Source organism: Globicephala melas, chromosome 1, assembly GCF_963455315.2.
Source record: "Globicephala melas chromosome 1, mGloMel1.2, whole genome shotgun sequence".
Taxonomy (NCBI): Eukaryota; Metazoa; Chordata; class Mammalia; order Artiodactyla; family Delphinidae; genus Globicephala; species Globicephala melas.
The window spans coordinates 65,155,717-65,227,805 of record NC_083314.1 but is presented as its reverse complement, the minus strand read 5'-3'; positions in this window follow the sequence as shown (position 1 = coordinate 65,227,805).

The window sequence follows — 72,089 nt, the reverse complement described above, 5'->3', positions numbered from 1 at the left end:
CCAACTCACCTTTCCCCTTAAGCAAGCATAAGTTGGTTTTCTACATTTGAGACCCTGTTCTGTTTTCTAATTCAATTCCTGTGTAGCCAAGTTTACGTTCCATATAGTAGTGATATCTTATGATGTTTCTTTTTCTGTGTGACTTATTTCACTTGGAATCATCGTACCTGAATCCACTCATTATGCTGCTACGGGCGTGATGACATAGATTTCATTGCTGAGCGATATTGCATTGTACTTAAGTACCACAACTTCTTTATCCATTTTTTGCTTTCTGCGATATTGAACTTGTACCGTAAATGAGGTTGTTGTAAACAGAGCCGTCCCAAACTTTGGGGTGGCTGTGTCTTTTTGATTTTAATTTCCCTAAGCTATAGGACCATAAGTGGAAGTGCCCTAGGCTCTGTTGCTTTGTTTCTTAGATGTTTCAGGAAACACTTTTCCAGAGTGGCTGTTGTCAAATTACATCCCGATCATCAACATAACAAGGCTCCCAGTTCTCCATGGCCTGTCCTGCCTTTCTGGATTTTACACTTTTTTCAGATGGCCCTTTTGACCGGGGGGCAGTGAGACTTCATTGTAGTGCAGATTTCCTTTGCAAGCTTGCTTGGTTCGCCAAAACGACCTATGAGTTTTTTCCTGAATATATTCAGGAAAAAACGGATACGCCCTTTTTGGCCAAGTGCATCATTGTGGACGTTCTGCCTCTTTTCCTATGCTTTACATGCAATTCCAGTCTACCTCCTGAAATCGGTTTCCTGCAATTCTGCCCCACTTTCAAGTCCTCTTGGCAGCCTTACTTCAATATATTTTTGGACGATAGCTGTCATTTATAACTCTGAAGGTTTGTGAATGACAGTGCCCCTGAGCTCCTTTCTTCAACTCGCTTTCTTGTGAGCTGGCCGCAACACTGCAGGATTGCTTCAGGCCCTAGTGTGGTTCCGGCACGGCACGCTGAGCCTTTGGTTAATTCCTCTTCCTGGTGGGAAATGAGAGTTAAATTTGCCTGTCCAGACACCTCCAGCTAGTCTCTCATTGGATCTCCCTATTCCTGTTCATTTTCCGCAGAAATTGCAAACTGGGCCAAACAGGAGGTTAAAGGCACTGACTCTCCAAGTGGGGAGAGTGTTAGTAAAGCGTCTGGAATGTTGCGCCCATGTACCAGGGGACGAAAACTGAGACACATTTGAACACGTTTCCCGAACACACGGTGGACCATACTCTGGTTTCCACATGCATGTTTTAGCTGAAGGAAGAATCCCTTAAACCTGGAGAGTTGAGACCCATGGAATGGGTACCATGCAATATGACTTCAAAGGGTCTGCATTTGCTCACCGAACCTCACCAATCCTATCACTGCTGCGTTTATGCCGCTGTACACACGCTTGATTCTCTTTCGGAGACATATAAATCCATAGGTTTTAAGATTCTTACTAGTCAGGTATATTCTTAGGCGTTTAATATGGGGTGTTGAGTCCACTTCGTTGAGCAAGGAGTAGCTCTTGTCTATTACATATTTGGCTTATGGAACGGTATCTGTGCTAATTTCAATCTCTGGTTTTATGCAGCACCCCAACTCACCTTTCCCCTTAAGCAAGCATAAGTTGGTTTTCTACATTTGCGATCCTGTTCTGTTTTGTAATTCAGTTCCTTTGTAGCCAAGTTTACATTCAGTGTAGTAGTGATATCTTATGATGTTTCTTTTTCTGTGTGACTTATTTCACTTAGAATCATCGTACCTGAATCCACTCATTATGCTGCTCCGGGCCTGATGACATAGATTTCATTGCTGAGTGATATTGTATTGTACGTAAGTACCACAAATTCTTTATCCATTTTTCGCTTTCTGTGATATTGAACTTGTACCGTAAATGACGTTCTTGTAAACAGAGCCGTCCCAAAATTTGGGGTGGCTATGTCTTTTTGATTTTAATTTCCCTAAGCTCTAGGACCATAAGTGGAAGTGCCCTATGCTCTGTTGCTTTGTTTTTTAGATGTTTCAGGAAACACCATACACTTCTCCAGAGTGGCTGTTGGCAATTTACATCCCGCTCATCAGCAGAACAAGGCTCCCAGTTCTCCATGGCCTGTCCTGCCTTTCTGGATTTTACACTTTTTTCAGATGGCCCTTTTGACCGGGGGGCAGTGAGACTTCATTGTAGTGCAGATTTCCTTTGCAAGCTTGCTTGGTTCGCCAAAACGGCCTATGAGTTTTTTCCTGAATATATTCAGGAAAAAACGGATACGCCCTTTTTGGCCAAGTGCATCATTGTGGACGTTCTGCCTCTTTTCCTATGCTTTACATGCAATTCCAGTCTACCTCCTGAAATCGGTTTCCTGCAATTCTGTCCTGCTTTCAAGTCCTCTTGGCAGCCTTACTTCAATATATTTTTGGACGATAGCTGTCATTTATAACTCTGCAGGTTTGTGAATGACAGTGCCCCTGAGCTCCTTTCTTCAACTCGCTTTCTTGTGAGCTGGCGGCAACACTGCAGGATTGCTTCAGGCCCTAGTGTGCTTCCTGCACGGCACGCTGAGACTTTGTTTAATTCCTCTTCCTGGTGGGAAATGAGAGTTAAATTTGCCCGTCCAGACACCTCCAGCTAGTCTCTCATTGGTTCTCCCTATTCCTGTTCATTTTCCGGAGAAATTGCAAACTGAGCCAAACAGGAGGTTAAAGGCACTGACTCTCCAAGTGGGGAGAGTGTTATTAAAGCGTCTGGAATGTTGCGCCCGTGTACCAGGGGACGAAAACTGAGACACATTTGAACACGTTTCCCGAACACACGGTGGATCATACTGTGGGTTCCACATGCATGTTTTAGCTGAAGGAAGAATCCCTTAAACCTGAAGAGTTGAGACCCATGGAATGGGTACCATGCAATATGACTTCAAAGGGTCTGCATTTGCTCACCAAACCTCACCAATCCTATCACTGCTGCATTTATGTCGCTGTACACACGCTTGATTCTCTTTCGGAGACATATAAATCCATAGGTTTTAAGATTCTTACTAGTCAGGTATATTCTTAGGCGTTTAATATGGGGTGTTGAGTCCACTTCGTTGAGCAAGGAGTAGCTCTTGTCTATTACATATTTGGCTTATGGAACGGTATCTGTGCTAATTTCAATCTCTGGTTTTATGCAGCACCCCAACTCACCTTTCCCCTTAAGCAAGCATAAGTTGGTTTTCTACATTTGAGACCCTGTTCTGTTTTGTAATTCAGTTCCTGTGTAGTCAAGTTTACATTCCGTGTAGTAGTGATATCTTATGTTTCTATTTCTCTGTGACTTATTTCACTTAGAATCATCGTACCTGAATCCACTCATTATGCTGCTACGGGCGTGATGACATAGATTTCATTGCTGAGTGATATTGCATTGTGCATAAGTACCACAACTTCTTTATCCATTTTTTGCTTTCTGTGATATTGAACTTGTACCGTAAACAAGGTTCTTGTAAACTGAGCCGTCCCAAACTTTGGGGTTGCTGTGTCTTTTTGATTTTAATTTCCCTAAGCTATAGGACCATAAGTGGAAGTGCCCTAGGTTCTGTTGCTTTGTTTTTTAGATGTTTCAGGAAACACCATACACTTCTCCAGAGTGGCTGTTGGCAATTTACATCCCGCCCATCAGCATAACAAGGCTCCCAGTTCTCCATGGCCTGTCCTGCCTTTCTGGATTTTACACTTTTTTCAGATGGCCCTTTTGACCGGGGGGCAGTGAGACTTCATTGTAGTGCAGATATCTTTTGCAAGCTTGCTTGGTTGGCCAAAAGGGCGTATGCGTTTTTTCCTGAATATATTCAGGAAAAAACGCATACGCACTTTTTGGCCAAGTGCATCATTGTGGACGTTCTGCCTCTTTTCCTATGCTTTACATGCAATTCCAGTCTACCTCCTGAAATCGGTTTCCTGTAATTCTGCCCCGCTCTCAAGTCTTCTTGGCAGCCTTACTTCAATATATTTTTGGACGATAGCTGTCATTTATAACTCTGCAGGTTTGTGAATGACAGTGCCCCTGAGCTCCTTTCTTCAACTCGCTTTCTTGTGAGCTGGCCGCAACACCACAGGATTGCTTCAGGCCCTAGTGTGGTTCCGGCACGGCACGCTGAACCTTTGGTTAATTCCTCTTCCTGGTGGGAAATGAGAGTTAAATTTGCCTGTCCAGACACCTCCAGCTAGTCTCTCATTGGATCTCCCTATTCCTGTTCATTTTCCGCAGAAATTGCAAACTGGGCCAAACAGGAGGTTAAAGGCACTGACTCTCCAAGTGGGGAGAGTGTTAGTAAAGCGTCTGGAATGTTGCGCCCATGTACCAGGGGACGAAAACTGAGACACATTTGAACACGTTTCCCGAACACACGGTGGACCATACTCTGGTTTCCACATGCATGTTTTAGCTGAAGGAAGAATCCCTTAAACCTGGAGAGTTGAGACCCATGGAATGGGTACCATGCAATATGACTTCAAAGGGTCTGCATTTGCTCACCGAACCTCACCAATCCTATCACTGCTGCGTTTATGCCGCTGTACACACGCTTGATTCTCTTTCGGAGACATATAAATCCATAGGTTTTAAGATTCTTACTAGTCAGGTATATTCTTAGGCGTTTAATATGGGGTGTTGAGTCCACTTCGTTGAGCAAGGAGTAGCTCTTGTCTATTACATATTTGGCTTATGGAACGGTATCTGTGCTAATTTCAATCTCTGGTTTTATGCAGCACCCCAACTCACCTTTCCCCTTAAGCAAGCATAAGTTGGTTTTCTACATTTGCGATCCTGTTCTGTTTTGTAATTCAGTTCCTGTGTAGCCAAGTTTACATTCAGTGTAGTAGTGATATATTATGATGTTTCTTTTTCTGTGTGACTTATTTCACTTAGAATCATCATACCTGAATCCACTCATTATGCTGCTCCGGGCCTGATGACATAGATTTCATTGCTGAGTGATATTGTATTGTACGTAAGTACCACAAATTCTTTATCCATTTTTCGCTTTCTGTGATATTGAACTTGTACCGTAAACGACGTTCTTGTAAACAGAGCCGTCCCAAAATTTGGGGTGGCTGTGTCTTTTTGATTTTAATTTCCCTAAGCTATAGGACCATAAGTGGAAGTGCCCTAGGCTCTGTTGCTTTGTTTTTTAGATGTTTCAGGAAACACCATATACTTCTCCAGAGTGGTTGTTGGCAATTTACATCCCGCTCATCAGCAGAACAAGGCTCCCAGTTCTCCATGGCCTGTCCTGCCTTTCTGGATTTTATACTTTTTTCAGATGGCCCTTTTGACCGGGGGGCAGTGAGACTTCATTGTAGTGCAGATTTCCTTTGCAAGCTTGCTTGGTTTGCCAAAAAGGGCGTATGCGTTTTTTCCTGAATATATTCAGGAAAAAACGCATACGCCCTTTTTGGCCAAGTGCATCGTTGTGGACGTTCTGCCTCTTTTCCTATGCTTTACATGCAATTCCAGTCTACCTCCTGAAATCAGTTTCCTGCAATTCTGCCCCGCTTTCAAGTCCTCTTGGCAGCCTTACTTCAATATATTTTTGGATGATAGCTGTCATTTATAACTCTGCACGTTTGTGAATTACAGTGCTCCTGAGCTCCTTTCTTCAACTCGCTTTCTTGTGAGCTGGCCGCAACACTGCAGGATTGCTTCAGGCCCTAGTGTGGTTCCGGCATGGCACGCTGAGCCTTTGGTTAATTCCTCCCCCTGGTAGGAAATGATAGTTAAACTTGCCCGTCTAGACACCTCCAGCTAGTCTCACATTTGTTCTCCCTATTCCTGTTCATCTTCCGCAAAAATTGCAAACTGGGACAAACATGAGGTTAAAGGCACTGACTCTCCAAGTGAGGAGAGTGTTAGTAAAGTGTCTGGAATGTTGCACCCAAGTACCTCGGGCAAAAACTGAGACACATCTGAACACGTTTCCCGATTACACGGTGGATCATACTCTCGATCCACATGCATGTTTTAGCTGAAGGAAGAATCCCTTAAACCTGGAGAGTTGAGACCCATGGAATGGGTACCACGCAATATGACTTCAAAGGGTCTGCATTGGCTCACCGAACCTCACCAATCCTATCACTGCTGCGTTTATGCCGCTGTACACACGCTTGATTCTCTTTCGGAGACATATAAATCCATAGGTTGTAAGATTCTTACTAGTCAGGTATATTCTTAGGCGTTTAATATGGAGTGGTGAGTCCACTTTGTTGAGCAAGGAGTAGCTCTTGTCTATTACGCTTTTGGCTTATGGATCGGTATCTGTGCTAATTTCAATCTCTGGTTTTATGCAGCACCCCAACTCACCTTTCCCCTTAAGCAAGCATAAGTTGGTTTTCTACATTTGAGACCCTGTTCTGTTTTCTAATTCAATTCCTGTGTAGCCAAGTTTACGTTCCATATAGTAGTGATATCTTATGATGTTTCTTTTTCTGTGTGACTTATTTCACTTGGAATCATCGTACCTGAATCCACTCATTATGCTGCTACGGGCGTGATGACATAGATTTCATTGCTGAGCGATATTGCATTGTACTTAAGTACCACAACTTCTTTATCCATTTTTTGCTTTCTGCGATATTGAACTTGTACCGTAAATGAGGTTGTTGTAAACAGAGCCGTCCCAAACTTTGGGGTGGCTGTGTCTTTTTGATTTTAATTTCCCTAAGCTATAGGACCATAAGTGGAAGTGCCCTAGGCTCTGTTGCTTTGTTTCTTAGATGTTTCAGGAAACACTTTTCCAGAGTGGCTGTTGTCAAATTACATCCCGATCATCAACATAACAAGGCTCCCAGTTCTCCATGGCCTGTCCTGCCTTTCTGGATTTTACACTTTTTTCAGATGGCCCTTTTGACCGGGGGGCAGTGAGACTTCATTGTAGTGCAGATTTCCTTTGCAAGCTTGCTTGGTTCGCCAAAACGACCTATGAGTTTTTTCCTGAATATATTCAGGAAAAAACGGATACGCCCTTTTTGGCCAAGTGCATCATTGTGGACGTTCTGCCTCTTTTCCTATGCTTTACATGCAATTCCAGTCTACCTCCTGAAATCGGTTTCCTGCAATTCTGCCCCACTTTCAAGTCCTCTTGGCAGCCTTACTTCAATATATTTTTGGACGATAGCTGTCATTTATAACTCTGAAGGTTTGTGAATGACAGTGCCCCTGAGCTCCTTTCTTCAACTCGCTTTCTTGTGAGCTGGCCGCAACACTGCAGGATTGCTTCAGGCCCTAGTGTGGTTCCGGCACGGCACGCTGAGCCTTTGGTTAATTCCTCTTCCTGGTGGGAAATGAGAGTTAAATTTGCCTGTCCAGACACCTCCAGCTAGTCTCTCATTGGATCTCCCTATTCCTGTTCATTTTCCGCAGAAATTGCAAACTGGGCCAAACAGGAGGTTAAAGGCACTGACTCTCCAAGTGGGGAGAGTGTTAGTAAAGCGTCTGGAATGTTGCGCCCATGTACCAGGGGACGAAAACTGAGACACATTTGAACACGTTTCCCGAACACACGGTGGACCATACTCTGGTTTCCACATGCATGTTTTAGCTGAAGGAAGAATCCCTTAAACCTGAAGAGTTGAGACCCATGGAATGGGTACCATGCAATATGACTTCAAAGGGTCTGCATTTGCTCACCAAACCTCACCAATCCTATCACTGCTGCATTTATGTCGCTGTACACACGCTTGATTCTCTTTCGGAGACATATAAATCCATAGGTTTTAAGATTCTTACTAGTCAGGTATATTCTTAGGCGTTTAATATGGGGTGTTGAGTCCACTTCGTTGAGCAAGGAGTAGCTCTTGTCTATTACATATTTGGCTTATGGAACGGTATCTGTGCTAATTTCAATCTCTGGTTTTATGCAGCACCCCAACTCACCTTTCCCCTTAAGCAAGCATAAGTTGGTTTTCTACATTTGAGACCCTGTTCTGTTTTGTAATTCAGTTCCTGTGTAGTCAAGTTTACATTCCGTGTAGTAGTGATATCTTATGTTTCTATTTCTCTGTGACTTATTTCACTTAGAATCATCGTACCTGAATCCACTCATTATGCTGCTACGGGCGTGATGACATAGATTTCATTGCTGAGTGATATTGCATTGTGCATAAGTACCACAACTTCTTTATCCATTTTTTGCTTTCTGTGATATTGAACTTGTACCGTAAACAAGGTTCTTGTAAACTGAGCCGTCCCAAACTTTGGGGTTGCTGTGTCTTTTTGATTTTAATTTCCCTAAGCTATAGGACCATAAGTGGAAGTGCCCTAGGTTCTGTTGCTTTGTTTTTTAGATGTTTCAGGAAACACCATACACTTCTCCAGAGTGGCTGTTGGCAATTTACATCCCGCCCATCAGCATAACAAGGCTCCCAGTTCTCCATGGCCTGTCCTGCCTTTCTGGATTTTACACTTTTTTCAGATGGCCCTTTTGACCGGGGGGCAGTGAGACTTCATTGTAGTGCAGATATCTTTTGCAAGCTTGCTTGGTTGGCCAAAAGGGCGTATGCGTTTTTTCCTGAATATATTCAGGAAAAAACGCATACGCACTTTTTGGCCAAGTGCATCATTGTGGACGTTCTGCCTCTTTTCCTATGCTTTACATGCAATTCCAGTCTACCTCCTGAAATCGGTTTCCTGTAATTCTGCCCCGCTCTCAAGTCTTCTTGGCAGCCTTACTTCAATATATTTTTGGACGATAGCTGTCATTTATAACTCTGCAGGTTTGTGAATGACAGTGCCCCTGAGCTCCTTTCTTCAACTCGCTTTCTTGTGAGCTGGCCGCAACACCACAGGATTGCTTCAGGCCCTAGTGTGGTTCCGGCACGGCACGCTGAACCTTTGGTTAATTCCTCTTCCTGGTGGGAAATGAGAGTTAAATTTGCCTGTCCAGACACCTCCAGCTAGTCTCTCATTGGATCTCCCTATTCCTGTTCATTTTCCGCAGAAATTGCAAACTGGGCCAAACAGGAGGTTAAAGGCACTGACTCTCCAAGTGGGGAGAGTGTTAGTAAAGCGTCTGGAATGTTGCGCCCATGTACCAGGGGACGAAAACTGAGACACATTTGAACACGTTTCCCGAACACACGGTGGACCATACTCTGGTTTCCACATGCATGTTTTAGCTGAAGGAAGAATCCCTTAAACCTGGAGAGTTGAGACCCATGGAATGGGTACCATGCAATATGACTTCAAAGGGTCTGCATTTGCTCACCGAACCTCACCAATCCTATCACTGCTGCGTTTATGCCGCTGTACACACGCTTGATTCTCTTTCGGAGACATATAAATCCATAGGTTTTAAGATTCTTACTAGTCAGGTATATTCTTAGGCGTTTAATATGGGGTGTTGAGTCCACTTCGTTGAGCAAGGAGTAGCTCTTGTCTATTACATATTTGGCTTATGGAACGGTATCTGTGCTAATTTCAATCTCTGGTTTTATGCAGCACCCCAACTCACCTTTCCCCTTAAGCAAGCATAAGTTGGTTTTCTACATTTGCGATCCTGTTCTGTTTTGTAATTCAGTTCCTGTGTAGCCAAGTTTACATTCAGTGTAGTAGTGATATATTATGATGTTTCTTTTTCTGTGTGACTTATTTCACTTAGAATCATCATACCTGAATCCACTCATTATGCTGCTCCGGGCCTGATGACATAGATTTCATTGCTGAGTGATATTGTATTGTACGTAAGTACCACAAATTCTTTATCCATTTTTCGCTTTCTGTGATATTGAACTTGTACCGTAAACGACGTTCTTGTAAACAGAGCCGTCCCAAAATTTGGGGTGGCTGTGTCTTTTTGATTTTAATTTCCCTAAGCTATAGGACCATAAGTGGAAGTGCCCTAGGCTCTGTTGCTTTGTTTTTTAGATGTTTCAGGAAACACCATATACTTCTCCAGAGTGGTTGTTGGCAATTTACATCCCGCTCATCAGCAGAACAAGGCTCCCAGTTCTCCATGGCCTGTCCTGCCTTTCTGGATTTTATACTTTTTTCAGATGGCCCTTTTGACCGGGGGGCAGTGAGACTTCATTGTAGTGCAGATTTCCTTTGCAAGCTTGCTTGGTTTGCCAAAAAGGGCGTATGCGTTTTTTCCTGAATATATTCAGGAAAAAACGCATACGCCCTTTTTGGCCAAGTGCATCGTTGTGGACGTTCTGCCTCTTTTCCTATGCTTTACATGCAATTCCAGTCTACCTCCTGAAATCAGTTTCCTGCAATTCTGCCCCGCTTTCAAGTCCTCTTGGCAGCCTTACTTCAATATATTTTTGGATGATAGCTGTCATTTATAACTCTGCACGTTTGTGAATTACAGTGCTCCTGAGCTCCTTTCTTCAACTCGCTTTCTTGTGAGCTGGCCGCAACACTGCAGGATTGCTTCAGGCCCTAGTGTGGTTCCGGCATGGCACGCTGAGCCTTTGGTTAATTCCTCCCCCTGGTAGGAAATGATAGTTAAACTTGCCCGTCTAGACACCTCCAGCTAGTCTCACATTTGTTCTCCCTATTCCTGTTCATCTTCCGCAAAAATTGCAAACTGGGACAAACATGAGGTTAAAGGCACTGACTCTCCAAGTGAGGAGAGTGTTAGTAAAGTGTCTGGAATGTTGCACCCAAGTACCTCGGGCAAAAACTGAGACACATCTGAACACGTTTCCCGATTACACGGTGGATCATACTCTCGATCCACATGCATGTTTTAGCTGAAGGAAGAATCCCTTAAACCTGGAGAGTTGAGACCCATGGAATGGGTACCACGCAATATGACTTCAAAGGGTCTGCATTGGCTCACCGAACCTCACCAATCCTATCACTGCTGCGTTTATGCCGCTGTACACACGCTTGATTCTCTTTCGGAGACATATAAATCCATAGGTTGTAAGATTCTTACTAGTCAGGTATATTCTTAGGCGTTTAATATGGAGTGGTGAGTCCACTTTGTTGAGCAAGGAGTAGCTCTTGTCTATTACGCTTTTGGCTTATGGATCGGTATCTGTGCTAATTTCAATCTCTGGTTTTATGCAGCACCCCAACTCACCTTTCCCCTTAAGCAAGCATAAGTTGGTTTTCTACATTTGAGACCCTGTTCTGTTTTCTAATTCAATTCCTGTGTAGCCAAGTTTACGTTCCATATAGTAGTGATATCTTATGATGTTTCTTTTTCTGTGTGACTTATTTCACTTGGAATCATCGTACCTGAATCCACTCATTATGCTGCTACGGGCGTGATGACATAGATTTCATTGCTGAGCGATATTGCATTGTACTTAAGTACCACAACTTCTTTATCCATTTTTTGCTTTCTGCGATATTGAACTTGTACCGTAAATGAGGTTGTTGTAAACAGAGCCGTCCCAAACTTTGGGGTGGCTGTGTCTTTTTGATTTTAATTTCCCTAAGCTATAGGACCATAAGTGGAAGTGCCCTAGGCTCTGTTGCTTTGTTTCTTAGATGTTTCAGGAAACACTTTTCCAGAGTGGCTGTTGTCAAATTACATCCCGATCATCAACATAACAAGGCTCCCAGTTCTCCATGGCCTGTCCTGCCTTTCTGGATTTTACACTTTTTTCAGATGGCCCTTTTGACCGGGGGGCAGTGAGACTTCATTGTAGTGCAGATTTCCTTTGCAAGCTTGCTTGGTTCGCCAAAACGACCTATGAGTTTTTTCCTGAATATATTCAGGAAAAAACGGATACGCCCTTTTTGGCCAAGTGCATCATTGTGGACGTTCTGCCTCTTTTCCTATGCTTTACATGCAATTCCAGTCTACCTCCTGAAATCGGTTTCCTGCAATTCTGCCCCACTTTCAAGTCCTCTTGGCAGCCTTACTTCAATATATTTTTGGACGATAGCTGTCATTTATAACTCTGAAGGTTTGTGAATGACAGTGCCCCTGAGCTCCTTTCTTCAACTCGCTTTCTTGTGAGCTGGCCGCAACACTGCAGGATTGCTTCAGGCCCTAGTGTGGTTCCGGCACGGCACGCTGAGCCTTTGGTTAATTCCTCTTCCTGGTGGGAAATGAGAGTTAAATTTGCCTGTCCAGACACCTCCAGCTAGTCTCTCATTGGATCTCCCTATTCCTGTTCATTTTCCGCAGAAATTGCAAACTGGGCCAAACAGGAGGTTAAAGGCACTGACTCTCCAAGTGGGGAGAGTGTTAGTAAAGCGTCTGGAATGTTGCGCCCATGTACCAGGGGACGAAAACTGAGACACATTTGAACACGTTTCCCGAACACACGGTGGACCATACTCTGGTTTCCACATGCATGTTTTAGCTGAAGGAAGAATCCCTTAAACCTGGAGAGTTGAGACCCATGGAATGGGTACCATGCAATATGACTTCAAAGGGTCTGCATTTGCTCACCGAACCTCACCAATCCTATCACTGCTGCGTTTATGCCGCTGTACACACGCTTGATTCTCTTTCGGAGACATATAAATCCATAGGTTTTAAGATTCTTACTAGTCAGGTATATTCTTAGGCGTTTAATATGGGGTGTTGAGTCCACTTCGTTGAGCAAGGAGTAGCTCTTGTCTATTACATATTTGGCTTATGGAACGGTATCTGTGCTAATTTCAATCTCTGGTTTTATGCAGCACCCCAACTCACCTTTCCCCTTAAGCAAGCATAAGTTGGTTTTCTACATTTGCGATCCTGTTCTGTTTTGTAATTCAGTTCCTTTGTAGCCAAGTTTACATTCAGTGTAGTAGTGATATCTTATGATGTTTCTTTTTCTGTGTGACTTATTTCACTTAGAATCATCGTACCTGAATCCACTCATTATGCTGCTCCGGGCCTGATGACATAGATTTCATTGCTGAGTGATATTGTATTGTACGTAAGTACCACAAATTCTTTATCCATTTTTCGCTTTCTGTGATATTGAACTTGTACCGTAAATGACGTTCTTGTAAACAGAGCCGTCCCAAAATTTGGGGTGGCTATGTCTTTTTGATTTTAATTTCCCTAAGCTCTAGGACCATAAGTGGAAGTGCCCTATGCTCTGTTGCTTTGTTTTTTAGATGTTTCAGGAAACACCATACACTTCTCCAGAGTGGCTGTTGGCAATTTACATCCCGCTCATCAGCAGAACAAGGCTCCCAGTTCTCCATGGCCTGTCCTGCCTTTCTGGATTTTACACTTTTTTCAGATGGCCCTTTTGACCGGGGGGCAGTGAGACTTCATTGTAGTGCAGATTTCCTTTGCAAGCTTGCTTGGTTCGCCAAAACGGCCTATGAGTTTTTTCCTGAATATATTCAGGAAAAAACGGATACGCCCTTTTTGGCCAAGTGCATCATTGTGGACGTTCTGCCTCTTTTCCTATGCTTTACATGCAATTCCAGTCTACCTCCTGAAATCGGTTTCCTGCAATTCTGTCCTGCTTTCAAGTCCTCTTGGCAGCCTTACTTCAATATATTTTTGGACGATAGCTGTCATTTATAACTCTGCAGGTTTGTGAATGACAGTGCCCCTGAGCTCCTTTCTTCAACTCGCTTTCTTGTGAGCTGGCGGCAACACTGCAGGATTGCTTCAGGCCCTAGTGTGCTTCCTGCACGGCACGCTGAGACTTTGTTTAATTCCTCTTCCTGGTGGGAAATGAGAGTTAAATTTGCCCGTCCAGACACCTCCAGCTAGTCTCTCATTGGTTCTCCCTATTCCTGTTCATTTTCCGGAGAAATTGCAAACTGAGCCAAACAGGAGGTTAAAGGCACTGACTCTCCAAGTGGGGAGAGTGTTATTAAAGCGTCTGGAATGTTGCGCCCGTGTACCAGGGGACGAAAACTGAGACACATTTGAACACGTTTCCCGAACACACGGTGGATCATACTGTGGGTTCCACATGCATGTTTTAGCTGAAGGAAGAATCCCTTAAACCTGAAGAGTTGAGACCCATGGAATGGGTACCATGCAATATGACTTCAAAGGGTCTGCATTTGCTCACCAAACCTCACCAATCCTATCACTGCTGCATTTATGTCGCTGTACACACGCTTGATTCTCTTTCGGAGACATATAAATCCATAGGTTTTAAGATTCTTACTAGTCAGGTATATTCTTAGGCGTTTAATATGGGGTGTTGAGTCCACTTCGTTGAGCAAGGAGTAGCTCTTGTCTATTACATATTTGGCTTATGGAACGTTATCTGTGCTAATTTCAATCTGTGGTTTTATGCAGCACCCCAACTCACCTTTCCCCTTAAGCAAGCATAAGTTGGTTTTCTACATTTGAGACCCTGTTCTGTTTTGTAATTCAGTTCCTGTGTAGTCAAGTTTACATTCCGTGTAGTAGTGATATCTTATGATGTTTCTATTTCTCTGTGACTTATTTCACTTAGAATCATCGTACCTGAATCCACTCATTATGCTGCTACGGGCGTGATGACATAGATTTCATTGCTGAGTGATATTGCATTGTGCATAAGTACCACAACTTCTTTATCCATTTTTGCTTTCTGTGATATTGAACTTGTACCGTAAACAAGGTTCTTGTAAACTGAGCCGTCCCAAACTTTGGGGTTGCTGTGTCTTTTTGATTTTAATTTCCCTAAGCTATAGGACCATAAGTGGAAGTGCCCTAGGTTCTGTTGCTTTGTTTTTTAGATGTTTCAGGAAACACCATACACTTCTCCAGAGTGGCTGTTGGCAATTTACATCCCGCCCATCAGCATAACAAGGCTCCCAGTTCTCCATGGCCTGTCCTGCCTTTCTGGATTTTACACTTTTTTCAGATGGCCCTTTTGACCGGGGGGCAGTGAGACTTCATTGTAGTGCAGATATCTTTTGCAAGCTTGCTTGGTTGGCCAAAAGGGCGTATGCGTTTTTTCCTGAATATATTCAGGAAAAAACGCATACGCACTTTTTGGCCAAGTGCATCATTGTGGACGTTCTGCCTCTTTTCCTATGCTTTACATGCAATTCCAGTCTACCTCCTGAAATCGGTTTCCTGTAATTCTGCCCCGCTCTCAAGTCTTCTTGGCAGCCTTACTTCAATATATTTTTGGACGATAGCTGTCATTTATAACTCTGCAGGTTTGTGAATGACAGTGCCCCTGAGCTCCTTTCTTCAACTCGCTTTCTTGTGAGCTGGCCGCAACACCACAGGATTGCTTCAGGCCCTAGTGTGGTTCCGGCACGGCACGCTGAGCCCTTGGTTAATTCCTCTTCCTGGTGGGAAATGAGAGTTAAATTTGCCTGTCCAGACACCTCCAGCTAGTCTCTCATTGGATCTCCCTATTCCTGTTCATTTTCCGCAGAAATTGCAAACTGGGCCAAACAGGAGGTTAAAGGCACTGACTCTCCAAGTGGGGAGAGTGTTAGTAAAGCGTCTGGAATGTTGCGCCCATGTACCAGGGGACGAAAACTGAGACACATTTGAACACGTTTCCCGAACACACGGTGGACCATACTCTGGTTTCCACATGCATGTTTTAGCTGAAGGAAGAATCCCTTAAACCTGGAGAGTTGAGACCCATGGAATGGGTACCATGCAATATGACTTCAAAGGGTCTGCATTTGCTCACCGAACCTCACCAATCCTATCACTGCTGCGTTTATGCCGCTGTACACACGCTTGATTCTCTTTCGGAGACATATAAATCCATAGCTTTTAAGATTCTTACTAGTCAGGTATATTCTTAGGCGTTTAATATGGGGTGTTGAGTCCACTTCGTTGAGCAAGGAGTAGCTCTTGTCTATTACATATTTGGCTTATGGAACGGTATCTGTGCTAATTTCAATCTCTGGTTTTATGCAGCACCCCAACTCACCTTTCCCCTTAAGCAAGCATAAGTTGGTTTTCTACATTTGCGATCCTGTTCTGTTTTGTAATTCAGTTCCTGTGTAGCCAAGTTTACATTCAGTGTAGTAGTGATATATTATGATGTTTCTTTTTCTGTGTGACTTATTTCACTTAGAATCATCATACCTGAATCCACTCATTATGCTGCTCCGGGCCTGATGACATAGATTTCATTGCTGAGTGATATTGTATTGTACGTAAGTACCACAAATTCTTTATCCATTTTTCGCTTTCTGTGATATTGAACTTGTACCGTAAACGACGTTCTTGTAAACAGAGCCGTCCCAAAATTTGGGGTGGCTGTGTCTTTTTGATTTTAATTTCCCTAAGCTATAGGACCATAAGTGGAAGTGCCCTAGGCTCTGTTGCTTTGTTTTTTAGATGTTTCAGGAAACACCATATACTTCTCCAGAGTGGTTGTTGGCAATTTACATCCCGCTCATCAGCAGAACAAGGCTCCCAGTTCTCCATGGCCTGTCCTGCCTTTCTGGATTTTACACTTTTTTCAGATGGCCCTTTTGACCGGGGGGCAGTGAGACTTCATTGTAGTGCAGATTTCCTTTGCAAGCTTGCTTGGTTTGCCAAAAAGGGCGTATGCGTTTTTTCCTGAATATATTCAGGAAAAAACGCATACGCCCTTTTTGGCCAAGTGCATCGTTGTGGACGTTCTGCCTCTTTTCCTATGCTTTACATGCAATTCCAGTCTACCTCCTGAAATCAGTTTCCTGCAATTCTGCCCCGCTTTCAAGTCCTCTTGGCAGCCTTACTTCAATATATTTTTGGATGATAGCTGTCATTTATAACTCTGCACGTTTGTGAATTACAGTGCTCCTGAGCTCCTTTCTTCAACTCGCTTTCTTGTGAGCTGGCCGCAACACTGCAGGATTGCTTCAGGCCCTAGTGTGGTTCCGGCATGGCACGCTGAGCCTTTGGTTAATTCCTCCCCCTGGTAGGAAATGATAGTTAAACTTGCCCGTCTAGACACCTCCAGCTAGTCTCACATTTGTTCTCCCTATTCCTGTTCATCTTCCGCAAAAATTGCAAACTGGGACAAACATGAGGTTAAAGGCACTGACTCTCCAAGTGAGGAGAGTGTTAGTAAAGTGTCTGGAATGTTGCACCCAAGTACCTCGGGCAAAAACTGAGACACATCTGAACACGTTTCCCGATTACACGGTGGATCATACTCTCGATCCACATGCATGTTTTAGCTGAAGGAAGAATCCCTTAAACCTGGAGAGTTGAGACCCATGGAATGGGTACCACGCAATATGACTTCAAAGGGTCTGCATTGGCTCACCGAACCTCACCAATCCTATCACTGCTGCGTTTATGCCGCTGTACACACGCTTGATTCTCTTTCGGAGACATATAAATCCATAGGTTGTAAGATTCTTACTAGTCAGGTATATTCTTAGGCGTTTAATATGGAGTGGTGAGTCCACTTTGTTGAGCAAGGAGTAGCTCTTGTCTATTACGCTTTTGGCTTATGGATCGGTATCTGTGCTAATTTCAATCTCTGGTTTTATGCAGCACCCCAACTCACCTTTCCCCTTAAGCAAGCATAAGTTGGTTTTCTACATTTGAGACCCTGTTCTGTTTTCTAATTCAATTCCTGTGTAGCCAAGTTTACGTTCCATATAGTAGTGATATCTTATGATGTTTCTTTTTCTGTGTGACTTATTTCACTTGGAATCATCGTACCTGAATCCACTCATTATGCTGCTACGGGCGTGATGACATAGATTTCATTGCTGAGCGATATTGTATTGTACTTAAGTACCACAACTTCTTTATCCATTTTTTGCTTTCTGCGATATTGAACTTGTACCGTAAATGAGGTTGTTGTAAACAGAGCCGTCCCAAACTTTGGGGTGGCTGTGTCTTTTTGATTTTAATTTCCCTAAGCTATAGGACCATAAGTGGAAGTGCCCTAGGCTCTGTTGCTTTGTTTCTTAGATGTTTCAGGAAACACTTTTCCAGAGTGGCTGTTGTCAAATTACATCCCGATCATCAACATAACAAGGCTCCCAGTTCTCCATGGCCTGTCCTGCCTTTCTGGATTTTACACTTTTTTCAGATGGCCCTTTTGACCGGGGGGCAGTGAGACTTCATTGTAGTGCAGATTTCCTTTGCAAGCTTGCTTGGTTCGCCAAAACGACCTATGAGTTTTTTCCTGAATATATTCAGGAAAAAACGGATACGCCCTTTTTGGCCAAGTGCATCATTGTGGACGTTCTGCCTCTTTTCCTATGCTTTACATGCAATTCCAGTCTACCTCCTGAAATCGGTTTCCTGCAATTCTGCCCCACTTTCAAGTCCTCTTGGCAGCCTTACTTCAATATATTTTTGGACGATAGCTGTCATTTATAACTCTGAAGGTTTGTGAATGACAGTGCCCCTGAGCTCCTTTCTTCAACTCGCTTTCTTGTGAGCTGGCCGCAACACTGCAGGATTGCTTCAGGCCCTAGTGTGGTTCCGGCACGGCACGCTGAGCCTTTGGTTAATTCCTCTTCCTGGTGGGAAATGAGAGTTAAATTTGCCTGTCCAGACACCTCCAGCTAGTCTCTCATTGGATCTCCCTATTCCTGTTCATTTTCCGCAGAAATTGCAAACTGGGCCAAACAGGAGGTTAAAGGCACTGACTCTCCAAGTGGGGAGAGTGTTAGTAAAGCGTCTGGAATGTTGCGCCCATGTACCAGGGGACGAAAACTGAGACACATTTGAACACGTTTCCCGAACACACGGTGGACCATACTCTGGGTTCCACATGCATGTTTTAGCTGAAGGAAGAATCCCTTAAACCTGGAGAGTTGAGACCCATGGAATGGGTACCATGCAATATGACTTCAAAGGGTCTGCATTTGCTCACCGAACCTCACCAATCCTATCACTGCTGCGTTTATGCCGCTGTACACACGCTTGATTCTCTTTCGGAGACATATAAATCCATAGGTTTTAAGATTGTTACTAGTCAGGTATATTCTTAGGCGTATAATATGGGGTGTTGAGTCCACTTCGTTGAGCAAGGAGTAGCTCTTGTCTATTACATATTTGGCTTATGGAACGGTATCTGTGCCAATTTCAATCTCTGGCTTCATGCAGCACCACAACTAACCATTCCCCTTAAGCTAGCATAAGTTGGTTTTCTACATTTGAGACCCTGTTCTGTTTTGTAATTCAGTTCCTGTGGAGCCACGTTTACATTCCGTGTAGTAGTCATACCTTATGATGTTTCTTTTTCTGTGTGACTTATTTCACTTAGAATCATTGTACCTGAATCCACTCATTATGCTGCTACGGGCCTGATGACATAGATTTCATTGCTGAATGATATTGCATTCTACGTAAGTACCACAACTTCTGTCTTTATCCATTTTTCGCTTTCTGCGATATTGAACTAGTACCGTAAACGAGGTTCTTGTAAACAGAGCCGTCCCAAACTTTGGGGTGGCTGCGTCTTTTTGATTTTAATATCCCTAATCTATAGGACCATAAGAGGAAGTGCCCTAGGCTCTGTTGCTTTGTTTTTTAGATGTTTCAGGAAACACCATACATTTCTCCAGAGTGGCTTTTGGCAATTTACATCTCACCCATCAGCATAACAAGGCTCCCAGTTCTCCATGGCCTGTCCTGCCTTTCTGGATTTTACACATTTTTCAGATGGCCCTTTTGACCAGGGGTCAGTGAGACTTCATTGTAGTGCAGATTTCTTTGCAAGCTTGCTTGGTTGGCCAAAAAGTGCGTATGCGTTTTTTCCTGAATATATTCAGGAAAAAATGCATACGCTGTTTTTGGCCAAGTGCATCATGGCGGACGTTCTGCCCCTTTTCCTATGCTTTACATGCAATTCCAGTCTACCTCCTGAAATCGGTTTCCTGCAATTCTGCCCAGCTTACAAGTCCTCTTGGCAGCCTTTCTTCAATATATTTTTGGACGATAGCTGTCATTTATAACTCTGCAGGTTTGTGAATTACAGTGCCCCTGAGCTCCTTTCTTCAACTCGCTTTCTTGTGAGCTGGCCGCAACACCGCAGGATTGCTTCAGGCCCTAGTGTGGTTCCGGCATGGCATGTTGAACCTTTGGTTAATTCCTCTTCCTGGTGGGAAATGAGAGTTAAATTTGCCCGTCCACACACCTCCAGCTAGTCTCTCATTGGTTCTCCCTATTCCTGTTCATTTTCCGCAGAAATTGTAAACTGGGCCAAACAGGAGGTTAAAGGCACTGACTCTCCAAGTGGTGAGAGTGTTAGTAAAGCATGTGGAATGTTGCACCCGAGTACCAGGGGATGAAAACTGAGACACACTTGAACACGTTTCCTGATCACACGGTGGATCATACTCTGGGTTCCACATGCATGTTTTAGCTGAAGGAAGAATCCCTTAAACCTGGAGAGTTGAGACCCATGGAGGGTACCATGCAATATGACTCCAAAGGGTCTGCATTTGCTCACCGAACCTCACCAATCCTATCACTGCTGCGTTTATGCTGCTGCAAACATGCTTGATTCTCTTTAGGAGACATATAAATCCATAGGTTTTAAGATTGTTACTAGTCAGGTATATTCTTAGGCGTTTAATATGGGGTGTTGAGTCCACTTCGTTGAGCAAGGAGTAGCTCTTGTCTATTACATATTTGGCTTATGGAATGGTATCTGTGCCAATTTCAATCTCTGGTTTCATGCAGCACCCCAACTCACCTTTCCCCTTAAGCAAGCATAAGTTGGTTTTCTACATTTGAGACCCTGTTCTGTTTTGTAATTCAGTTCCTGTGTAGCCAAGTTTACATTCCGTGTATTAGTGATATCTTATGATGTTTCTTTTTCTGTGTGACTTATTTCTCTTAGAATCATCGTACCTCAATCCACTCATTCTGCTGCTACTGACCTGATGACATAGATTTCCTTGCTGAGTGATATTGCATTGTACGTAAGTACCAAAATTTCTTTATCCATTTTTCGCTTTCTGCGATATTGAACTTGTACCGTAAACAAGGTTCTTGTAAACAGAGCCGTCCCAAACTTTGGGGTGGCTGTGTCTTTTTGATTTTAATTTCCCTAAGCTATAGGACCATAAGTGGAAGTGCCCTAGGCTCTGTTGCTTTGTTTTTTAGATGTTTCAGAAAACACCATACACTTCTCCAGAGTGGCTGTTGGCAATTTACAACCCGCCCATCAGCATAACAAGGCTCCCAGTTCTCCATGGCCTGTCCTGACTTTCTGGATTTTACACTTTTTTCAGATGGCCCTTTTGACTGGGGGGAAGTGAGACTTCATTGTAGTGCAGATATCCTTTGCAAGCTTGCTTGGTTGGACAAAAAGGGCGTATGCGTTTTTACCTGAATATATTCAGGAAAAAACGCATATGCCCTTTTTGGCCAAGTGCATCATTGTGGACGTTCTGCCTCTTTTCCTATGATTTACATGCAATTCCAGTCTACCTCCTGAAATCGGTTTCCTGCAATTCTGCCCCACTTTCAAGTCCTCTTGGCAGCCTTCCTTCAATATATTTTTGGACCATAGCTGTCAATTATAGCTCTGCAGGTTTGTTAATGACAGTGCCCCTGAGCTGCTTTCTTCAACTCGCTTTCTTGTGAGCTGGCCGAAACACCGCATAATTGCTTAAGGTCTTAGTGTGGTTCCGGCATGGCACGCTGAGCCTTTGGTTAATTCCTCTTCCTGGTGGGATCTGAGAGTTAAATTTGCCCGTCCAGACACCTCCAGCTAGTCTCTCATTGGTTCTCCCTATTCCTGTTCATTTTCCGCAGAAATTGTAAACTGGGCCAAACAGGAGGTTAAAGGCACTGACTCTCCAAGTAGGTAGAGTGTTAGTAAAGCATCTGGAATGTTGCACCCGAGTACCAGGGGACGAAAACTGAGACACTTTGAACATATTTCCCGATCACACGGTGGATCATACTCTGTGTACCACATGCATGTTTTAGCTGAAGGAAAAATCCCTTAAACCTGGAGAGTTGAGATCCATGGAATGGGTACCATGCAATATGACTTCAAAGGGTCTGCATTTGCTCACCGAACCTCACAAATCCTATCACTGCTGCACTTATGCCGCTGTACACACGCTTGATTCTCTTGCGGAGACATATAAATCCATAGGTTTTAAGATTGTTACTAGTCAGGTATATTCTTAGGCGTTTAATATGGGGTGTTGAGTCCACTTCGTTGAGCAAGGAGTAGCTCTTGTCTATTACATATTTGGCTTATGGAATGGTATCTGTGCCAATTTCAATCTCTGGTTTCATGCAGCACCCCAACTCACCTTTCCCCTTAAGCAAGCATAAGTTGGTTTTCTACATTTGAGACCCTGTTCTGTTTTGTAATTCAGTTCCTGTGTAGCCAAGTTTGCATTCCGTGTATTAGTGATATCTTATGATGTTTCTTTTTCTGTGTGACTTATTTCACTTAGAATCATAGTACCTGAATCCACTCATTATGCTGCTACGGGCCAGATAAGATAGATTTCATTGCTGAGTGATACTGCTTTGGACGTAAGTTCCACAACTTCTTTATCCATTTTTCACTTTCTGCGATATTGAACTTGTACCATAAATGAGGTTCTTGTAAACAGAGCCATCGCAAATTTTGGGGTGGCTGTGTCTTTTTGATTTTAATTTCCCTAAGCTATAAGACCATAAGTGGAAGTGCCCTAGGCTCTGTTGGTTTGGTTTTTAGATGTTTCAGGAAACACCATACACTTCTTCAGAGTGGCTGTTGGCAATTTTCATCCCGCCCTTCAGCATAACAAGGCTCCCAGTTCTCCATGGCCTGTCCTGCCTTCTGGATTTTACACTTTTTTCAGATGGCCCTTTTGACCGAGGGGCAGTGAGACTTCATTGTAGTGCAGATTTCCTTTGCAAGCTAGCTTGGTTGGAGAAAAAGGACGTATGCGTTTATTCCTGAATATATTTAGGAAAAAACGCATACGCCCTTTTTGGCCAAGTGCATCATTGTGGACGTTCTGCCTCTTTTCCTATGCTTTACATGCAATTCCAGTCTACCTCCTGAAATCGGTTTCCTGCAATTCTGCCCCGCTTTCAAGTCCTCTTGGCAGCCTTACTTCAATATATTTTTGGACGATAGCTGTCATTTATAACTCTGCAGGTTTCTGAATTACAGTGCCCCTGGGCTCCTTTCTTCAACTCGCTTTCTTGTGAGCTGGCCACAACACCGCAGGACTGCTTCAGGCCCTAGTGTGGTTCCGGCATGGCACGCTGAGCCTTTGGTGAATTCCTCTTCCTGGTGGGATCTGAGAGTTAAATTTGCCCGTACAGACACCTCCAACTAGTTTCTCATTGGTTCTCCCTATTCCTGTTTATCTTATGCACAAATTGCACACTGAACCAAACAGGAGGTTAAAGGCACTGACTCTTCAAGTGGGTAGAGTGTTAGTAAAGCATGTGGAATGTTGCACCCGAGTACCAGGGGATGAAAACTGAGACACACTTGAACACGTTTCCTGATCACACGGTGGATCATACTCTGGGTTCCACATGCATGTTTTAGCTGAAGGAAGAATCCCTTAAACCTGGAGAGTTGAGACCCATGGAGGGTACCATGCAATATGACTCCAAAGGGTCTGCATTTGCTCACCGAACCTCACCAATCCTATCACTGCTGCGTTTATGCTGCTGCAAACATGCTTGATTCTCTTTAGGAGACATATAAATCCATAGGTTTTAAGATTGTTACTAGTCAGGTATATTCTTAGGCGTTTAATATGGGGTGTTGAGTCCACTTCGTTGAGCAAGGAGTAGCTCTTGTCTATTACATATTTGGCTTATGGAATGGTATCTGTGCCAATTTCAATCTCTGGTTTCATGCAGCACCCCAACTCACCTTTCCCCTTAAGCAAGCATAAGTTGGTTTTCTACATTTGAGACCCTGTTCTGTTTTGTAATTCAGTTCCTGTGTAGCCAAGTTTACATTCCGTGTATTAGTGATATCTTATGATGTTTCTTTTTCTGTGTGACTTATTTCTCTTAGAATCATCGTACCTCAATCCACTCATTCTGCTGCTACTGACCTGATAACATAGATTTCCTTGCTGAGTGTTATTGCATTGTACGTAAGTACCACAACTTCTTTATCCATTTTTCGCTTTCTGCGATATTGAACTTGTACCGTAAACGAGGTTCTTGTAAACAGAGCCATCCCAAACTTTGGGGTGGCTGTGTCTTTTTGATTTTAATTTCCCTAAGCTATATGACCATAAGTGGAAGTGCCCTAGGCTGTGTTGCTTTGCTTTTTAGATGTTTCAGGAAACACCATACACTTCTCCAGAGTGGCTGTTGGCAATTTACAACCCGCCCATCAGCATAACAAGGCTCCCAGTTCTCCATGGCCTGTCCTGACTTTCTGGATTTTACACTTTTTTCAGATGGCCCTTTTGACTGGGGGGAAGTGAGACTTCATTGTAGTGCAGATATCCTTTGCAAGCTTGCTTGGTTGGCCAAAAAGGGCGTATGCATTTTTTCCTGAATATATTCAGGAAAAAACGCATACGCCCTTTTTGGCCAAGTGCATCATTGTGGACGTTCTGCCTCTTTTCCTATGCTTTACAGGCAATTCCAGTCTACCTCCTGAAATCGGTTTCCTGCAATTCTGCCTCACTTTCAAGTCCTCTTGGCAGCCTTCCTTCAATATATTTTTGGACCATAGCTGTCAATTATAACTCTGCAGGTTTGTGAGTGACAGTGCCCCTGAGCTGCTTTCTTCAACTCGCTTTCTTGTGAGCTGGCCGAAACACCACAGAATTGCTTAAGGTCTTAGTGTGGTTCCGGCATGGCACGCTGAGCCTTTGGTTAATTCCTCTTCCTGGTGGGATCTGAGAGTTAAATTTGCCCGTCCAGACACCTCCAGCTAGTCTCTCATTGGTTCTCCCTATTCCTGTTCATTTTCCGCAGAAATTGCAAACTGGGCCAAACAGGAGGTTAAAGGCACTGACTCTCCAAGTAGGTAGAGTGTTAGTAAAGCATCTGGAATGTTGCACCCGAGTACCAGGGGACGAAAACTGAGACACATTTGAACACGTTTCCCGATCACATGGTGGATCATACTCTGGGTTCCACATGCATGTTTTAGCTGAAGGAAGAATCCCTTAAACCTGGAGAGTTGAGATCCATGGAATGGTTACCGTGCAATATGACTTCAAAGGGTCTGCATTTGCTCACCGAACCTCACAAATCCTATCACTGCTGAACTTATGCCGCTGTACACACACTTGATTCTCTTGCGGAGACATATAAATCCATAGGTTTTAAGATTCTTACTAGTCAGGTATATTCTTAGGCGTTTAATATGGGGTGTTGAGTCCACTTCGTTGAGCAAGGAGTAGCTCTTGTCTATTACATATTTGGCTTATGGAATGGTATCTGTGCCAATTTCAATCTCTGGTTTCATGCAGCACCCCAACTCACCTTTCCCCTTAAACAAGCATAAGTTGGTTTTCTACATTTGAGACCCTGTTCTGTTTTGTAATTCAGTTCCTGTGTAGCCAAGTTTACATTCCGTGTATTAGTGATATCTTATGATGTTTCTTTTTCTGTGTGACTTATTTCACTTAGAATCATCGTACCTGAATCCACTCATTATGCTGCTACGGGCCAGATAACATAGATTTCATTGCTGAGTGATACTGCTTTGGACGTAAATACCACAACTTCTTTATCCATTTTTCGCTTTCTGCGATATTGAACTTGTACCATAAATGAGGTTCTTGTAAACAGAGCCATCGCAAATTTTGGGGTGGCTGTGTCTTTTTGATTTTAATTTCCCTAAGCTATAAGACCATAAGTGGAAGTGCCCTAGGCTCTGTTGGTTTGGTTTTTAGATGTTTCAGGAAACACCATACACTTCTTCAGAGTGGCTGTTGGCAATTTTCATCCCGCCCTTCAGCATAACAAGGCTCCCAGTTCTCCATGGCCTGTCCTGCCTTCTGCATTTTACACTTTTTTCAGATGGCCCTTTTGACCGGGGGGCAGTGAGACTTCATTGTAGTGCAGATTTCCTTTGCAAGCTTGCTTGGTTGGCCAAAAAGGACGTATGCGTTTATTCCTGAATATATTTAGGAAAAAACGCATACGCCCTTTTTGGCCAAGTGCATCATTGTGGACGTTCTGCCTCTTTTCCTATGCTTTACATGCAATTCCAGTCTACCTCCTGAAATCGGTTTCCTGCAATTCTGCCCTGCTTTCAAGTCCTCTTGGCAGCCTTACTTCAATATATTTTTGGACGATAGCTGTCATTTATAACTCTGCAGGTTTCTGAATGACAGTGCCCCTGAGCTCCTTTCTTCAACTCGCTTTCTTGTGAGCTGGCCGCAACACCGCAGGATTGCTTCAGCCCTTAGTGTGGTTCTGGCATAACACGCTGAGCCTTTGGTTAATTCCTCTTCCTGGTGGGAAATGAGAGTTAAATTTGCCCGTCCAGGCACCTCCAACTAGTCTCTCATTGGTTCTCCCTATTGCTGTTCATCTTCCGCAGAAATTGCAAACTGGGCCAAACAGGAGGTTAAAGGCACTCACTCTCCCAGTGGGGAGAGTGTTAGTAAAGCGTGTGGATAGTTGCCGCCGAGTACCAGGGGATGAAAACTGAGACACATTTGAACACATTTCCCGATCACACGGTGGATCATACTCTGCGTACCACATTCATGTTTTAGCTGAAGGAAGAAGCCCTTAAACCTGGAGAGTTGAGACCCATGGAATTGGTACCATGCAATATGACTTCAAAGGGTCTGCATTTGCTCACCGAACCTCACCAATCCTATCACTGCTGCGTTTATGCCACTGTACACATGCTTGATTCTCTTTAGGAGACATATAAATCCATAGGTTTTAAGATTGTTCTAGTCACGTATATTCTTAGGCGTTTAATATGGCGTCTTGAGTCCACTTCATTGAGCAAGGAGTAGCTCTTGTCTATTACATATTTGGCTTATGGAACGGTATCTGTGCCAATTTCAATCTCTGGTTTCATGCAGCACCCCAACTCACCTTTCCCGTTAAACAAGCATAACTTGGTTTTCTACATTTGAGACCCTATTCTGTTTTGTAATTAAGTTCCTGTGTAGCCACGTTTCCATTCCGTGTAGTAGTGATATCTTATGATGTTTCTTTTTCTCTGTGACTTATTTCACTTAGAATCATCGTACCTGAATCCACTCATTATGCTGTTACGGGCCTGATGACATAGATTTCATTGCTGAGTGATATTGCATTGTACGTAAGTACCACAACTTCTTTATCCATTTTTCGCTTTCTGCGATATTGAACTTGTACCGTAAACGAGGTTCTTGTTAACAGAGCCGTCCCAAACTTTGGGGTGGCTGTGTCTTTTTGATTTTAATTTCCCTAAGCTATAGGACCATAAGTGGAAGTGCCCTAGGCTCTGTTGCTTTGTTTTTTAGATGTTTCAGGAAACACCATACACTTCTCCAGAGTGGCTGTTGGCAATTTACAACCCGCCCATCAGCATAACAAGGCTCCCAGTTCTCCATGGCCTGTCCTGACTTTCTGGATTTTACACTTTTTTCAGATGGCCCTTTTGACTGGGGAGAAGTGAGACTTCATTGTAGTGCAGATATCCTTTGCAAGCTTGCTTGGTTGGACAAAAAGGGCGTATGCGTTTTTACCTGAATATATTCAGGAAAAAACGCATACGCCCTTTTTGGCCAAGTGCATCATTGTGGACCTTCTGCCTCTTTTCCTATGCTTTACATGCAATTCCAGTCTACCTCCTGAAATCGGTTTCCTGCAATTCTGCCCCACTTTCAAGTCCTCTTGGCAGCCTTCCTTCAATATATTTTTGGACCATAGCTGTCAATTATAACTCTGCAGGTTTGTGAATGACAGTGCCCCTGAGCTGCTTTCTTCAACTCGCTTTCTTGTGAGCTGGCCGAAACACCGCAGAATTGCTTAAGTTCTTAGTGTGGTTCTGGAATGGCACGCTGAGCCTTTGGTTAATTCCTCTTCCTGGTGGGATCTGAGAGTTAAATTTGCCCGTCCAGACACCTCCAGGTAGTCTCTCATTGGTACTCCCTATTCCTGTTCATTTTCCGCAGAAATTGCAAACTGGGCCAAACAGGAGGTTAAAGGCACTGACTCTCCAAGTAGGTAGAGTGTTAGTAAAGCATCTGGAATGTTGCACCCGAGTACCAGGGGACGAAAACTGAGACACATTTGAACACATTTCCCGATCACATGGTGGATCATACTCTGCGTACCACATGCATGTTTTAGCTGAAGGAAGAATCCCTTAAACCTGGAGAGTTGAGACCCATGGAATGGGTACCATGCAATATGATTTCAAACGGTCTGCATTTGCTCAACGAACCTCACAAATCCTATCACTGCTGAACTTATGCCGCTGTACACACGCTTGATTCTCTTGCGGAGACATATAAATCCATAGGTTTTAAGATTGTTACTAGTCAGTTATATTCTTAGGCGTTTAATATGGGGTGTTGAGTCCACTTCGTTGAGCAAGGAGTAGCTCTTGTCTATTACGTATTTGGCTTATGGAATGGTATCTGTGCCAATTTCAATCTCTGGTTTCATGCAGCACCCAAACTCACCTTTCCCCTTAAGCAAGCATAAGTTGGTTTTCTACATTTGAGACCCTGTTCTGTTTTGTAATTCAGTTCCTGTGTAGCCAAGTTTACATTCCGTGTATTAGTGATATCTTATGATGTTTCTTTTTCTGTGTGACTTATTTCTCTTAGAATCATCGTACCTGAATCCACTCATTATGCTGCTACTGACCTGATGTCATAGATTTCATTGCTGAGTGATATTGCATTGTATGTAAGTACCACAACTTCTTTATCCATTTTTCGCTTTTTGCGATATTGAACTTGTACTGTAAACGAGGTTCTTGTAAACAGAGCCGTCCCAAACTTTGGGGTGGCTGTGTCTTTTTGATTTTAATTTCCCTAAGCTATAAGACCATAAGTGGAAGTGCCCTAGGCTCTGTTGGTTTGGTTTTTAGATGTTTCAGGAAACACCATACACTTCTTCAGAGTGGCTGTTGGCAATTTTCATCCCGCCCTTCAGCATAACAAGGCTCCCAGTTCTCCATGGCCTGTCCTGCCTTCTGCATTTTACACTTTTTTCAGATGGCCCTTTTGACCGGGGGGCAGTGAGACTTCATTGTAGTGCAGATTTCCTTTGCAAGCTTGCTTGGTTGGCCAAAAATGACGTATGCGTTTATTCCTGAATATATTTAGGAAAAAACGCATACGCCCTTTTTGGCCAAGTGCATCATTGTGGACGTTCTGCCTCTTTTCCTATGCTTTACATGCAATTCCAGTCTACCTCCTGAAATCGGTTTCCTGCAATTCTGCCCCACATTCAAGTCCTCTTGGCAGCCTTCCTTCAATATATTTTTGGACGATAGCTGTCATTTATAACTCTGCAGGTTTCTGAATTACAGTGCCCCTGGGCTCCTTTCTTCAACTCGCTTTCTTGTGAGCTGGCCACAACACCGCAGGACTGCTTCAGGCCCTAGTGTGGTTCCGGCATGGCACGCTGAGCCTTTGGTTAATTCCTCTTCCTGGTGGGAAATGAGAGTTAAATTTGCCCGTACAGACACCTCCAACTAGTTTCTCATTGGTTCTCCCTATTCCTGTTTATCTTATGCACAAATTGCAAACTGAACCAAACGGGAGGTTAAAGGCACTGACTCTTCAAGTGGGTAGAGTGTTAGTAAAGCATGAGGAATGTTGCACCCGAGTACCAGGGGATGAAAACTGAGACACACTTGAACACGTTTCCTGATCACACGGTGGATCATACTCTGGGTTCCACATGCATGTTTTTGCTGAAGGAAGAATCCCTTAAACCTGGAGAGTTGAGACCCATGGAATGGGTACCATGCAATATGACTCCAAAGGGTCTGCATTTGCTCACCGAACCTCACCAATCCTATCACTGCTGCGTTTATGCTGCTGCAAACATGCTTGATTCTCTTTAGGAGACATATAAATCCATAGGTTTTAAGATTGTTACTAGTCAGGTATATTCTTAGGCGTTTAATATGGGGTGTTGAGTCCACTTCGTTGAGCAAGGAGTAGCTCTTGTCTATTACATATTTGGCTTATGGAATGGTATCTGTGCCAATTTCAATCTCTGGTTTCATGCAGCACCCCAACTCACCTTTCCCCTTAAGCAAGCATAAGTTGGTTTTCTACATTTGAGACCCTGTTCTGTTTTGTAATTCAGTTCCTGTGTAGCCAAGTTTACATTCCGTGTATTAGTGATATCTTATGATGTTTCTTTTTCTGTGTGACTTATTTCTCTTAGAATCATCGTACCTCAATCCACTCATTCTGCTGCTACTGACCTGATGACATAGATTTCCTTGCTGAGTGATATTGCATTGTACGTAAGTACCAAAATTTCTTTATCCATTTTTCGCTTTCTGCGATATTGACCTTGTACTGTAAACGAGATTCTTGCAAACAGAGCCGTCCAAAATTTGGGGTGGCTGTGTCTTTTTGATTTTAATTTCCCTAAGCTATAGGACCATAAGTGGAAGTGCCCTAGGCTCTGTTGCTTTGTTTTTTAGATGTTTCAGGAAACACCATACACCTCTACAGGGTGGCTGTTGGCAATTTACATCCCGCCCATCAGCATAACAATGCTCCCAGTTCTCCATGGCCTGTCCTGCCTTTCTGGATTTTACACTTTTTTCAGATGGCCCTTTTGACCGGGGGGCAGTGAGACTTCATTGTAGTGCAGATTTCCTTTGCAAGCTTGCTTGGTTGGCCAAAAGGGCGTATGTGTTTTTTCCTGAATATATTCAGGATAAAATGCATAGGCACTTTTTGGCCACGTGCATCATTGTGAATGTTCTGCCTCTTTTCCTATGCTTTACATGCAATTCCAGTCTACCTCCTGAAATCGGTTTCCTGCAATTCTGCCCTGCTTTCAAGTCCTCTTTGGAGCCTTACTTCAATGTATTTTTGGACGATAGCTGTCATTTATAACTCTGCAGGTTTGTGAATGACAGTGCCCCTGAGCTCCTTTCTTCAACTCGCTTTCTTGTGAGCTGGCCGCAACACCGCAGGATTGCTTCAGGCCCTAGTGTGGTTCGGGCACGGCACGCTGAGACTTTGGTTAATTCCTCTTCCTGGTGGGAAATGAGAGTTAAATTTGCCCGTCCAGACACCTCCAGCTAGTCTCACATTGGTTCTCCCTATTCCTGTTCATTTTCCACAGAAATTGCAAACTGGGCCAAACAGGAGGTTAAAGGCACTGACTCTCCAAGTGGGGAGAATGTTAGTAAAGCGTCTGGAATGTTGTGCCCGTGTACCAGGGGACGAAAACTGAGACACATTTGAACACGTTTCCCGAACACACGGTGGATCATACTCTGGGTTCCACATGCATGTTTTAGCTGAAGGAAGAATCTCTTAAACCTGGATAGTTGAGACCCATGGAATGGGTACCATGCACTATGACTTCTAAGGGTCTGCATTTGCTCACCGAACCTCACCAATCCTATCACTGCTGCGTTTATGCCGCTGTACACACGCTTGATTCTCTTTCGGAGACATATAAATCCATAGGTTTTAAGATTCTTACTAGTCAGGTATATTCTTAGGCGTTTAATATTTGGTGTTGAGTCCACTTCGATGAGCAAGGAGTAGCTCTTGTCTATTACTTATTTGGATTATGGAAGGGTATCTGTGCTAATTTCAATCTCTGGTTTTATGCAGCACCCCAACTCACCTTTCCCCTTAAGCAAGCATAAGTTGGTTTTCTACATTTGAGACCCTGTTCTGTTTTGTAATTCAGTTCCTGTGTAGTCAAGTTTACATTCCGTGTAGTAGTGATATCTTATGATGTTTCTTTTTCTCTGTGACTTATTTCACTTAGAATCATCGTACCTGAATCCACTCATTATGCTGCTACGGGCCTGATGACATAGATTTCATTGCTGAGTGATATTGTGTTGTACGTAAGTACCACAACTTCTTTATCCATTTTTCGCTTTCTGTGATATTGAACTTGTACCGTAAACAAGCTTCTTGTAAACAGAGCCCTCCCAAACTTTGGGGTGGCTGTGTCTTTTTGATTTTCATTTCCCTAAGCTATAGGACCATAAGTGGAAGTGCCCTAGGCTCTGTTGCTTTGTTTTTTAGATGTTTCAGGAAACACCATACACTTCTCCCGAGTGGCTGTTGGCAATTTACATCCCGCCCATCAGCATACCAAGGCTCCCAGTTCTCCATGGCCTGTCCTGCCTTTCTGGATTTTACACTTTTTTCAGATGGCCCTTTTGACCGGGGGGCAGTGAGACTTCATTGTAGTGCAGATTTCCTTTGCAAGCTTGCTTGGTTGGCCAAAAGGGCGTATGCGTTTATTCCTGAATATATTCAGGAAAAACGCATACGCACTTTTTGGCCAAGTGCATCATTGTGGACGTTCTGCCTGTTTTCCTATGCTTTACATGCAATTCCAGTCTACCTCCTGAAATCGGTTTCCTGCAATTCTGCCCCGCTCTCAAGTCCTCTTGGCAGCCTTACTTCAATATATTTTTGGATGATAACTGTCATTTATAACTCTGCATGTTTGTGAATGACAGTGCCCCTGAGCTCCGTTCTTCAACTCGCTTTCTTGTGAGCTGGCCGCAACACCGCAGGATTGCTTCAGGCCCTAGTGTGGTTCCGGCACGGCACGCTGAGCCTTTGGTTAATTCCTCTTCCTGGTGGGAAATGAGAGTTAAATTTGCCCGTCCAGACACCTCCAGCTAGTCTCTCATTGGTTCTCCCTATTCCTGTTCATTTTCCGCAGAAATTGCAAACTGGGCCAAACAGGAGTCTAAAGGCACTGACTCTCCAAGTGGGGAGAGTGTTAGTAAAGCGTCTGGAATGTTGCGCCCATGTACCAGGGGACGAAAACTGAGACACATTTGAACACATTTCCCGAACACACGGTGGATCATACTCTGGGGTCCACATGCATGTTTTAGCTGAAGGAAGAATCCCTTAAACCTGGAGATTTGAGACCCATTGAATGGGTACCATGCAGTATGACTTCAAAGGGTCTGCATTTGCTCACCGAACCTCACCAATCCTATCACTGCTGCATTTATGCCGCTGTACACACGCTTGATTCTCTTTCGGAGACATATAAATCCATAGGTTTTAAGATTCTTACTAGTCAGGTATATTCTTAGGCGTTTAATATGGGGTGTTGAGTCCACTTCGTTGAGCAAGGAGAAGCTCTTGTCTATTACATATTTGGCTTATGGAACGTTATCTGTGCTAATTTCAATCTGTGGTTTTATGCAGCACCCCAACTCACCTTTCCCCTTAAGCATGCATAAGTTGGTTTTCTACATTTGAGACCCTGTTCTGTTTTGTAATTCAGTTCCTGTGTAGCCAAGTTTACATTCCGTGTAGTAGTGATATCTTATGATGTTTCTTTTTCTCTGTGACTTATTTCACTTAGAATCATCGTACCTGAATCCACTCATTATGCTGCTACGGGCCTGTGACATAGATTTCATTGCTGAGTGATATTGCATTGTACGTAATTACCGCAACTTCTTTATCCATTTCTCACTGTCTGCGATATTGACCTTGTACTGTAAACGAGATTCTTGTAAACAGAGCCGTCCAAAATTTGGGGTGGCTGTGTCTTTTTGATTTTAATTTCCCTAAGCTATAGGACCATAAGTGGAAGTGCACTAGGCTCTGTTGCTTTGTTTTTTAGATGTTTCAGGAAACACCATACACCTCTCCAGGGTGGCTGTTGGCAATTTACATCCCGCCCATCAGCATATCAAGGCTCCCAGTTCTCCATGGCCTGTCCTGCCTTTCTGGATTTTACACTTTTTTCAGATGACCCTTTTGACCGGGGGGCAGTGAGACTTCATTGTAGTGCAGATTTCCTTTGCAAGCTTGCTTGGTTGGCCAAAAGGGCGTATGCGTTTTTTCCTGAATATATTCAGGAAAAACGCATACGCACTTTTTGGCCAAGTGCATCATTGTGGACGTTCTGCCTGTTTTCCTATGCTTTACATGCAATTCCAGTCTACCTCCTGAAATCGGTTTCCTGCAATTCTGCCCCGCTCTCAAGTCCTCTTGGCAGCCTTACTTCAATATATTTTTGGACGATAACTGTCATTTATAACTCTGCAGGTTTGTGAATGACAGTGCCCCTGAGCTCCGTTCTTCAACTCGCTTTCTTGTGAGCTGGCCGCAACACCGCAGGATTGCTTCAGGCCCTAGTGTGGTTCCGGCACGGCACGCTGAGCCTTTGTTTAATTCCTATTCCTGGTGGGAAATGAGAGTTAAATTTGCCCGTCCAGACACCTCCAGCTAGTCTCTCATTGGTTCTCCCTATTCCTGTTCATTTTCCGCAGAAATTGCAAACTGGGCCAAACAGGAGTCTAAAGGCACTGACTCTCCAAGTGGGGAGAGTGTTAGTAAAGCGTCTGGAATGTTGCGCCCGTGTACCAGGGGATGAAAACTGAGACACATTTGAACACATTTCCCGAACACACGGTGGATCATACTCTGGGGTCCACATGCATGTTTTAGCTGAAGGAAGAATCCCTTAAACCTGGAGATTTGAGACCCATGGAATGGGTACCATGCAGTATGACTTCAAAGGGTCTGCATTTGCTCACCGAACCTCACCAATCCTATCACTGCTGCATTTATGCCGCTGTACACACGCTTGATTCTCTTTCGGAGACATATAAATCCATAGGTTTTAAGATTCTTACTAGTCAGGTATATTCTTAGGCGTTTAATATGGGGTGTTGAGTCCACTTCGTTGAGCAAGGAGAAGCTCTTGTCTATTACATATTTGGCTTATGGAACGTTATCTGTGCTAATTTCAATCTGTGGTTTTATGCAGCACCCCAACTCACCTTTCCCCTTAAGCATGCATAAGTTGGTTTTCTACATTTGAGACCCTGTTCTGTTTTGTAATTCAGTTTCTGTGTAGCCAAGTTTACATTCCGTGTAGTAGTGATATCTTATGATGTTTCTTTTTCTCTGTGACTTATTTCACTTAGAATCATCGTACCTGAATCCACTCATTATGCTGCTACGGGCCTGTGACATAGATTTCATTGCTGAGTGATATTGCATTGTACGTAATTACCGCAACTTCTTTATCCATTTCTCGCTGTCTGCGATATTGACCTTGTACTGTAAACGAGATTCTTGTAAACAGAGCCGTCCAAAATTTGGGGTGGCTGTGTCTTTTTGATTTTAATTTCCCTAAGCTATAGGACCATAAGTGGAAGTGCACTAGGCTCTGTTGCTTTGTTTTTTAGATGTTTCAGGAAACACCATACACCTCTCCAGGGTGGCTGTTGGCAATTTACATCCCGCCCATCAGCATAACAATGCTCCCAGTTCTCCATGGCCTGTCCTGCCTTTCTGGATTTTACACTTTTTTCAGATGGCCCTTTTGACCCGGGGGCAGTGAGACTTCATTGTAGTGCAGATTTCCTTTGCAAGCTTGCTTGGTTGGCCAAAAGGGCGTATGCGTTTTTTCCTGATTATATTCAGGAATATATTCCTGAATATATTCAGGAAAAAACGCATAGGCACTTTTTGGCCACGTGCATCATTGTGAATGTTCTGCCTCTTTTCCTATTCTTTACATGCAATTCCAGTCTACCTCCTGAAATCGGTTTCCTGCAATTCTGCCCTGCTTTCAAGTCCTCTTTGGAGCCTTACTTCAATGTATTTTTGGACGATAGCTGTCATTTATAACTCTGCAGGTTTGTGAATGACAGTGCCCCTGAGCTCCTTTCTTCAACTCGCTTTCTTATGAGCTAGCCGCAACACCGCAGGATTACTTCAGGCCCTAGTGTGGTTCGGGCACGGCACGCTGAGACTTTGGTTAATTCCTCTTCCTGGTGGGAAATGAGAGTTAAATTTGCCCGTCCAGACACCTCCAGCTAGTCTCTCATTGGTTCTCCCTATTCCTGTTCATTTTCCACAGAAATTGCAAACTGGGCCAAACAGGAGGTTAAAGGCACTGACTCTCCAAGTGGGGAGAATGTTAGTAAAGCGTCTGGAATGTTGTGCCCGTGTACCAGGGGACGAAAACTGAGACACATTTGAACACGTTTCCCGAACACACGGTGGATCATACTCTGGGTTCCACATGCATGTTTTAGCTGAAGGAAGAATCTCTTAAACCTGGATAGTTGAGACCAATGGAATGGGTACCATGCACTATGACTTCAAAGGGTCTGCATTTGCTCACCGAACCTCACCAATCCTATCACTGCTGCGTTTATGCCGCTGTACACACGCTTGATTCTCTTTCGGAGACATATAAATCCATAGGTTTTAAGATTCTTACTAGTCAGGTATATTCTTAGGCGTTTAATATGGGGTGTTGAGTCCACTTCGATGAGCAAGGTGTAGCTCTTGTCTATTACTTATTTGGCTTATGGAAGGGTATCTGTGCTAATTTCAATCTCTGGTTTTATGCAGCACCCCAACTCACCTTTCCCCTTAAGCAAGCATAAGTTGGTTTTCTACATTTGAGACCCTGTTCTGTTTTGTAATTCAGTTCCTGTGTAGTCAAGTTTACATTCCGTGTAGTAGTGATATCTTATGATATTTCTTTTTCTCTGTAACTTATTTCACTTAGAATCATCGTACCTGAATCCACTCATTATGCTGCTCCGGGCCTGATGACATAGATTTCATTGCTGAGTGATATTGTATTGTACGTAAGTACCACAACTTCTTTATCCATTTTTCGCTTTCTGTGATATTGAACTTGTACCGTAAACGAGGTTCTTGTAAACAGAGCCGTCCCAAACTTTGGGGTGGCTGTGTCTTTTTGATTTTAATTTCCCTAAGCTATAGGACCATAAGTGGAAGTGCCCTAGGCTATGTTGCTTTGTTTTTTAGATGTTTCAGGAAACACCATACACTTCTCCAGAGTGGCTGTTGGCAATTTACATCCCGCCCATCAGCATAACAAGGCTCCCAGTTCTCCATGGTCTGTCCTGCCTTTCTGGATTTTACACTTTTTTCAGATGGCCCTTTTGACCGGGGGGCAGTGAGACTTCATTGTAGTGCAGATTTCCTTTGCAAGCTTGCTTGGTTGGCCAAAAGGGCGTATGCGTTTTTTCCTGAATATATTCAGGAAAAAACGCATACGCACTTTTTGGCCAAGTGCATCATTGTGAACGTTCTGCCTCTTTTCCTATGCTTTACATGCAATTCCAGTCTACCTCCTGAAATCGGTTTCCTGCAATTCTGCACCGCTCTCAAGTCCTCTTGGCAGCCTTACTTCAATATATTTTTGGACGATAGCTGTCATTTATAACTCTGCAGGTTTGTGAATGACAGTGCCCCTGAGCTCCGTTCTTCAACTCGCTTTCTTGTGAGCTGGCCGCAACACCGCAGGATTGCTTCAGGCCCTAGTGTGGTTCCGGCACGGCACGCTGAGCCTTTGGTTAATTCCTCTTCCTGGTGGGAAATGAGAGTTAAATTTGCCCGTCCAGACACCTCCAGCTAGTCTCTCATTGGTTCTCCCTATTCCTGTTCATTTTCCGCAGAAATTGCAAACTGGGCCAAACAGGAGTTTAAAGGCACTGACTCTCCAAGTGGGGAGAGTGTTAGTAAAGCGTCTGGAATGTTGCGCCCGTGTACCAGGGGACGAAAACTGAGAAACATTTGAACACGTTTCCCGAACACATGGTGGATCATACTGTGGGTTCCACATGCATGTTTTAGCTGAAGGAAGAATCCCTTAAACCTGGAGATTTGAGACCCATGGAATGGGTACCATGCAGTATGACTTCAAAGGGTCTGCATTTGCTCACCGAACCTCACCAATCCTATCACTGCTGCATTTATGCCGCTGTACACACGCTTGATTCTCTTTCGGAGACATATAAATCCATAGGTTTTAAGATTCTTACTAGTCAGGTATATTCTTAGGCATTTAATATGGGGTGTTGAGTCCACTTCGTTGAGCAAGGAAAAGCTCTTGTCTATTACATATTTGGCTTGTGGAACGTTATCTGTGCTAATTTCAATCTGTGGTTTTATGCAGCACCCCAACTCACCTTTCCCCTTAAGCAAGCATAAGTTGGTTTTCTACATTTGAGACCCTGTTCTGTTTTGTAATTCAGTTCCTGTGTAGCCAAGTTTACATTCCGTGTAGTAGTGATATCTTATGATGTTTCTTTTTCTCTGTGACTTATTTCACTTAGAATCATCGTACCTGAATCCACTCATTATGCTGCTACGGGCCTGTGACATAGATTTCATTGCTGAGTGATATTGCATTGTACGTAAGTACCGCAACTTCTTTATCCATTTTTCGCTGTCTGCGATATTGACCTTGTACCGTAAACGAGGTTCTTATAAACAGAGCCGTCGCAAACTTTGGGGTGGCTGTGTATTTTTGATTTTAATTTCCCTAAGCTATAGGACCATAAGTGGAAGTGCCCTAGGCTCTGTTGCTTTGTTTTTTAGATGTTTCAGGAATCAACATACACTTCTCCAGAGTGGCTGTTGGCAATTTACATCCCGCCCATCAGCATAACAAGGCTCCCAGTTCTCCATGGCCTGTCCTGCCTTTCTGGATTTTACACTTTTTTCAGATGGCCCTTTTGACCGGGGGGCAGTGAGACTTCATTGTAGTGCAGATTTCCTTTGCAAGCTTGCTTGGTTGGCCAAAAGGTCCTATGCGTTTTTTCCTGAATATATTCAGAAAAAACGCATAGGCACTTTTTGGCCACGTGCAACATTGTGAACGTTCTGCCTCTTTTCCTATGCTTTACATGCAATTCCAGTCTACCTCCTGAAATCGGTTTCCTGCAATTCTGCCCTGCTTTCAAGTCCTCTTCGGAGCCTTACTTCAATGTATTTTTGGACGATAGCTGTCATTTATAACTCTGCAGGTTTGTGAATGACAGTGCCCTTGAGCTCCTTTCTTCAACTCGCTTTCTTATGAGCTGGCCGCAACACCGCAGGATTGCTTCAGGCCCTAGTGTGGTTCAGGCACGGCACGCTGAGACTTTGTTTAATTCCTCTTCCTGGTGGGAAATGAGAGTTAAATTTGCCCGTCCAGACACCTCCCGCTAGTCTCTCATTGGTTCTCCCTATTCCTGTTCATTTTCTGCAGAAATTGCAAACTGGGCCAAACAGGAGGTTAAAGGCACTGACTCTCCAAGTGGGGAGAGTGTTACTAAAGCGTCTGAAATGTTGCACCCGAGTACCAGGGGACGAAAACTGACACACATTTGAACACGTTTCCCGATCACATGGTGGATCGTACTTTGGGTTCCACATGCATGTTTTAGCTGAAGGAAGAATCCCTTAAACCTGGAGAGTTGAGACCCATGGAATGGGTACCATGCAGTATGACTTCAAAGGGTCTGCATTTGCTCACCGAACCTCACCAATCCTATCACTGCTGCGTTTATGCCCCTTTACACACGCTTCATTCTCTTTCGGAGACATATAAATCCATAGGTTTTAAGATTCTTACTAGTCAGGTATATTCTTAGGCGTTTAATATGGGGTGTTGAGTCCACTTCGTTGAGCAAGGAGAAGCTCTTGTCTATTACATATTTGGCTTATGGAACGGTATCTGTGCTAATTTCAATCTCTGGTTTTATGCAGCACCCCAACTCACCTTTCCCCTTAAGCAAGCATAAGTTGGTTTTCTACATTTGAGACCCTGTTCTGTTTTGTAATTCAGTTCCTGTGTAGCCAAGTTTACATTCCGTGTAATAGTGATATCTTATGATGTTTCTTTTTCTTTGTGACTTATTTCACTTAGAATCATCATACCTGAATCCATTCATTATGCTGCTACGGGCCTGATGACACAGATTTCATTGCTGAGTGATATTGCATTGTACGTAAGTACCACAACTTCTTTATCCATTATTTGCTTTCTGTGATATTGAACTTGTACCGTAAATGAGGTTCTTGTAAACAGAGCCATCCCAAACTTTGGGGTGGCTCTGTCTTTTTGATTTTAATTTCCGTAAGGTATAGGACCATAAGTGGAAGTGCCCTAGGCTCTGTTGCTTTGTTGTTTAGATGTTTCAGGAAACACCATACACTTCTCCAGCGTGGCTGTTGGCAATTTACATCCTGCCCATCAACATAACAAGGCTCCCAGTTCTCCATGGCCTGTCCAGCCTTTCTGGATTTTACACTTTTTTCAGATGGCCCTTTTGACCGGGGGGCAGTGAGACTTCATTGTAGTGCAGATTTCCTTTGCAAGATTGCTTGGTTGGCCAAAAGGGCATATGCGTTTTTTCCTGAATATATTCAGGAAAAAACGCATATGCCCTTTTTGGCCAAGTGCATCATTGTGGACGTTCTGCCTCTTTTCCTATGCTTTACATGCAATTCCAGTCTACCTCGTGAAATCGGTTTCCTGCAATTCTGCCCCGCTTTCAAGTCCTCTTGGCAGCCTTTCTTCAATATATTTTTGGACGATAGCTGTCATTTATAACTCTGCAGGTTTATGAATGACAGTCCCCCTGAGCTCCTTTCTTCAACTCGCTTTCTTGTGAGGGGCCCGCAACACCGCAGGATTGCTTCAGGCCCTAGTGTGGTTCCGGCATGGCACGCTGAGCCTTTGATTAATTCCTCTTCCTGGTGGGAAATGAGAGTTAAATGTACCCGTCCAGACACCTCCAGCTAGTCTCTCATGGGTTCTCCCTGTTCCTGTTCATTATCGGCAGAAATTGTAAACTGGGCCAAACAGGAGGTTAAATGCACTGACTCTCCAAGTGGGGAGAGTGTTAGTAAAGCGTCTGGAATGTTGCACCCGAGTACCAGGGGACGAAAACTGAGACACATTTGAACACATTTCCCGATCACATGGTGGATCATACTCTGGGTTCCACATGCATGTTTTAGCTGAACGAAGAAACCCTTAAACCTGGAGAGTTGAGACCCATGGAATGGGTACCATGCAATATGACTTCAAAGGGTCTGCATTTTCTCAGCGAACCTCACCAGTCCTATCACTGCTGCGTTTATGCTGCTGTAAACATGCTTGATTCTCTTTAGGAGACATATAAATCCATAGGTTTTAAGGTTGTTACTAGTCAGGTATTTTCTTAGGCGTTTAATTTGGGGTGTTGTGTCCACTTCGTTGAGCAAGGAGTAGCTCTTGTCTATTACATATTTGGCTTATGGAATGGTATCTGTGCCAATTTCAATCTCTGGTTTCATGCAGCACCCCAACTCACCTTTCACCTTAAGCAAGCATAAGTTGGTTTTCTACATTTGAGACCCTGTTCTGTTTTGTAATTCAGTTCCTGTGTAGCCAAGTTTACATTCCGTGTAATAGTGATATCTTATGATGGTTCTTTTTCTGTGTGACTTATTTCTCTTAGAATCATCATACCTCAATCCACTCATTACGCTGCTACTGACCTGATGACATAGATTTCATTGCTGAGTGATATTGCATTGTACGTAAGTACCACAACTTCTTTATCCATTTTTCACTTTCTGTGATATTGAACTTGTACCGTAAACGAGGTTCTTGTAAACAGAGCCGTCCCAAACTTTGGGGTGGCTGTGTCTTTTTGATTTTAATTTCCCTAAGCTATAGGAGCATAAGTGGAAGTGCCCTAGGCTCTGTTGCTTTGTTTTGCAGATGTTTCAGGAAACACCATACACTTCTCCAGAGTGGCTGTTGGCAATTTACATCCCGTCCATCAGCATAACAAGGCTCCCAGTTCTCCATGGCCTGTCCTGCCTTTCTGGATTTTACACTTTTTTCAGATGGCCCTTTTGACCAGGGGGCAGTGAGACTTCATTGTAGTGCAGATTTCCTTTGCAAGCTTGCTTGGTTGGCCAAAAAGGGCGTGTACGTTTTTTCCTGAATATATTCAGGAAAAAACGCATACGCCCTTTTTAGCCAAGTGCAACATTGTGGACGTTCTACCTCTTTTCCTATGCTTTACATGCAATTCCTGTCTACCTCCTGAAATCGGTTTCCTGCAATTCTGCCCCTCTTTCAAGTCTTCTTGGCAGCCTTACTTCAATATATTTTTGACGATAGCTGTCATTTATAACTCTGCAGGTTTGTGAATGACAGTGCCCCTGAGCTCCTTTCTTCAACACGCTTTCTTGTGAGCTGGCCGCAACACCACAGGATTGCTTCAGGCCCTAGTGTGGTCCCGGCTCGGCACGCTGAGCCTTTGGTTAATTCCTCTTCCTGGTGGGAAATGAGAGTTAAATTTGCCCGTCCAGACACCTCCAGCTAGTCTCTCATTGGTTCTCCCTAGTCCTGTTCATCTTCCACAGAAATTGCAAACTGGGCCAAACAGGAGGTTAAAGGCACTGACTCTCCAAGTGGGTGGAGTGTTAGTAAAGCATCTGGAATGTTGCACCCGAGTACCAGGGGACGAAAACTGAGACACATTTGAACACGTTTCCCGATCACACGGTGGATCATACTCTGGGTTCCACATGCATGTTTTAGCTGAAGGAAGAATCCCTTAAACCTGGAGAGTTGGGACCCATGGAATGGGTACCATGCAATATGACTTCAAAGGGTCTGCATTTGCTCACCGAACCTCACGAATCCTATCACTGCTGCGCTTATGCTGCTGTACACACGCTTGATTCTCTTTTGGAGACATATAAATCCATAGGTTTTAAGATTCTTACTAGTCAGGTATATTCCTAGGCGTTTAATATGGGCTGTTGTGTCCACTTCGTTGAGCAAGGAGTAGCTCTTGTCTATTACATATTTGGCTTATGGAACGGTATCTGTGCTAATTTCAATCTCTGGTTTTATGCAGCACCCCAACTCACCTTTCCCCTTAAGCAAGCATAAGTTGCTTTTCTACATTTGAGACCCTGTTCTGTTTTGTAATTCAGTTCCTGTGTAGCCAAGTTTACATTCCGTGTAGTAGTGATATCTTATGATGTTTCTTTTTCTCTGTGACTTATTTCACTTAGAATCATCGTACCTGAATCCACTCATTATGCTGCTATGGGCCTGATGACATAGATTTCATTGCTAAGTGATATTGCATTGTACGTAAGTACCACAACTTCTTTATCCATTTTTCGCTTTCTGTGATATTGAACTTGTACCGTAAACGAGGTTCTTTTAAACAGAGCCGTCGCAAACTTTGGGGTGGCTGTGTCTTTTTGATTTTAATTTCCCTAAGCTATAGGACCATAAGTGGAAGTGCCCTAGGCTCTGTTGCTTTGTTTTTTAGATGTTTCAGGAAACACCATACACTTCTCCAGAGTGGCTGTTGGCAATTTACATCCCGCCCATCAGCATAACAAGGCTCCCAGTTCTCCATGGCCTGTCCTGCCTTTCTGGATTTTACACTTTTTTCAGATGGCCCTTTTGACCGGGGGGCAGTGAGACTTCATTGTAGTGCAGATATCTTTTGCAAGCTTGCTTGGTTGGCCAAAAGGGCGTATGCGTTTTTTCCTGAATATATTCAGGAAAAAACGCATACGCACTTTTTGGCCAAGTGCATCATTGTGGACGTTCTGCCTCTTTTCCTATGCTTTACATGCAATTCCAGTCTACCTCCTGAAATCGGTTTCCTGTAATTCTGCCCCGCTCTCAAGTCTTCTTGGCAGCCTTACTTCAATATATTTTTGGACGATAGCTGTCATTTATAACTCTGCAGGTTTGTGAATGACAGTGCCCCTGAGCTCCTTTCTTCAACTCGCTTTCTTGTGAGCTGGCCGCAACACCACAGGATTGCTTCAGGCCCTAGTGTGGTTCCGGCACGGCACGCTGAGCCTTTGGTTAATTCCTCTTCCTGGTGGGAAATGAGAGTTAAATTTGCCTGTCCAGACACCTCCAGCTAGTCTCTCATTGGATCTCCCTATTCCTGTTCATTTTCCGCAGAAATTGCAAACTGGGCCAAACAGGAGGTTAAAGGCACTGACTCTCCAAGTGGGGAGAGTGTTAGTAAAGCGTCTGGAATGTTGCGCCCATGTACCAGGGGACGAAAACTGAGACACATTTGAACACGTTTCCCGAACACACGGTGGACCATACTCTGGTTTCCACATGCATGTTTTAGCTGAAGGAAGAATCCCTTAAACCTGGAGAGTTGAGACCCATGGAATGGGTACCATGCAATATGACTTCAAAGGGTCTGCATTTGCTCACCGAACCTCACCAATCCTATCACTGCTGCGTTTATGCCGCTGTACACACGCTTGATTCTCTTTCGGAGACATATAAATCCATAGGTTTTAAGATTCTTACTAGTCAGGTATATTCTTAGGCGTTTAATATGGGGTGTTGAGTCCACTTCGTTGAGCAAGGAGTAGCTCTTGTCTATTACATATTTGGCTTATGGAACGGTATCTGTGCTAATTTCAATCTCTGGTTTTATGCAGCACCCCAACTCACCTTTCCCCTTAAGCAAGCATAAGTTGGTTTTCTACATTTGCGATCCTGTTCTGTTTTGTAATTCAGTTCCTGTGTAGCCAAGTTTACATTCAGTGTAGTAGTGATATATTATGATGTTTCTTTTTCTGTGTGACTTATTTCACTTAGAATCATCATACCTGAATCCACTCATTATGCTGCTCCGGGCCTGATGACATAGATTTCATTGCTGAGTGATATTGTATTGTACGTAAGTACCACAAATTCTTTATCCATTTTTCGCTTTCTGTGATATTGAACTTGTACCGTAAACGACGTTCTTGTAAACAGAGCCGTCCCAAAATTTGGGGTGGCTGTGTCTTTTTGATTTTAATTTCCCTAAGCTATAGGACCATAAGTGGAAGTGCCCTAGGCTCTGTTGCTTTGTTTTTTAGATGTTTCAGGAAACACCATATACTTCTCCAGAGTGGTTGTTGGCAATTTACATCCCGCTCATCAGCAGAACAAGGCTCCCAGTTCTCCATGGCCTGTCCTGCCTTTCTGGATTTTACACTTTTTTCAGATGGCCCTTTTGACCGGGGGGCAGTGAGACTTCATTGTAGTGCAGATTTCCTTTGCAAGCTTGCTTGGTTTGCCAAAAAGGGCGTATGCGTTTTTTCCTGAATATATTCAGGAAAAAACGCATACGCCCTTTTTGGCCAAGTGCATCGTTGTGGACGTTCTGCCTCTTTTCCTATGCTTTACATGCAATTCCAGTCTACCTCCTGAAATCAGTTTCCTGCAATTCTGCCCCGCTTTCAAGTCCTCTTGGCAGCCTTACTTCAATATATTTTTGGATGATAGCTGTCATTTATAACTCTGCACGTTTGTGAATTACAGTGCTCCTGAGCTCCTTTCTTCAACTCGCTTTCTTGTGAGCTGGCCGCAACACTGCAGGATTGCTTCAGGCCCTAGTGTGGTTCCGGCATGGCACGCTGAGCCTTTGGTTAATTCCTCCCCCTGGTAGGAAATGATAGTTAAACTTGCCCGTCTAGACACCTCCAGCTAGTCTCACATTTGTTCTCCCTATTCCTGTTCATCTTCCGCAAAAATTGCAAACTGGGACAAACATGAGCTTAAAGGCACTGACTCTCCAAGTGAGGAGAGTGTTAGTAAAGTGTCTGGAATGTTGCACCCAAGTACCTCGGGCAAAAACTGAGACACATCTGAACACGTTTCCCGATTACACGGTGGATCATACTCTCGATCCACATGCATGTTTTAGCTGAAGGAAGAATCCCTTAAACCTGGAGAGTTGAGACCCATGGAATGGGTACCACGCAATATGACTTCAAAGGGTCTGCATTGGCTCACCGAACCTCACCAATCCTATCACTGCTGCGTTTATGCCGCTGTACACACGCTTGATTCTCTTTCGGAGACATATAAATCCATAGGTTGTAAGATTCTTACTAGTCAGGTATATTCTTAGGCGTTTAATATGGAGTGGTGAGTCCACTTTGTTGAGCAAGGAGTAGCTCTTGTCTATTACGCTTTTGGCTTATGGATCGGTATCTGTGCTAATTTCAATCTCTGGTTTTATGCAGCACCCCAACTCACCTTTCCCCTTAAGCAAGCATAAGTTGGTTTTCTACATTTGAGACCCTGTTCTGTTTTCTAATTCAATTCCTGTGTAGCCAAGTTTACGTTCCATATAGTAGTGATATCTTATGATGTTTCTTTTTCTGTGTGACTTATTTCACTTGGAATCATCGTACCTGAATCCACTCATTATGCTGCTACGGGCGTGATGACATAGATTTCATTGCTGAGCGATATTGCATTGTACTTAAGTACCACAACTTCTTTATCCATTTTTTGCTTTCTGCGATATTGAACTTGTACCGTAAATGAGGTTGTTGTAAACAGAGCCGTCCCAAACTTTGGGGTGGCTGTGTCTTTTTGATTTTAATTTCCCTAAGCTATAGGACCATAAGTGGAAGTGCCCTAGGCTCTGTTGCTTTGTTTCTTAGATGTTTCAGGAAACACTTTTCCAGAGTGGCTGTTGTCAAATTACATCCCGATCATCAACATAACAAGGCTCCCAGTTCTCCATGGCCTGTCCTGCCTTTCTGGATTTTACACTTTTTTCAGATGGCCCTTTTGACCGGGGGGCAGTGAGACTTCATTGTAGTGCAGATTTCCTTTGCAAGCTTGCTTGGTTCGCCAAAACGACCTATGAGTTTTTTCCTGAATATATTCAGGAAAAAACGGATACGCCCTTTTTGGCCAAGTGCATCATTGTGGACGTTCTGCCTCTTTTCCTATGCTTTACATGCAATTCCAGTCTACCTCCTGAAATCGGTTTCCTGCAATTCTGCCCCACTTTCAAGTCCTCTTGGCAGCCTTACTTCAATATATTTTTGGACGATAGCTGTCATTTATAACTCTGAAGGTTTGTGAATGACAGTGCCCCTGAGCTCCTTTCTTCAACTCGCTTTCTTGTGAGCTGGCCGCAACACTGCAGGATTGCTTCAGGCCCTAGTGTGGTTCCGGCACGGCACGCTGAGCCTTTGGTTAATTCCTCTTCCTGGTGGGAAATGAGAGTTAAATTTGCCTGTCCAGACACCTCCAGCTAGTCTCTCATTGGATCTCCCTATTCCTGTTCATTTTCCGCAGAAATTGCAAACTGGGCCAAACAGGAGGTTAAAGGCACTGACTCTCCAAGTGGGGAGAGTGTTAGTAAAGCGTCTGGAATGTTGCGCCCATGTACCAGGGGACGAAAACTGAGACACATTTGAACACGTTTCCCGAACACACGGTGGACCATACTCTGGGTTCCACATGCATGTTTTAGCTGAAGGAAGAATCCCTTAAACCTGGAGAGTTGAGACCCATGGAATGGGTACCATGCAATATGACTTCAAAGGGTCTGCATTTGCTCACCGAACCTCACCAATCCTATCACTGCTGCGTTTATGCCGCTGTACACACGCTTGATTCTCTTTCGGAGACATATAAATCCATAGGTTTTAAGATTGTTACTAGTCAGGTATATTCTTAGGCGTATAATATGGGGTGTTGAGTCCACTTCGTTGAGCAAGGAGTAGCTCTTGTCTATTACATATTTGGCTTATGGAACGGTATCTGTGCCAATTTCAATCTCTGGCTTCATGCAGCACCACAACTAACCATTCCCCTTAAGCTAGCATAAGTTGGTTTTCTACATTTGAGACCCTGTTCTGTTTTGTAATTCAGTTCCTGTGTAGTCAAGTTTACATTCCGTGTAGTAGTGATATCTTATGATGTTTCTTTTTCTCTGTGACTTATTTCACTTAGAATCATCGTACCTGAATCCACTCATTATGCTGCTACGGGCCTGATGACATAGATTTCATTGCTGAGTGATATTGTGTTGTACGTAAGTACCACAACTTCTTTATCCATTTTTCGCTTTCTGTGATATTGAACTTGTACCGTAAACAAGCTTCTTGTAAACAGAGCCCTCCCAAACTTTGGGGTGGCTGTGTCTTTTTGATTTTCATTTCCCTAAGCTATAGGACCATAAGTGGAAGTGCCCTAGGCTCTGTTGCTTTGTTTTTTAGATGTTTCAGGAAACACCATACACTTCTCCCGAGTGGCTGTTGGCAATTTACATCCCGCCCATCAGCATACCAAGGCTCCCAGTTCTCCATGGCCTGTCCTGCCTTTCTGGATTTTACACTTTTTTCAGATGGCCCTTTTGACCGGGGGGCAGTGAGACTTCATTGTAGTGCAGATTTCCTTTGCAAGCTTGCTTGGTTGGCCAAAAGGGCGTATGCGTTTATTCCTGAATATATTCAGGAAAAACGCATACGCACTTTTTGGCCAAGTGCATCATTGTGGACGTTCTGCCTGTTTTCCTATGCTTTACATGCAATTCCAGTCTACCTCCTGAAATCGGTTTCCTGCAATTCTGCCCCGCTCTGAAGTCCTCTTGGCAGCCTTACTTCAATATATTTTTGGATGATAACTGTCATTTATAACTCTGCATGTTTGTGAATGACAGTGCCCCTGAGCTCCGTTCTTCAACTCGCTTTCTTGTGAGCTGGCCGCAACACCGCAGGATTGCTTCAGGCCCTAGTGTGGTTCCGGCACGGCACGCTGAGCCTTTGGTTAATTCCTCTTCCTGGTGGGAAATGAGAGTTAAATTTGCCCGTCCAGACACCTCCAGCTAGTCTCTCATTGGTTCTCCCTATTCCTGTTCATTTTCCGCAGAAATTGCAAACTGGGCCAAACAGGAGTCTAAAGGCACTGACTCTCCAAGTGGGGAGAGTGTTAGTAAAGCGTCTGGAATGTTGCGCCCATGTACCAGGGGACGAAAACTGAGACACATTTGAACACATTTCCCGAACACACGGTGGATCATACTCTGGGGTCCACATGCATGTTTTAGCTGAAGGAAGAATCCCTTAAACCTGGAGATTTGAGACCCATTGAATGGGTACCATGCAGTATGACTTCAAAGGGTCTGCATTTGCTCACCGAACCTCACCAATCCTATCACTGCTGCATTTATGCCGCTGTACACACGCTTGATTCTCTTTCGGAGACATATAAATCCATAGGTTTTAAGATTCTTACTAGTCAGGTATATTCTTAGGCGTTTAATATGGGGTGTTGAGTCCACTTCGTTGAGCAAGGAGAAGCTCTTGTCTATTACATATTTGGCTTATGGAACGTTATCTGTGCTAATTTCAATCTGTGGTTTTATGCAGCACCCCAACTCACCTTTCCCCTTAAGCATGCATAAGTTGGTTTTCTACATTTGAGACCCTGTTCTGTTTTGTAATTCAGTTCCTGTGTAGCCAAGTTTACATTCCGTGTAGTAGTGATATCTTATGATGTTTCTTTTTCTCTGTGACTTATTTCACTTAGAATCATCGTACCTGAATCCACTCATTATGCTGCTACGGGCCTGTGACATAGATTTCATTGCTGAGTGATATTGCATTGTACGTAATTACCGCAACTTCTTTATCCATTTCTCACTGTCTGCGATATTGACCTTGTACTGTAAACGAGATTCTTGTAAACAGAGCCGTCCAAAATTTGGGGTGGCTGTGTCTTTTTGATTTTAATTTCCCTAAGCTATAGGACCATAAGTGGAAGTGCACTAGGCTCTGTTGCTTTGTTTTTTAGATGTTTCAGGAAACACCATACACCTCTCCAGGGTGGCTGTTGGCAATTTACATCCCGCCCATCAGCATATCAAGGCTCCCAGTTCTCCATGGCCTGTCCTGCCTTTCTGGATTTTACACTTTTTTCAGATGACCCTTTTGACCGGGGGGCAGTGAGACTTCATTGTAGTGCAGATTTCCTTTGCAAGCTTGCTTGGTTGGCCAAAAGGGCGTATGCGTTTTTTCCTGAATATATTCAGGAAAAACGCATACGCACTTTTTGGCCAAGTGCATCATTGTGGACGTTCTGCCTGTTTTCCTATGCTTTACATGCAATTCCAGTCTACCTCCTGAAATCGGTTTCCTGCAATTCTGCCCCGCTCTCAAGTCCTCTTGGCAGCCTTACTTCAATATATTTTTGGACGATAACTGTCATTTATAACTCTGCAGGTTTGTGAATGACAGTGCCCCTGAGCTCCGTTCTTCAACTCGCTTTCTTGTGAGCTGGCCGCAACACCGCAGGATTGCTTCAGGCCCTAGTGTGGTTCCGGCACGGCACGCTGAGCCTTTGTTTAATTCCTATTCCTGGTGGGAAATGAGAGTTAAATTTGCCCGTCCAGACACCTCCAGCTAGTCTCTCATTGGTTCTCCCTATTCCTGTTCATTTTCCGCAGAAATTGCAAACTGGGCCAAACAGGAGTCTAAAGGCACTGACTCTCCAAGTGGGGAGAGTGTTAGTAAAGCGTCTGGAATGTTGCGCCCGTGTACCAGGGGATGAAAACTGAGACACATTTGAACACATTTCCCGAACACACGGTGGATCATACTCTGGGGTCCACATGCATGTTTTAGCTGAAGGAAGAATCCCTTAAACCTGGAGATTTGAGACCCATGGAATGGGTACCATGCAGTATGACTTCAAAGGGTCTGCATTTGCTCACCGAACCTCACCAATCCTATCACTGCTGCATTTATGCCGCTGTACACACGCTTGATTCTCTTTCGGAGACATATAAATCCATAGGTTTTAAGATTCTTACTAGTCAGGTATATTCTTAGGCGTTTAATATGGGGTGTTGAGTCCACTTCGTTGAGCAAGGAGAAGCTCTTGTCTATTACATATTTGGCTTATGGAACGTTATCTGTGCTAATTTCAATCTGTGGTTTTATGCAGCACCCCAACTCACCTTTCCCCTTAAGCATGCATAAGTTGGTTTTCTACATTTGAGACCCTGTTCTGTTTTGTAATTCAGTTTCTGTGTAGCCAAGTTTACATTCCGTGTAGTAGTGATATCTTATGATGTTTCTTTTTCTCTGTGACTTATTTCACTTAGAATCATCGTACCTGAATCCACTCATTATGCTGCTACGGGCCTGTGACATAGATTTCATTGCTGAGTGATATTGCATTGTACGTAATTACCGCAACTTCTTTATCCATTTCTCGCTGTCTGCGATATTGACCTTGTACTGTAAACGAGATTCTTGTAAACAGAGCCGTCCAAAATTTGGGGTGGCTGTGTCTTTTTGATTTTAATTTCCCTAAGCTATAGGACCATAAGTGGAAGTGCACTAGGCTCTGTTGCTTTGTTTTTTAGATGTTTCAGGAAACACCATACACCTCTCCAGGGTGGCTGTTGGCAATTTACATCCCGCCCATCAGCATAACAATGCTCCCAGTTCTCCATGGCCTGTCCTGCCTTTCTGGATTTTACACTTTTTTCAGATGGCCCTTTTGACCCGGGGGCAGTGAGACTTCATTGTAGTGCAGATTTCCTTTGCAAGCTTGCTTGGTTGGCCAAAAGGGCGTATGCGTTTTTTCCTGATTATATTCAGGAATATATTCCTGAATATATTCAGGAAAAAACGCATAGGCACTTTTTGGCCACGTGCATCATTGTGAATGTTCTGCCTCTTTTCCTATTCTTTACATGCAATTCCAGTCTACCTCCTGAAATCGGTTTCCTGCAATTCTGCCCTGCTTTCAAGTCCTCTTTGGAGCCTTACTTCAATGTATTTTTGGACGATAGCTGTCATTTATAACTCTGCAGGTTTGTGAATGACAGTGCCCCTGAGCTCCTTTCTTCAACTCGCTTTCTTATGAGCTAGCCGCAACACCGCAGGATTACTTCAGGCCCTAGTGTGGTTCGGGCACGGCACGCTGAGACTTTGGTTAATTCCTCTTCCTGGTGGGAAATGAGAGTTAAATTTGCCCGTCCAGACACCTCCAGCTAGTCTCTCATTGGTTCTCCCTATTCCTGTTCATTTTCCACAGAAATTGCAAACTGGGCCAAACAGGAGGTTAAAGGCACTGACTCTCCAAGTGGGGAGAATGTTAGTAAAGCGTCTGGAATGTTGTGCCCGTGTACCAGGGGACGAAAACTGAGACACATTTGAACACGTTTCCCGAACACACGGTGGATCATACTCTGGGTTCCACATGCATGTTTTAGCTGAAGGAAGAATCTCTTAAACCTGGATAGTTGAGACCAATGGAATGGGTACCATGCACTATGACTTCAAAGGGTCTGCATTTGCTCACCGAACCTCACCAATCCTATCACTGCTGCGTTTATGCCGCTGTACACACGCTTGATTCTCTTTCGGAGACATATAAATGCATAGGTTTTAAGATTCTTACTAGTCAGGTATATTCTTAGGCGTTTAATATGGGGTGTTGAGTCCACTTCGATGAGCAAGGTGTAGCTCTTGTCTATTACTTATTTGGCTTATGGAAGGGTATCTGTGCTAATTTCAATCTCTGGTTTTATGCAGCACCCCAACTCACCTTTCCCCTTAAGCAAGCATAAGTTGGTTTTCTACATTTGAGACCCTGTTCTGTTTTGTAATTCAGTTCCTGTGTAGTCAAGTTTACATTCCGTGTAGTAGTGATATCTTATGATATTTCTTTTTCTCTGTAACTTATTTCACTTAGAATCATCGTACCTGAATCCACTCATTATGCTGCTCCGGGCCTGATGACATAGATTTCATTGCTGAGTGATATTGTATTGTACGTAAGTACCACAACTTCTTTATCCATTTTTCGCTTTCTGTGATATTGAACTTGTACCGTAAACGAGGTTCTTGTAAACAGAGCCGTCCCAAACTTTGGGGTGGCTGTGTCTTTTTGATTTTAATTTCCCTAAGCTATAGGACCATAAGTGGAAGTGCCCTAGGCTATGTTGCTTTGTTTTTTAGATGTTTCAGGAAACACCATACACTTCTCCAGAGTGGCTGTTGGCAATTTACATCCCGCCCATCAGCATAACAAGGCTCCCAGTTCTCCATGGTCTGTCCTGCCTTTCTGGATTTTACACTTTTTTCAGATGGCCCTTTTGACCGGGGGGCAGTGAGACTTCATTGTAGTGCAGATTTCCTTTGCAAGCTTGCTTGGTTGGCCAAAAGGGCGTATGCGTTTTTTCCTGAATATATTCAGGAAAAAACGCATACGCACTTTTTGGCCAAGTGCATCATTGTGAACGTTCTGCCTCTTTTCCTATGCTTTACATGCAATTCCAGTCTACCTCCTGAAATCGGTTTCCTGCAATTCTGCACCGCTCTCAAGTCCTCTTGGCAGCCTTACTTCAATATATTTTTGGACGATAGCTGTCATTTATAACTCTGCAGGTTTGTGAATGACAGTGCCCCTGAGCTCCGTTCTTCAACTCGCTTTCTTGTGAGCTGGCCGCAACACCGCAGGATTGCTTCAGGCCCTAGTGTGGTTCCGGCACGGCACGCTGAGCCTTTGGTTAATTCCTCTTCCTGGTGGGAAATGAGAGTTAAATTTGCCCGTCCAGACACCTCCAGCTAGTCTCTCATTGGTTCTCCCTATTCCTGTTCATTTTCCGCAGAAATTGCAAACTGGGCCAAACAGGAGTTTAAAGGCACTGACTCTCCAAGTGGGGAGAGTGTTAGTAAAGCGTCTGGAATGTTGCGCCCGTGTACCAGGGGACGAAAACTGAGAAACATTTGAACACGTTTCCCGAACACATGGTGGATCATACTGTGGGTTCCACATGCATGTTTTAGCTGAAGGAAGAATCCCTTAAACCTGGAGATTTGAGACCCATGGAATGGGTACCATGCAGTATGACTTCAAAGGGTCTGCATTTGCTCACCGAACCTCACCAATCCTATCACTGCTGCATTTATGCCGCTGTACACACGCTTGATTCTCTTTCGGAGACATATAAATCCATAGGTTTTAAGATTCTTACTAGTCAGGTATATTCTTAGGCATTTAATATGGGGTGTTGAGTCCACTTCGTTGAGCAAGGAAAAGCTCTTGTCTATTACATATTTGGCTTGTGGAACGTTATCTGTGCTAATTTCAATCTGTGGTTTTATGCAGCACCCCAACTCACCTTTCCCCTTAAGCAAGCATAAGTTGGTTTTCTACATTTGAGACCCTGTTCTGTTTTGTAATTCAGTTCCTGTGTAGCCAAGTTTACATTCCGTGTAGTAGTGATATCTTATGATGTTTCTTTTTCTCTGTGACTTATTTCACTTAGAATCATCGTACCTGAATCCACTCATTATGCTGCTACGGGCCTGTGACATAGATTTCATTGCTGAGTGATATTGCATTGTACGTAAGTACCGCAACTTCTTTATCCATTTTTCGCTGTCTGCGATATTGACCTTGTACCGTAAACGAGGTTCTTATAAACAGAGCCGTCGCAAACTTTGGGGTGGCTGTGTATTTTTGATTTTAATTTCCCTAAGCTATAGGACCATAAGTGGAAGTGCCCTAGGCTCTGTTGCTTTGTTTTTTAGATGTTTCAGGAATCAACATACACTTCTCCAGAGTGGCTGTTGGCAATTTACATCCCGCCCATCAGCATAACAAGGCTCCCAGTTCTCCATGGCCTGTCCTGCCTTTCTGGATTTTACACTTTTTTCAGATGGCCCTTTTGACCGGGGGGCAGTGAGACTTCATTGTAGTGCAGATTTCCTTTGCAAGCTTGCTTGGTTGGCCAAAAGGTCCTATGCGTTTTTTCCTGAATATATTCAGAAAAAACGCATAGGCACTTTTTGGCCACGTGCAACATTGTGAACGTTCTGCCTCTTTTCCTATGCTTTACATGCAATTCCAGTCTACCTCCTGAAATCGGTTTCCTGCAATTCTGCCCTGCTTTCAAGTCCTCTTCGGAGCCTTACTTCAATGTATTTTTGGACGATAGCTGTCATTTATAACTCTGCAGGTTTGTGAATGACAGTGCCCTTGAGCTCCTTTCTTCAACTCGCTTTCTTATGAGCTGGCCGCAACACCGCAGGATTGCTTCAGGCCCTAGTGTGGTTCAGGCACGGCACGCTGAGACTTTGTTTAATTCCTCTTCCTGGTGGGAAATGAGAGTTAAATTTGCCCGTCCAGACACCTCCCGCTAGTCTCTCATTGGTTCTCCCTATTCCTGTTCATTTTCTGCAGAAATTGCAAACTGGGCCAAACAGGAGGTTAAAGGCACTGACTCTCCAAGTGGGGAGAGTGTTACTAAAGCGTCTGAAATGTTGCACCCGAGTACCAGGGGACGAAAACTGACACACATTTGAACACGTTTCCCGATCACATGGTGGATCGTACTTTGGGTTCCACATGCATGTTTTAGCTGAAGGAAGAATCCCTTAAACCTGGAGAGTTGAGACCCATGGAATGGGTACCATGCAGTATGACTTCAAAGGGTCTGCATTTGCTCACCGAACCTCACCAATCCTATCACTGCTGCGTTTATGCCCCTTTACACACGCTTCATTCTCTTTCGGAGACATATAAATCCATAGGTTTTAAGATTCTTACTAGTCAGGTATATTCTTAGGCGTTTAATATGGGGTGTTGAGTCCACTTCGTTGAGCAAGGAGAAGCTCTTGTCTATTACATATTTGGCTTATGGAACGGTATCTGTGCTAATTTCAATCTCTGGTTTTATGCAGCACCCCAACTCACCTTTCCCCTTAAGCAAGCATAAGTTGGTTTTCTACATTTGAGACCCTGTTCTGTTTTGTAATTCAGTTCCTGTGTAGCCAAGTTTACATTCCGTGTAATAGTGATATCTTATGATGTTTCTTTTTCTTTGTGACTTATTTCACTTAGAATCATCATACCTGAATCCATTCATTATGCTGCTACGGGCCTGATGACACAGATTTCATTGCTGAGTGATATTGCATTGTACGTAAGTACCACAACTTCTTTATCCATTATTTGCTTTCTGTGATATTGAACTTGTACCGTAAATGAGGTTCTTGTAAACAGAGCCATCCCAAACTTTGGGGTGGCTCTGTCTTTTTGATTTTAATTTCCGTAAGGTATAGGACCATAAGTGGAAGTGCCCTAGGCTCTGTTGCTTTGTTGTTTAGATGTTTCAGGAAACACCATACACTTCTCCAGCGTGGCTGTTGGCAATTTACATCCTGCCCATCAACATAACAAGGCTCCCAGTTCTCCATGGCCTGTCCAGCCTTTCTGGATTTTACACTTTTTTCAGATGGCCCTTTTGACCGGGGGGCAGTGAGACTTCATTGTAGTGCAGATTTCCTTTGCAAGATTGCTTGGTTGGCCAAAAGGGCATATGCGTTTTTTCCTGAATATATTCAGGAAAAAACGCATATGCCCTTTTTGGCCAAGTGCATCATTGTGGACGTTCTGCCTCTTTTCCTATGCTTTACATGCAATTCCAGTCTACCTCGTGAAATCGGTTTCCTGCAATTCTGCCCCGCTTTCAAGTCCTCTTGGCAGCCTTTCTTCAATATATTTTTGGACGATAGCTGTCATTTATAACTCTGCAGGTTTATGAATGACAGTCCCCCTGAGCTCCTTTCTTCAACTCGCTTTCTTGTGAGGGGCCCGCAACACCGCAGGATTGCTTCAGGCCCTAGTGTGGTTCCGGCATGGCACGCTGAGCCTTTGATTAATTCCTCTTCCTGGTGGGAAATGAGAGTTAAATGTACCCGTCCAGACACCTCCAGCTAGTCTCTCATGGGTTCTCCCTGTTCCTGTTCATTATCGGCAGAAATTGTAAACTGGGCCAAACAGGAGGTTAAATGCACTGACTCTCCAAGTGGGGAGAGTGTTAGTAAAGCGTCTGGAATGTTGCACCCGAGTACCAGGGGACGAAAACTGAGACACATTTGAACACATTTCCCGATCACATGGTGGATCATACTCTGGGTTCCACATGCATGTTTTAGCTGAACGAAGAAACCCTTAAACCTGGAGAGTTGAGACCCATGGAATGGGTACCATGCAATATGACTTCAAAGGGTCTGCATTTTCTCAGCGAACCTCACCAGTCCTATCACTGCTGCGTTTATGCTGCTGTAAACATGCTTGATTCTCTTTAGGAGACATATAAATCCATAGGTTTTAAGGTTGTTACTAGTCAGGTATTTTCTTAGGCGTTTAATTTGGGGTGTTGTGTCCACTTCGTTGAGCAAGGAGTAGCTCTTGTCTATTACATATTTGGCTTATGGAATGGTATCTGTGCCAATTTCAATCTCTGGTTTCATGCAGCACCCCAACTCACCTTTCACCTTAAGCAAGCATAAGTTGGTTTTCTACATTTGAGACCCTGTTCTGTTTTGTAATTCAGTTCCTGTGTAGCCAAGTTTACATTCCGTGTAATAGTGATATCTTATGATGGTTCTTTTTCTGTGTGACTTATTTCTCTTAGAATCATCATACCTCAATCCACTCATTACGCTGCTACTGACCTGATGACATAGATTTCATTGCTGAGTGATATTGCATTGTACGTAAGTACCACAACTTCTTTATCCATTTTTCACTTTCTGTGATATTGAACTTGTACCGTAAACGAGGTTCTTGTAAACAGAGCCGTCCCAAACTTTGGGGTGGCTGTGTCTTTTTGATTTTAATTTCCCTAAGCTATAGGAGCATAAGTGGAAGTGCCCTAGGCTCTGTTGCTTTGTTTTGCAGATGTTTCAGGAAACACCATACACTTCTCCAGAGTGGCTGTTGGCAATTTACATCCCGTCCATCAGCATAACAAGGCTCCCAGTTCTCCATGGCCTGTCCTGCCTTTCTGGATTTTACACTTTTTTCAGATGGCCCTTTTGACCAGGGGGCAGTGAGACTTCATTGTAGTGCAGATTTCCTTTGCAAGCTTGCTTGGTTGGCCAAAAAGGGCGTGTACGTTTTTTCCTGAATATATTCAGGAAAAAACGCATACGCCCTTTTTAGCCAAGTGCAACATTGTGGACGTTCTACCTCTTTTCCTATGCTTTACATGCAATTCCTGTCTACCTCCTGAAATCGGTTTCCTGCAATTCTGCCCCTCTTTCAAGTCTTCTTGGCAGCCTTACTTCAATATATTTTTGACGATAGCTGTCATTTATAACTCTGCAGGTTTGTGAATGACAGTGCCCCTGAGCTCCTTTCTTCAACACGCTTTCTTGTGAGCTGGCCGCAACACCACAGGATTGCTTCAGGCCCTAGTGTGGTTCCGGCTCGGCACGCTGAGCCTTTGGTTAATTCCTCTTCCTGGTGGGAAATGAGAGTTAAATTTGCCCGTCCAGACACCTCCAGCTAGTCTCTCATTGGTTCTCCCTAGTCCTGTTCATCTTCCACAGAAATTGCAAACTGGGCCAAACAGGAGGTTAAAGGCACTGACTCTCCAAGTGGGTGGAGTGTTAGTAAAGCATCTGGAATGTTGCACCCGAGTACCAGGGGACGAAAACTGAGACACATTTGAACACGTTTCCCGATCACACGGTGGATCATACTCTGGGTTCCACATGCATGTTTTAGCTGAAGGAAGAATCCCTTAAACCTGGAGAGTTGGGACCCATGGAATGGGTACCATGCAATATGACTTCAAAGGGTCTGCATTTGCTCACCGAACCTCACGAATCCTATCACTGCTGCGCTTATGCTGCTGTACACACGCTTGATTCTCTTTTGGAGACATATAAATCCATAGGTTTTAAGATTCTTACTAGTCAGGTATATTCCTAGGCGTTTAATATGGGCTGTTGTGTCCACTTCGTTGAGCAAGGAGTAGCTCTTGTCTATTACATATTTGGCTTATGGAACGGTATCTGTGCTAATTTCAATCTCTGGTTTTATGCAGCACCCCAACTCACCTTTCCCCTTAAGCAAGCATAAGTTGCTTTTCTACATTTGAGACCCTGTTCTGTTTTGTAATTCAGTTCCTGTGTAGCCAAGTTTACATTCCGTGTAGTAGTGATATCTTATGATGTTTCTTTTTCTCTGTGACTTATTTCACTTAGAATCATCGTACCTGAATCCACTCATTATGCTGCTATGGGCCTGATGACATAGATTTCATTGCTAAGTGATATTGCATTGTACGTAAGTACCACAACTTCTTTATCCATTTTTCGCTTTCTGTGATATTGAACTTGTACCGTAAACGAGGTTCTTTTAAACAGAGCCGTCGCAAACTTTGGGGTGGCTGTGTCTTTTTGATTTTAATTTCCCTAAGCTATAGGACCATAAGTGGAAGTGCCCTAGGCTCTGTTGCTTTGTTTTTTAGATGTTTCAGGAAACACCATACACTTCTCCAGAGTGGCTGTTGGCAATTTACATCCCGCCCATCAGCATAACAAGGCTCCCAGTTCTCCATGGCCTGTCCTGCCTTTCTGGATTTTACACTTTTTTCAGATGGCCCTTTTGACCGGGGGGCAGTGAGACTTCATTGTAGTGCAGATATCTTTTGCAAGCTTGCTTGGTTGGCCAAAAGGGCGTATGCGTTTTTTCCTGAATATATTCAGGAAAAAACGCATACGCACTTTTTGGCCAAGTGCATCATTGTGGACGTTCTGCCTCTTTTCCTATGCTTTACATGCAATTCCAGTCTACCTCCTGAAATCGGTTTCCTGTAATTCTGCCCCGCTCTCAAGTCTTCTTGGCAGCCTTACTTCAATATATTTTTGGACGATAGCTGTCATTTATAACTCTGCAGGTTTGTGAATGACAGTGCCCCTGAGCTCCTTTCTTCAACTCGCTTTCTTGTGAGCTGGCCGCAACACCACAGGATTGCTTCAGGCCCTAGTGTGGTTCCGGCACGGCACGCTGAGCCTTTGGTTAATTCCTCTTCCTGGTGGGAAATGAGAGTTAAATTTGCCTGTCCAGACACCTCCAGCTAGTCTCTCATTGGATCTCCCTATTCCTGTTCATTTTCCGCAGAAATTGCAAACTGGGCCAAACAGGAGGTTAAAGGCACTGACTCTCCAAGTGGGGAGAGTGTTAGTAAAGCGTCTGGAATGTTGCGCCCATGTACCAGGGGACGAAAACTGAGACACATTTGAACACGTTTCCCGAACACACGGTGGACCATACTCTGGTTTCCACATGCATGTTTTAGCTGAAGGAAGAATCCCTTAAACCTGGAGAGTTGAGACCCATGGAATGGGTACCATGCAATATGACTTCAAAGGGTCTGCATTTGCTCACCGAACCTCACCAATCCTATCACTGCTGCGTTTATGCCGCTGTACACACGCTTGATTCTCTTTCGGAGACATATAAATCCATAGGTTTTAAGATTCTTACTAGTCAGGTATATTCTTAGGCGTTTAATATGGGGTGTTGAGTCCACTTCGTTGAGCAAGGAGTAGCTCTTGTCTATTACATATTTGGCTTATGGAACGGTATCTGTGCTAATTTCAATCTCTGGTTTTATGCAGCACCCCAACTCACCTTTCCCCTTAAGCAAGCATAAGTTGGTTTTCTACATTTGCGATCCTGTTCTGTTTTGTAATTCAGTTCCTGTGTAGCCAAGTTTACATTCAGTGTAGTAGTGATATATTATGATGTTTCTTTTTCTGTGTGACTTATTTCACTTAGAATCATCATACCTGAATCCACTCATTATGCTGCTCCGGGCCTGATGACATAGATTTCATTGCTGAGTGATATTGTATTGTACGTAAGTACCACAAATTCTTTATCCATTTTTCGCTTTCTGTGATATTGAACTTGTACCGTAAACGACGTTCTTGTAAACAGAGCCGTCCCAAAATTTGGGGTGGCTGTGTCTTTTTGATTTTAATTTCCCTAAGCTATAGGACCATAAGTGGAAGTGCCCTAGGCTCTGTTGCTTTGTTTTTTAGATGTTTCAGGAAACACCATATACTTCTCCAGAGTGGTTGTTGGCAATTTACATCCCGCTCATCAGCAGAACAAGGCTCCCAGTTCTCCATGGCCTGTCCTGCCTTTCTGGATTTTACACTTTTTTCAGATGGCCCTTTTGACCGGGGGGCAGTGAGACTTCATTGTAGTGCAGATTTCCTTTGCAAGCTTGCTTGGTTTGCCAAAAAGGGCGTATGCGTTTTTTCCTGAATATATTCAGGAAAAAACGCATACGCCCTTTTTGGCCAAGTGCATCGTTGTGGACGTTCTGCCTCTTTTCCTATGCTTTACATGCAATTCCAGTCTACCTCCTGAAATCAGTTTCCTGCAATTCTGCCCCGCTTTCAAGTCCTCTTGGCAGCCTTACTTCAATATATTTTTGGATGATAGCTGTCATTTATAACTCTGCACGTTTGTGAATTACAGTGCTCCTGAGCTCCTTTCTTCAACTCGCTTTCTTGTGAGCTGGCCGCAACACTGCAGGATTGCTTCAGGCCCTAGTGTGGTTCCGGCATGGCACGCTGAGCCTTTGGTTAATTCCTCCCCCTGGTAGGAAATGATAGTTAAACTTGCCCGTCTAGACACCTCCAGCTAGTCTCACATTTGTTCTCCCTATTCCTGTTCATCTTCCGCAAAAATTGCAAACTGGGACAAACATGAGCTTAAAGGCACTGACTCTCCAAGTGAGGAGAGTGTTAGTAAAGTGTCTGGAATGTTGCACCCAAGTACCTCGGGCAAAAACTGAGACACATCTGAACACGTTTCCCGATTACACGGTGGATCATACTCTCGATCCACATGCATGTTTTAGCTGAAGGAAGAATCCCTTAAACCTGGAGAGTTGAGACCCATGGAATGGGTACCACGCAATATGACTTCAAAGGGTCTGCATTGGCTCACCGAACCTCACCAATCCTATCACTGCTGCGTTTATGCCGCTGTACACACGCTTGATTCTCTTTCGGAGACATATAAATCCATAGGTTGTAAGATTCTTACTAGTCAGGTATATTCTTAGGCGTTTAATATGGAGTGGTGAGTCCACTTTGTTGAGCAAGGAGTAGCTCTTGTCTATTACGCTTTTGGCTTATGGATCGGTATCTGTGCTAATTTCAATCTCTGGTTTTATGCAGCACCCCAACTCACCTTTCCCCTTAAGCAAGCATAAGTTGGTTTTCTACATTTGAGACCCTGTTCTGTTTTCTAATTCAATTCCTGTGTAGCCAAGTTTACGTTCCATATAGTAGTGATATCTTATGATGTTTCTTTTTCTGTGTGACTTATTTCACTTGGAATCATCGTACCTGAATCCACTCATTATGCTGCTACGGGCGTGATGACATAGATTTCATTGCTGAGCGATATTGCATTGTACTTAAGTACCACAACTTCTTTATCCATTTTTTGCTTTCTGCGATATTGAACTTGTACCGTAAATGAGGTTGTTGTAAACAGAGCCGTCCCAAACTTTGGGGTGGCTGTGTCTTTTTGATTTTAATTTCCCTAAGCTATAGGACCATAAGTGGAAGTGCCCTAGGCTCTGTTGCTTTGTTTCTTAGATGTTTCAGGAAACACTTTTCCAGAGTGGCTGTTGTCAAATTACATCCCGATCATCAACATAACAAGGCTCCCAGTTCTCCATGGCCTGTCCTGCCTTTCTGGATTTTACACTTTTTTCAGATGGCCCTTTTGACCGGGGGGCAGTGAGACTTCATTGTAGTGCAGATTTCCTTTGCAAGCTTGCTTGGTTCGCCAAAACGACCTATGAGTTTTTTCCTGAATATATTCAGGAAAAAACGGATACGCCCTTTTTGGCCAAGTGCATCATTGTGGACGTTCTGCCTCTTTTCCTATGCTTTACATGCAATTCCAGTCTACCTCCTGAAATCGGTTTCCTGCAATTCTGCCCCACTTTCAAGTCCTCTTGGCAGCCTTACTTCAATATATTTTTGGACGATAGCTGTCATTTGTAACTCTGAAGGTTTGTGAATGACAGTGCCCCTGAGCTCCTTTCTTCAACTCGCTTTCTTGTGAGCTGGCCGCAACACTGCAGGATTGCTTCAGGCCCTAGTGTGGTTCCGGCACGGCACGCTGAGCCTTTGGTTAATTCCTCTTCCTGGTGGGAAATGAGAGTTAAATTTGCCTGTCCAGACACCTCCAGCTAGTCTCTCATTGGATCTCCCTATTCCTGTTCATTTTCCGCAGAAATTGCAAACTGGGCCAAACAGGAGGTTAAAGGCACTGACTCTCCAAGTGGGGAGAGTGTTAGTAAAGCGTCTGGAATGTTGCGCCCATGTACCAGGGGACGAAAACTGAGACACATTTGAACACGTTTCCCGAACACACGGTGGACCATACTCTGGGTTCCACATGCATGTTTTAGCTGAAGGAAGAATCCCTTAAACCTGGAGAGTTGAGACCCATGGAATGGGTACCATGCAATATGACTTCAAAGGGTCTGCATTTGCTCACCGAACCTCACCAATCCTATCACTGCTGCGTTTATGCCGCTGTACACACGCTTGATTCTCTTTCGGAGACATATAAATCCATAGGTTTTAAGATTGTTACTAGTCAGGTATATTCTTAGGCGTATAATATGGGGTGTTGAGTCCACTTCGTTGAGCAAGGAGTAGCTCTTGTCTATTACATATTTGGCTTATGGAACGGTATCTGTGCCAATTTCAATCTCTGGCTTCATGCAGCACCACAACTAACCATTCCCCTTAAGCTAGCATAAGTTGGTTTTCTACATTTGAGACCCTGTTCTGTTTTGTAATTCAGTTCCTGTGGAGCCACGTTTACATTCCGTGTAGTAGTCATACCTTATGATGTTTCTTTTTCTGTGTGACTTATTTCACTTAGAATCATTGTACCTGAATCCACTCATTATGCTGCTACGGGCCTGATGACATAGATTTCATTGCTGAATGATATTGCATTCTACGTAAGTACCACAACTTCTGTCTTTATCCATTTTTCGCTTTCTGCGATATTGAACTAGTACCGTAAACGAGGTTCTTGTAAACAGAGCCGTCCCAAACTTTGGGGTGGCTGCGTCTTTTTGATTTTAATATCCCTAATCTATAGGACCATAAGAGGAAGTGCCCTAGGCTCTGTTGCTTTGTTTTTTAGATGTTTCAGGAAACACCATACATTTCTCCAGAGTGGCTTTTGGCAATTTACATCTCACCCATCAGCATAACAAGGCTCCCAGTTCTCCATGGCCTGTCCTGCCTTTCTGGATTTTACACATTTTTCAGATGGCCCTTTTGACCAGGGCTCAGTGAGACTTCATTGTAGTGCAGATTTCTTTGCAAGCTTGCTTGGTTGGCCAAAAAGTGCGTATGCGTTTTTTCCTGAATATATTCAGGAAAAAATGCATACGCTGTTTTTGGCCAAGTGCATCATGGCGGACGTTCTGCCCCTTTTCCTATGCTTTACATGCAATTCCAGTCTACCTCCTGAAATCGGTTTCCTGCAATTCTGCCCAGCTTACAAGTCCTCTTGGCAGCCTTTCTTCAATATATTTTTGGACGATAGCTGTCATTTATAACTCTGCAGGTTTGTGAATTACAGTGCCCCTGAGCTCCTTTCTTCAACTCGCTTTCTTGTGAGCTGGCCGCAACACCGCAGGATTGCTTCAGGCCCTAGTGTGGTTCCGGCATGGCATGTTGAACCTTTGGTTAATTCCTCTTCCTGGTGGGAAATGAGAGTTAAATTTGCCCGTCCACACACCTCCAGCTAGTCTCTCATTGGTTCTCCCTATTCCTGTTCATTTTCCGCAGAAATTGTAAACTGGGCCAAACAGGAGGTTAAAGGCACTGACTCTCCAAGTGGTGAGAGTGTTAGTAAAGCATGTGGAATGTTGCACCCGAGTACCAGGGGATGAAAACTGAGACACACTTGAACACGTTTCCTGATCACACGGTGGATCATACTCTGGGTTCCACATGCATGTTTTAGCTGAAGGAAGAATCCCTTAAACCTGGAGAGTTGAGACCCATGGAGGGTACCATGCAATATGACTCCAAAGGGTCTGCATTTGCTCACCGAACCTCACCAATCCTATCACTGCTGCGTTTATGCTGCTGCAAACATGCTTGATTCTCTTTAGGAGACATATAAATCCATAGGTTTTAAGATTGTTACTAGTCAGGTATATTCTTAGGCGTTTAATATGGGGTGTTGAGTCCACTTCGTTGAGCAAGGAGTAGCTCTTGTCTATTACATATTTGGCTTATGGAATGGTATCTGTGCCAATTTCAATCTCTGGTTTCATGCAGCACCCCAACTCACCTTTCCCCTTAAGCAAGCATAAGTTGGTTTTCTACATTTGAGACCCTGTTCTGTTTTGTAATTCAGTTCCTGTGTAGCCAAGTTTACATTCCGTGTATTAGTGATATCTTATGATGTTTCTTTTTCTGTGTGACTTATTTCTCTTAGAATCATCGTACCTCAATCCACTCATTCTGCTGCTACTGACCTGATGACATAGATTTCCTTGCTGAGTGATATTGCATTGTACGTAAGTACCAAAATTTCTTTATCCATTTTTCGCTTTCTGCGATATTGAACTTGTACCGTAAACAAGGTTCTTGTAAACAGAGCCGTCCCAAACTTTGGGGTGGCTGTGTCTTTTTGATTTTAATTTCCCTAAGCTATAGGACCATAAGTGGAAGTGCCCTAGGCTCTGTTGCTTTGTTTTTTAGATGTTTCAGAAAACACCATACACTTCTCCAGAGTGGCTGTTGGCAATTTACAACCCGCCCATCAGCATAACAAGGCTCCCAGTTCTCCATGGCCTGTCCTGACTTTCTGGATTTTACACTTTATTCAGATGGCCCTTTTGACTGGGGGGAAGTGAGACTTCATTGTAGTGCAGATATCCTTTGCAAGCTTGCTTGGTTGGACAAAAAGGGCGTATGCGTTTTTACCTGAATATATTCAGGAAAAAACGCATATGCCCTTTTTGGCCAAGTGCATCATTGTGGACGTTCTGCCTCTTTTCCTATGATTTACATGCAATTCCAGTCTACCTCCTGAAATCGGTTTCCTGCAATTCTGCCCCACTTTCAAGTCCTCTTGGCAGCCTTCCTTCAATATATTTTTGGACCATAGCTGTCAATTATAGCTCTGCAGGTTTGTTAATGACAGTGCCCCTGAGCTGCTTTCTTCAACTCGCTTTCTTGTGAGCTGGCCGAAACACCGCATAATTGCTTAAGGTCTTAGTGTGGTTCCGGCATGGCACGCTGAGCCTTTGGTTAATTCCTCTTCCTGGTGGGATCTGAGAGTTAAATTTGCCCGTCCAGACACCTCCAGCTAGTCTCTCATTGGTTCTCCCTATTCCTGTTCATTTTCCGCAGAAATTGTAAACTGGGCCAAACAGGAGGTTAAAGGCACTGACTCTCCAAGTAGGTAGAGTGTTAGTAAAGCATCTGGAATGTTGCACCCGAGTACCAGGGGACGAAAACTGAGACACTTTGAACATATTTCCCGATCACACGGTGGATCATACTCTGTGTACCACATGCATGTTTTAGCTGAAGGAAAAATCCCTTAAACCTGGAGAGTTGAGATCCATGGAATGGGTACCATGCAATATGACTTCAAAGGGTCTGCATTTGCTCACCGAACCTCACAAATCCTATCACTGCTGCACTTATGCCGCTGTACACACGCTTGATTCTCTTGCGGAGACATATAAATCCATAGGTTTTAAGATTGTTACTAGTCAGGTATATTCTTAGGCGTTTAATATGGGGTGTTGAGTCCACTTCGTTGAGCAAGGAGTAGCTCTTGTCTATTACATATTTGGCTTATGGAATGGTATCTGTGCCAATTTCAATCTCTGGTTTCATGCAGCACCCCAACTCACCTTTCCCCTTAAGCAAGCATAAGTTGGTTTTCTACATTTGAGACCCTGTTCTGTTTTGTAATTCAGTTCCTGTGTAGCCAAGTTTGCATTCCGTGTATTAGTGATATCTTATGATGTTTCTTTTTCTGTGTGACTTATTTCACTTAGAATCATAGTACCTGAATCCACTCATTATGCTGCTACGGGCCAGATAAGATAGATTTCATTGCTGAGTGATACTGCTTTGGACGTAAGTTCCACAACTTCTTTATCCATTTTTCACTTTCTGCGATATTGAACTTGTACCATAAATGAGGTTCTTGTAAACAGAGCCATCGCAAATTTTGGGGTGGCTGTGTCTTTTTGATTTTAATTTCCCTAAGCTATAAGACCATAAGTGGAAGTGCCCTAGGCTCTGTTGGTTTGGTTTTTAGATGTTTCAGGAAACACCATACACTTCTTCAGAGTGGCTGTTGGCAATTTTCATCCCGCCCTTCAGCATAACAAGGCTCCCAGTTCTCCATGGCCTGTCCTGCCTTCTGGATTTTACACTTTTTTCAGATGGCCCTTTTGACCGAGGGGCAGTGAGACTTCATTGTAGTGCAGATTTCCTTTGCAAGCTAGCTTGGTTGGAGAAAAAGGACGTATGCGTTTATTCCTGAATATATTTAGGAAAAAACGCATACGCCCTTTTTGGCCAAGTGCATCATTGTGGACGTTCTGCCTCTTTTCCTATGCTTTACATGCAATTCCAGTCTACCTCCTGAAATCGGTTTCCTGCAATTCTGCCCCGCTTTCAAGTCCTCTTGGCAGCCTTACTTCAATATATTTTTGGACGATAGCTGTCATTTATAACTCTGCAGGTTTCTGAATTACAGTGCCCCTGGGCTCCTTTCTTCAACTCGCTTTCTTGTGAGCTGGCCACAACACCGCAGGACTGCTTCAGGCCCTAGTGTGGTTCCGGCATGGCACGCTGAGCCTTTGGTGAATTCCTCTTCCTGGTGGGATCTGAGAGTTAAATTTGCCCGTACAGACACCTCCAACTAGTTTCTCATTGGTTCTCCCTATTCCTGTTTATCTTATGCACAAATTGCACACTGAACCAAACAGGAGGTTAAAGGCACTGACTCTTCAAGTGGGTAGAGTGTTAGTAAAGCATGTGGAATGTTGCACCCGAGTACCAGGGGATGAAAACTGAGACACACTTGAACACGTTTCCTGATCACACGGTGGATCATACTCTGGGTTCCACATGCATGTTTTAGCTGAAGGAAGAATCCCTTAAACCTGGAGAGTTGAGACCCATGGAGGGTACCATGCAATATGACTCCAAAGGGTCTGCATTTGCTCACCGAACCTCACCAATCCTATCACTGCTGCGTTTATGCTGCTGCAAACATGCTTGATTCTCTTTAGGAGACATATAAATCCATAGGTTTTAAGATTGTTACTAGTCAGGTATATTCTTAGGCGTTTAATATGGGGTGTTGAGTCCACTTCGTTGAGCAAGGAGTAGCTCTTGTCTATTACATATTTGGCTTATGGAATGGTATCTGTGCCAATTTCAATCTCTGGTTTCATGCAGCACCCCAACTCACCTTTCCCCTTAAGCAAGCATAAGTTGGTTTTCTACATTTGAGACCCTGTTCTGTTTTGTAATTCAGTTCCTGTGTAGCCAAGTTTACATTCCGTGTATTAGTGATATCTTATGATGTTTCTTTTTCTGTGTGACTTATTTCTCTTAGAATCATCGTACCTCAATCCACTCATTCTGCTGCTACTGACCTGATAACATAGATTTCCTTGCTGAGTGTTATTGCATTGTACGTAAGTACCACAACTTCTTTATCCATTTTTCGCTTTCTGCGATATTGAACTTGTACCGTAAACGAGGTTCTTGTAAACAGAGCCATCCCAAACTTTGGGGTGGCTGTGTCTTTTTGATTTTAATTTCCCTAAGCTATATGACCATAAGTGGAAGTGCCCTAGGCTGTGTTGCTTTGCTTTTTAGATGTTTCAGGAAACACCATACACTTCTCCAGAGTGGCTGTTGGCAATTTACAACCCGCCCATCAGCATAACAAGGCTCCCAGTTCTCCATGGCCTGTCCTGACTTTCTGGATTTTACACTTTTTTCAGATGGCCCTTTTGACTGGGGGGAAGTGAGACTTCATTGTAGTGCAGATATCCTTTGCAAGCTTGCTTGGTTGGCCAAAAAGGGCGTATGCATTTTTTCCTGAATATATTCAGGAAAAAACGCATACGCCCTTTTTGGCCAAGTGCATCATTGTGGACGTTCTGCCTCTTTTCCTATGCTTTACAGGCAATTCCAGTCTACCTCCTGAAATCGGTTTCCTGCAATTCTGCCTCACTTTCAAGTCCTCTTGGCAGCCTTCCTTCAATATATTTTTGGACCATAGCTGTCAATTATAACTCTGCAGGTTTGTGAGTGACAGTGCCCCTGAGCTGCTTTCTTCAACTCGCTTTCTTGTGAGCTGGCCGAAACACCACAGAATTGCTTAAGGTCTTAGTGTGGTTCCGGCATGGCACGCTGAGCCTTTGGTTAATTCCTCTTCCTGGTGGGATCTGAGAGTTAAATTTGCCCGTCCAGACACCTCCAGCTAGTCTCTCATTGGTTCTCCCTATTCCTGTTCATTTTCCGCAGAAATTGCAAACTGGGCCAAACAGGAGGTTAAAGGCACTGACTCTCCAAGTAGGTAGAGTGTTAGTAAAGCATCTGGAATGTTGCACCCGAGTACCAGGGGACGAAAACTGAGACACATTTGAACACGTTTCCCGATCACATGGTGGATCATACTCTGGGTTCCACATGCATGTTTTAGCTGAAGGAAGAATCCCTTAAACCTGGAGAGTTGAGATCCATGGAATGGTTACCGTGCAATATGACTTCAAAGGGTCTGCATTTGCTCACCGAACCTCACAAATCCTATCACTGCTGAACTTATGCCGCTGTACACACACTTGATTCTCTTGCGGAGACATATAAATCCATAGGTTTTAAGATTCTTACTAGTCAGGTATATTCTTAGGCGTTTAATATGGGGTGTTGAGTCCACTTCGTTGAGCAAGGAGTAGCTCTTGTCTATTACATATTTGGCTTATGGAATGGTATCTGTGCCAATTTCAATCTCTGGTTTCATGCAGCACCCCAACTCACCTTTCCCCTTAAACAAGCATAAGTTGGTTTTCTACATTTGAGACCCTGTTCTGTTTTGTAATTCAGTTCCTGTGTAGCCAAGTTTACATTCCGTGTATTAGTGATATCTTATGATGTTTCTTTTTCTGTGTGACTTATTTCACTTAGAATCATCGTACCTGAATCCACTCATTATGCTGCTACGGGCCAGATAACATAGATTTCATTGCTGAGTGATACTGCTTTGGACGTAAATACCACAACTTCTTTATCCATTTTTCGCTTTCTGCGATATTGAACTTGTACCATAAATGAGGTTCTTGTAAACAGAGCCATCGCAAATTTTGGGGTGGCTGTGTCTTTTTGATTTTAATTTCCCTAAGCTATAAGACCATAAGTGGAAGTGCCCTAGGCTCTGTTGGTTTGGTTTTTAGATGTTTCAGGAAACACCATACACTTCTTCAGAGTGGCTGTTGGCAATTTTCATCCCGCCCTTCAGCATAACAAGGCTCCCAGTTCTCCATGGCCTGTCCTGCCTTCTGCATTTTACACTTTTTTCAGATGGCCCTTTTGACCGGGGGGCAGTGAGACTTCATTGTAGTGCAGATTTCCTTTGCAAGCTTGCTTGGTTGGCCAAAAAGGACGTATGCGTTTATTCCTGAATATATTTAGGAAAAAACGCATACGCCCTTTTTGGCCAAGTGCATCATTGTGGACGTTCTGCCTCTTTTCCTATGCTTTACATGCAATTCCAGTCTACCTCCTGAAATCGGTTTCCTGCAATTCTGCCCTGCTTTCAAGTCCTCTTGGCAGCCTTACTTCAATATATTTTTGGACGATAGCTGTCATTTATAACTCTGCAGGTTTCTGAATGACAGTGCCCCTGAGCTCCTTTCTTCAACTCGCTTTCTTGTGAGCTGGCCGCAACACCGCAGGATTGCTTCAGCCCTTAGTGTGGTTCTGGCATAACACGCTGAGCCTTTGGTTAATTCCTCTTCCTGGTGGGAAATGAGAGTTAAATTTGCCCGTCCAGGCACCTCCAACTAGTCTCTCATTGGTTCTCCCTATTGCTGTTCATCTTCCGCAGAAATTGCAAACTGGGCCAAACAGGAGGTTAAAGGCACTCACTCTCCCAGTGGGGAGAGTGTTAGTAAAGCGTGTGGATAGTTGCCGCCGAGTACCAGGGGATGAAAACTGAGACACATTTGAACACATTTCCCGATCACACGGTGGATCATACTCTGCGTACCACATTCATGTTTTAGCTGAAGGAAGAAGCCCTTAAACCTGGAGAGTTGAGACCCATGGAATTGGTACCATGCAATATGACTTCAAAGGGTCTGCATTTGCTCACCGAACCTCACCAATCCTATCACTGCTGCGTTTATGCCACTGTACACATGCTTGATTCTCTTTAGGAGACATATAAATCCATAGGTTTTAAGATTGTTCTAGTCACGTATATTCTTAGGCGTTTAATATGGCGTCTTGAGTCCACTTCATTGAGCAAGGAGTAGCTCTTGTCTATTACATATTTGGCTTATGGAACGGTATCTGTGCCAATTTCAATCTCTGGTTTCATGCAGCACCCCAACTCACCTTTCCCGTTAAACAAGCATAACTTGGTTTTCTACATTTGAGACCCTATTCTGTTTTGTAATTAAGTTCCTGTGTAGCCACGTTTCCATTCCGTGTAGTAGTGATATCTTATGATGTTTCTTTTTCTCTGTGACTTATTTCACTTAGAATCATCGTACCTGAATCCACTCATTATGCTGTTACGGGCCTGATGACATAGATTTCATTGCTGAGTGATATTGCATTGTACGTAAGTACCACAACTTCTTTATCCATTTTTCGCTTTCTGCGATATTGAACTTGTACCGTAAACGAGGTTCTTGTAAACAGAGCCGTCCCAAACTTTGGGGTGGCTGTGTCTTTTTGATTTTAATTTCCCTAAGCTATAGGACCATAAGTGGAAGTGCCCTAGGCTCTGTTGCTTTGTTTTTTAGATGTTTCAGGAAACACCATACACTTCTCCAGAGTGGCTGTTGGCAATTTACAACCCGCCCATCAGCATAACAAGGCTCCCAGTTCTCCATGGCCTGTCCTGACTTTCTGGATTTTACACTTTTTTCAGATGGCCCTTTTGACTGGGGAGAAGTGAGACTTCATTGTAGTGCAGATATCCTTTGCAAGCTTGCTTGGTTGGACAAAAAGGGCGTATGCGTTTTTACCTGAATATATTCAGGAAAAAACGCATACGCCCTTTTTGGCCAAGTGCATCATTGTGGACCTTCTGCCTCTTTTCCTATGCTTTACATGCAATTCCAGTCTACCTCCTGAAATCGGTTTCCTGCAATTCTGCCCCACTTTCAAGTCCTCTTGGCAGCCTTCCTTCAATATATTTTTGGACCATAGCTGTCAATTATAACTCTGCAGGTTTGTGAATGACAGTGCCCCTGAGCTGCTTTCTTCAACTCGCTTTCTTGTGAGCTGGCCGAAACACCGCAGAATTGCTTAAGTTCTTAGTGTGGTTCTGGAATGGCACGCTGAGCCTTTGGTTAATTCCTCTTCCTGGTGGGATCTGAGAGTTAAATTTGCCCGTCCAGACACCTCCAGGTAGTCTCTCATTGGTACTCCCTA